The sequence below is a fragment of the Eurosta solidaginis genome, chromosome X (genome assembly GCF_040869045.1).
Source record: "Eurosta solidaginis isolate ZX-2024a chromosome X, ASM4086904v1, whole genome shotgun sequence".
Classification (NCBI taxonomy): domain Eukaryota; kingdom Metazoa; phylum Arthropoda; class Insecta; order Diptera; family Tephritidae; genus Eurosta; species Eurosta solidaginis.
In genome coordinates this window covers 11,002,960-11,075,048 of record NC_090324.1, presented here as the reverse complement: position 1 = coordinate 11,075,048, position 72,089 = coordinate 11,002,960, and the positions used below count along the sequence as shown (strand labels likewise).

General features: G+C 38.2%; 1 protein-coding gene and 1 long non-coding RNA gene across 2 annotated transcripts; both read left to right on the top strand.

Annotated features, from left to right (window-relative positions):
- Positions 1–17,544: 17,544 nt before the first annotated feature.
- On the top strand, positions 17,545–24,808 carry LOC137234600 (putative nuclease HARBI1). Its single transcript, XM_067758056.1, has 4 exons — positions 17,545–17,649; positions 17,761–18,181; positions 23,489–24,588; positions 24,669–24,808. Exons 2-3 carry the CDS (start codon positions 17,766–17,768, stop codon positions 24,150–24,152), a joined length of 1,080 nt encoding a protein of 359 aa, XP_067614157.1. The 5' UTR covers positions 17,545–17,649; positions 17,761–17,765; the 3' UTR covers positions 24,153–24,588; positions 24,669–24,808.
- A 925-nt stretch (positions 24,809–25,733) lies between these two features.
- On the top strand, positions 25,734–29,301 carry LOC137234503 (uncharacterized). The gene is made up of 3 exons (XR_010947810.1): positions 25,734–25,986; positions 26,435–26,780; positions 29,144–29,301. It is a non-coding gene; the product is annotated as an uncharacterized lncRNA (long non-coding RNA).
- Positions 29,302–72,089: the final 42,788 nt, after the last annotated feature.

The window sequence follows — 72,089 nt, the reverse complement described above, 5'->3', positions numbered from 1 at the left end:
AAGGGAATGGGCCTTAGTTCTATAGATGGACGCCGTTTCGAGATATCGCCATAAAGATGGACCAGGGGTGACTCTAGAATTTGTTTGTACGATATGGGTATCAAACGAAAGGTGTTAATAAGTGTTTTAAAAGGGAGTGGGCCTTAGTTCTATAGGTGGACGCCTTTTCGGAATATCAGTAGTGGACCAGGGGTGACTCTAGAATGCGTTTGTACAATATGGGTATCAAATGAAAGGTGTTAATGAGTATTTTAAAAGGGCGTGGGCCTTAGTTCTATAGGTGGACGCCTTTTCGAAATATTGCCATAAAGGTGGACCAGGGGTGACTCTAGAATTTGTTTGTACGATATGGGGATCAAATGAAAGGTGTTAATGAGTATTTTAAAAAGGAATGGGCCTTAGTTCTATGTGTGGACGCCTTTTCGAGATATCGCCATAAACGTGGACCAGGGGTGACTCTAGAATTTGTTGGTACGATATGGGTATCAAATGAAAGGTGTTAATGAGGATCTTAAAAGGGCGTGGACCTTAGTTCTATAGGTGGACGCCTTTTCGAAATATCGCCATAAAGGTGGACCAGGGGTGACTCTAGAATTTGTTTGTACGATATGGGTATCAAATGAAAGGTGTTAATGAGTATTTTAAAAGGGAGTGGGCCTTGGTTCTATAGGTGGACTCCTTTTCGGAATATCGTTATAAAAGTGGACCAGGGTTGACTGTAGAATGCGTTTGTACAATATGGGTATCAAACGAAAGGTGTTAATAAGTGTTTTAAAAGGGAGTGGGCCTTAGTTCTATAGGTGGACGCCTTTTCGGGATATCAGTAGTGGACCAGGGTGACTCTAGAATGCGTTTGTACAATATGGGTATCAAATGAAAGGTGTTAATGAGTATTTTAAAAGGGCGTGGGCCTTAGTTCTATAGGTGGACGCCTTTTCGAAATATTGCCATAAAGGTGGACCAGGGGTGACTCTAGAATTTGTTTGTACGATATGGGGATCAAATGAAAGGTGTTAATGAGTATTTTAAAAAGGAATGGGCCTTAGTTCTATGTGTGGACGCCTTTTCGAGATATCGCCATAAACGTGGACCAGGGGTGACTCTAGAATTTGTTGGTACGATATGGGTATCAAATGAAAGGTGTTAATGAGTATCTTAAAAGGGCGTGGACCTTAGTTCTATAGGTGGACGCCTTTTCGAAATATCGCCATAAAGGTGGACAAGGGGTGACTCTAGAATTTGTTTGTACGATATGGGTATCAAATGAAAGGTGTTAATGAGTATCTTAAAAGGGCGTGGACCTTAGTTCTATAGGTGGACGCCTTTTCGAAATATTGCCATAAAGGTGGACCAGGGGTGACTCTAGAATTTGTTTGTACGATATGGGGATCAAATGAAAGGTGTTAATGAGTATTTTAAAAAGGAATGGGCCTTAGTTCTATGTGTGGACGCCTTTTCGAGATATCGCCATAAACGTGGACCCGGGGTGACTCTAGAATTTGTTGGTACGATATGGGTATCAAATGAAAGGTTTAATGAGTATTTTAAAAGGGCGTGGACCTTAGTTCTATAGGTGACCGCCTTTTCGAAATATCGCCATAAAAGTGGGCCAGGGTTGACTCTAGAATTTTTTCGTACGATATGGGTATCAAATGAAAGGTGTTAATGAGTATTTTAAAAAGGAGTGGGCCTTAGTTCTGTATGTGGACGCCTTTTCGAGATATCGCCATAAACGTGGACCAGGGGTGACTCTAGAATGCGTTTGTACGATATGGGTATCAAATTAAAGGTATTAATGAGGGTTTTAAAAGGGAGTGGCCCTTAGTTGTATATGTGAAGGCGTTTTCGAGATATCTACCAAAATGTGGACCAGTGTGTACCAGAACATCATCTGTCGGGTACCGCTAATTTATTTATATATGTAATACCACGTACAGTATTCCTTCCAAGATTCCAAGGGCTTTTGATTTCGCCCTGCAAAACTTTTTCATTTTATTCTACTTAATATGGTAGGTGCCACACCCATTTTACCAAGTTTTTTCTAAAAATATATTTTGCGTCAATAGACCAATACAATTACCATGTTTCGTTCCTTTTTGCGTATTTGGTATATAATTATGGCATTTTTTTCATTTTTCGTAATTTTCGATATCGAAAAAGTGGGCGTGGTCATAGTCGGATTTCGGCCATTTTTTACACCAATACAAAGTGAGTTCAGATAAGTACGTGAACTGAGTTTAGTAAAGATATATCGATTTTTGCTCAAGTTATCGTGTTAAAGGCCGATCGGAAGGACAGACGGTCGACTGTGTATAAAAACTGGGCGTGGCTTTAACCGATTTCGCCATTTTTCACAGAAAACAGTTATCGTCCTAGGAGCTAAGCCTCTACCAAATTTCACAATGATTGGTTAATTTTTGTTCGACTTATGGCATTAAAAGCATCCTAGACAAATTAAATGAAAAAGGGCGGAGCCACGCCCATTTTGAAATTTTCTTTTATTTTTGTATTTTGTTGCACCATATCATTACTGGAGTTGAATTTTGGCATAATTTACTTATATGCTGTAAAGATATTAACTTTTCCTTTAAAATTTGAATTTTGTTAATTTTTATTAAGCAGACATAAAGTAATAAGAGTAACGTTCCTGCCAAACTTCATCATGATATCTTCAACGACTGCCAAATTACAGCTTGCAAAACTTCTAAATTACCTTCATTTAAAAGTGGGCGGTGCCACGCCCATTGTCCAAAATTTTACTAGTTTTTTTTCTGCGTCATAAGCTCAACTCACCTACCAAGTTTCATCGCTTAATGCGTATTTGGTAATGAATTATCGCACTTTTTCGATTTTTCGAAATTTTCGATATCGAAAAAGTGGGCGTGGTTATTGTCCGATATCGTTCATTTTAAATAGCGATCTGAGATGAGTGCCCAGGAACCTGCATACTATATTTCATCAAGATACCTCAAAATTTACTCAAGTTATCGTGCTAACGGACAGACGGACGGACGGACGGACGGACGGACGGACATGGCTCAATCGAATTTTTTTTCGATACTGATGATTTTGATATATGGAAGTCTATATCTATCTCGATTCCTTTATACCTGTACAACCAACCGTTATGCAATCAAAGTTAATATACTCTGTGAGCTCTGCTTAACTGAGTATAAAAATAGGTAGGTACTTGGTGTGAGGATGCAAAGTTTCAGGTTTTTTGTGGTCTGCGTGTAAAAACTATGACTACGAATCACGTATTTCAACAATATATGACGTAAACGTAACTAAGGGGCAAAAAAATACAATTTATATGGGGTATATAATATATGTACCACCGATCTCTATGATTTTTTCATACAACAATATATGCTATATACGTAAGCATTTGGTGAAATTTGAAGCTTCTAGCTGTTAAAACGGGGCAGAAATTGCGCAAAGTTTCTTATCTGAACAATCGGTTGTTAGAGATATATACTATATATACCACCGATCTCAATGATTTTTTCAGACAACAATATATACTACACACGTAAGCATTTGGTGAAATTTGAAGCTTCTAGCTGTTAAAATGGGGAAGAAATTGCGCAAAGTTTCTTATCTGAACAATCGGTTGTATGAGATATATACTATATATACCACCGATCTCAATGATTTTTTCAGACAACAATATATACTATACACGTAAGCATTTGGTGAAATTTGAAGCTTCTAGCTGTTAAAATGGGGAAGAAATTGCACAAAGTTTCTTATCTGAACAATCGGTTGTATGAGATTATATATACCACCGGTCTCTGATTTTTTCAGACAACAATATATGCTATACACGTAAACATTTGGTGAAATTTGAACATATCTAAACGATTTTTAAGATAAATATAAAATAAAAAATAGGTAGTTCACGTTTTTTGTGGTCTGCATGTAAACGTAACTATTTGATGAAACTTGATGAATTTTGAAGCTTCTATCCGTAAAAAAGGGGCAAAAATGACAGTTTGTATGAAGTATATAATATATATACCACCGATCTCTATGATTTTTTCAGACAACAATTTATGCTATATACGTAAGCATTTGGTGAAATTTGAAGCTTCTAGCTGTTAAAACGGGGCAGAAATTGCGCAAAGTTTCTTATCTGAACAATCGGTTGTATGAGATATATACTGTGTATACACCCGATCTCAATGATTTTTTCAGACATCAATATATGCTATACACGTAAGCATTTGGTGAAATTTGAAGCTTATAGCTGTTAAAATGGGGTAGAAATTACGAAAAGTTTCTTATCTGAACAATCGGTTGTATGAGATACATACTATATATACAACCGATCTCTATGATTTTTTCAGAAAACAATATATGCTATACACGTAAACATTTGGCGAAATTTGAAGCTTCTAGCTGTTAAAATGGAGCCGAAATCGCAAAAAAAAATGTATATATATACTATATACCAACATATATATTTTATATATATCACCGATATCTATGATTTTTTGACACAACAATATATACTATATACGTAAGCAATCGGTGAAATTTGAAGCTTATAGCTGTTAAAATGGGGTAGAAATTGCGAAAAGTTTCTTATCTGAACAATCGGTTGTATGAGATATATACTATATATACAACCGATCTCTATGATTTTTTCAGACAACAATATATGCCATATACGTAAGCGTTCGGAGAAATTTGAAGCTTCTAGCTGTTAAAATGGGGCTAAAATTGCGAAAATATATATATATACTATATATATACTACATATACAACCATATATATACTATATATACCACCGATCTGTATGATTTTTTCAGACAACAATATATGCTATATACTTAAGCATTCTTTGAAATTTGAATCCTCTAGCTCTTAAAATAGGGCAGTAATTACGAAAAGTTTCTTATCTGAACAATCGGTTGTGGGGGATATATACTATATATACGACCGATCTCATCAATTTTTTCAGGCAACAATATGTGCAATATACGAAAGTATATGGTGAAGTTTGAAGCTTCAATTTGTTAAATTGAGTAAGATATTACAAAAATCCTCTTTTTCTGAAAAATCGGTTGTATGGAGGATATATGCTATAGTGGTCCGATCCGGCCGGTTCCGACAAATGTCCAATCGGACCCCCAAATACACCTGCTCGCCAAATTTTATCAAGATATCTCAAAAATTGAGGGACTAGTTTGCATACAAACAGACAGACGGACAGACAGACAGACGGACATGGCTAAATCAACTCAGCTCTTCATTCTGATTATTTCGGTATACTTAATGGTGGGTCTATCTATTTTCCTTTAAGGACTTACAATTTTGGGTTTCGTGACGAAATTAAAATACCATTTCATTTTCATGAAAGGTATAAAAATAGGTAGGTACTTTGTGTGAGGATGCAAAGCTTCACGTTTTTTGTGGTCTGCATGTAAAAACTACGACTACGAATCACGTATTTCAAAAATATATGAAGTAAACGTAACTATTTGATGAAACTTGATGAATTTTGAAGCTTCTATCCGTAAAAAAGGGGCAAAAATTACAGTTTGTATGAAGTATATAATATATATACCACCGATCTCTATGATTTTTTCAGACAACAATATATGCTATATACGTAAGCATTTGGTGAAATTTGAAGCTTCTAGCTGTTAAAACGGGAAAGAAATTGCGCAAAGTTTCTTATCTGAACAATCGGTTGTATGAGATATATACTATGTATACACCCGATCTCAATGATTTTTTCAGACATCAATATATGCAATACACGTAAGCATTTGGTGAAATCTGAAGCTTCTAGCTGTTAAAATTGGGCCGAAATCGCAAAAAAATATATATATATACTATATATATACTATATATACCATCATATATATATTATATATATCACCGATCTCTATGATTTTTTGATACAACAATATATACTATATACGTAAGCAATCGGTGAAATTTGAAACTTATAGCTGTTAAAATGGGGTAGAAATTGCGAAAAGTTTCTTATCTGAACAATCGGTTGTATGAGATATATACTATATATAAAACCGATCTCTATGATTTTTTCAGACAACAATATATGCCATATACGTAAGCGTTCGGTGAAATTTGAAGCTTCTAGCTGCTAAAATGGGGCTAAAATTGCGAAAATATATATATATATACTATATATATATACTATATATACCACCATATATATACTATATATACCACCGATCTGTATGATTTTTTCAGACAACAAAATATGCTATATACGTAAGAATTCTTTGAAATTTGAAGCCTCTAGCTCTTAAAATAGGGCAGTAATTACGAAAAGTTTCTTATCTGAACAATCGGTTGTGAGGGATATATACTATATATACGACCGATCTCATCAATTTTTTCAGGCAACAATATGTGCAATATACGAAAGTATATGGTGAAGTTTGAAGCTTCAATCTGTTAAACTGAGTAAGATATTACAAAAATCCTCTTTTTCTGAAAAATCGGTTGTATGGAGGATATATGCTATAGTGGTCAGATCCGGCCGGTTCCCACAAATGTGTAATCGGACACCCAAATACACCTGCTCACCAAATTTTATCAATATATCTCAAAAATTGAGGGACTAGTTTGCATTCAAACAGACAGACGGACAGACAGACAGACGGACATGGCTAAATCAACTCAGCTCTTCATTCTGATTATTTCGGTATACTTAATGGTGGGTCTATCTATTTTCCTTTAAGGCCTTACAATTTTGGGTTTCGTGACGAAATTAATATACCATTTCATTTTCATGAAAGGTATAAAAATAGGTAGGTACTTTGTGTGAGGATGCAAAGCTTCACGTTTTTTGTGGTCTGCATGTAAAACTACGACTACGAATCACGTATTTCAAAAATATATGAAGTAAACGTAGCTATTTGATGAAACTTGATGAATTTTGAAGCTTCTATCCGTAAAAAAGGGCAAAAATGACAGTTTGTATGAAGTATATAATATATATACCACCGATCTCTATGATTTTTTCAGACAACAATATATGCTATATACGTAAGCATTTGGTGAAATTTGAAGCTTCTAGCTGTTAAAACGGGGCAGAAATTGCGCAAAGTTTCTTATCTGAACAATCGGTTGTATGAGATATATACTATGTATACACCCGATCTCAATGATTTTTTCAGACATCAATATATGCTATACACGTAAGCATTTGGCGAAATTTGAAGCTTCTAGCTGTTAAAATGGGGCCGAAATCGCAAAAAAAAAATATATATATACTATATATATACTATATATACCATCATATAAATATTATATATATCACCGATCTCTATGATTTTTTGACACAACAATATATACTATATACGTAAGCAATCGGTGAAATTTGAAGCTTATAGCTGTTAAAATGGGGTAGAAATTACGAAAAGTTTCTTATCTGAACAATCGGTTGTATGAGATACATACTATATATACAACCGATCTCTATGATTTTTTCAGAAAACAATATATGCCATATACGTAAGCGTTCGGTGAAATTTGAAGCTGATAGCTGTTAAAATGGGGCTAAAATTGCGAATATATATATATACTATATATACCACCATATATATACTATATATACCACCGATCTCTATGATTTTTTCAGACAACAATATATGCTATATACGTAAGCATTTGGTGAAATTTGAAGCTTCTAGCTGTTAAAACGGGGCAGAAATTGCGCAAAGTTTCTTATCTGAACAATCGGTTGTATGAGATATATACTATGTATACACCCGATCTCAATGATTTTTTCAGACATCAATATATGCTATATACGTAAGCATTTGGTGAAATTTGAAGCTTCTAGCTGTTAAAACGGGGCAGAAATTGCGCAAAGTTTCTTATCTGAACAATCGGTTGTATGAGATATATACTATATATACAACCGATCTCTATGATTTTTTCAGAAAACAATATATGCCATATACGTAAGCGTTCGGTGAAATTTGAAGCTGATAGCTGTTAAAATGGGGCTAAAATTGCGAATATATATATATACTATATATACCACCATATATATACTATATATACCACCGATCTGTATGATTTTTTCAGACAACAATATATGCTATATACGTAAGCATTCGTTGAAATTTGAAGCCTCTAGCTCTTAAAATAGGGCAGTAATTACGAAAAGTTTCTTATCTGAACAATCGGTTGTGGGGGATATATACTATATATACGACCGATCTCATCAATTTTTTCAGGCAACAATATGTGCAATATACGAAAGTATATGGTGAAGTTTGAAGCTTCAATCTGTTAAATTGAGTAAGATATTACAAAAATCCTCTTTTTCTGAAAAATCGGTTGTATTAAGGATATATGCTATAGTGGTCCGATCCGGCCGGTTCCGACAAATGTCTAATCGGACACCCAAATACACCTGCCCACCAAATTTTATCAAGATATCTCAAAAATTGAGGGACTAGTTTGCATACAAACAGACAGACGGAAAGACGGACAGACAGACAGACGGACATTCCTAATTCAACTCAGCTCTTAATTCTGATTATTTCGGTATACTTAATGGTGGGTCTATCTAATTTCCTTTAAGAACTTACAATTTTGGGTTTCGTGACGAAATTAATATACCATTTCATTTTCATGAAAGGTATAAAAAGTGTATAAAATCCAATGTAATACTAAAAAATTATAATCAAGAAATGATCAAGACACTTGGCAAAGTAATATTGAATAATAAAGCAGGAAATATTGAAAACAAGGTGGAATTTCAAATCTACAACGGGAAAAGTGAACCCATATTAAGTTTAAAAAGCGCAATTGAATTTAATTTAAAAACAAGTAAGGAAGGCTAAGTTCGGGTGTAACCGAACATTACATACTCAGTTGAGAGCTATGGAGACAAAGTAAGGAAAATCACCATGTAGGAAAATGAACCTAGGGTAACCCTGGAATGTGGTTGTATGACATGTGTATCAAATGGAAGGTATTAAAGAGTATTTTAAGAGAGAGTAGGCCATAGTTCTATGGATGGACGCCATTTAGGGATATCGCCATAAAGGTGGACCAGGGCTGACTCTAGAATTTGTTTGTACGATATGGGTATCAAATGAAAGGTGTTACTGAGCATTTTAAGAGGGAGTGGCCCTTAGGTCTATCGGTGGACGCCTTTTCGAGATATCGCCATTAGGGTGGGCCAGGGGTGACTGTAGAATGTGTTTGTATGATATGGGTATCAAATGAAAGATGGTAATGAGTATTTTAAAAGGGAGTAATCCTTAGTTCTATAGGTGGACGCCTTTTCGAGATATGGCCATAAAGGTGGACCAAGGGTGACTCTAGAATGTTTGTACGATATGGGTATCAAACGAAAGGTGTTACTGAGCATTTTAAGAGGGAGTGGGAATTAGGTCTATAGGTGGACGCCTTTTCGAGATATCGCCATTAGGGTGGGCCAGGGGTGACTCTAGAATGTTTGTACGATATGGGTATCAAACGAAAGGTGTTACTGAGCATTTTAAGAGGGAGTGGGCATTAGGTCTATAGGTGGACGCCTTTTCGAGATATCGCCATTAGGGTGGGCCAGGGGTGACACTAGAATGTTTGTACGATATGGGTATCAAACGAAAGGTGTTACTGAGCATTTTAAGAGGGAGTGGGCATTAGGTCTATAGGTGGACGCCTTTTCGAGATATGGCCATAAAGGTGGACCAAGGGTGACTTTAGAATGTTTGTACGATATGGGTATCAAACGAAAGGTGTTACTGAGCATTTTAAGAGGGAGTGGGCATGAGGTCTATAGGTGGACGCCTTTTCGTGATATCGTCATTAGGGTGGGCCAGGGGTGACTCTAGAATGTGTTTGTACGATATGGTTATCAAACGAAAGGTGTTACTGAGCATTTTAAGAGGGAGTGGGCATTAGGTCTATAGGTGGACGCCTTTTCGAGATATCGCCATTAGGGTGGGCCAGGGGTGACTCTAGAATGTTTGTACGATATGGGTATCAAACGAAAGGTGTTACTGAGCATTTTAAGAGGGAGTGGGCATTAGGTCTATAGGTGGACGCCTTTTCGAGATATCGCCATTAGGGTGGGCCAGGGGTGACTCTAAAATGTGTTTGTATGATATGGGTATCAAATGAAAGATGGTAATGAGTATTTTATAAGGGACTAATCCTTAGTTCTATAGGTGGACGCCTTTTCGAGATATGGCCATAAAGGTGGACCAAGGGTGACTCTAGAATGTTTGTACGATATGGGTATCAAACGAAAGGTGTTACTGAGCATTTTAAGAGGGAGTGGGAATTAGGTCTATAGGTGGACGCCTTTTCGAGATATCGCCATTAGGGTGGGCCAGGGGTGACTCTAGAATGTTTGTACGATATGGGTATCAAACGAAAGGTGTTACTGAGCATTTTAAGAGGGAGTGGGCATGAGGTCTATAGGTGGACGCCTTTTCGAGATATCGCCATTAGGGTGGGCCAGGGGTGACTCTAGAATGTTTGTACGATATGGGTATCAAACGAAAGGTGTTACTGAGCATTTTAAGAGGGAGTGGGCATTAGGTCTATAGGTGGACGCCTTTTCGAGATATCGCCATTAGGGTGGGCCAGGGGTGACACTAGAATGTTTGTACGATATGGGTATCAAACGAAAGGTGTTTCTGAGCATTTTAAGAGGGAGTGGGCATTAGGTCTATAGGTGGACGCCTTTTCGAGATATCGCCATTAGGGTGGGCCAGGGGTGACTCTAGAATGTGTTTGTACGATATGGGTATCAAATGAAAGGTGGTAATGAGTATATTAAAAGGGAGTAATCCTTAGTTCTATAGGTGGACGCCTTTTCGAGATATCGCCATAAAGGTGGACCAAGGGTGACTCTAGAATGTTTGTACGATATGGGTATCAAACGAAAGGTGTTACTGAGCATTTTAAGAGGGAGTGGGCATTAGGTCTATAGGTGGACGCCTTTTCGAGATATCGCCATTAGGGTGGGCCAGGGTGACTCTAGAATGTGTTTGTACGATATGGGTATCAAATGAAAGGTGGTAATGAGTATTTTAAAAGGGAGTAATCCTTAGTTCTATAGGTGGACGCCTTTTCGAGATATGGCCATAAAGGTGGACCAAGGGTGACTCTAGAATGTTTGTACGATATGGGTATCAAACGAAAGGTGTTACTGAGCATTTTAAGAGGGAGTGGGAATTAGGTCTATAGGTGGACGCCTTTTCGAGATATCGCCATTAGGGTGGGCCAGGGGTGACTCTAGAATGTTTGTACGATATGGGTATCAAACGAAAGGTGTTACTGAGCATTTTAAGAGGGAGTGGGCATTAGGTCTATAGGTGGACGCCTTTTCGAGATACCCCATTAGGGTGGGCCAGGGGTGACTCTAGAATGTTTGTACGATATGGGTAGCAAACGAAAGGTGTTACTGAACATTTTAAGAGGGAGTGGACATTAGGTCTAAAGGTGGACGCCTTTTCGAGATATCGCCATTAGGGTGGGCCAGGGTGACTCTAGAATGTTTGTACGATATGGGTATCAAACGAAAGGTGTTACTGAGCATTTTAAGAGAGAGTGGGCATTAAGTCTATAGGTGGACGCCTTTTCGAGATATCGCCATTAGGGTGGGCCAGGGGTGACTCTAGAATGTTTGTACGAAATGGGTATCAAACGAAAGGTGTTACTGAGCATTTTAAGAGGGAGTGTGCATTAGGTCTATAGGTGGACGCCTTTTCGAGATATCCCCATTAGGGTGGGCAAGGGGTGACTCTAGAATGTTTGTACGATATGGGTATCAAACGAAAGGTGTTACTGAGCATTTAAAGAGGGAGTGGACATTAGGTCTATAGGTGAACGCTTTTTCGAGATATCGCCATTAGGGTGGGCCAGGGGTGACTCTAGAATGTTTGTACGATATGGGTATCAAACGAAAGGTGTTACTGAGCATTTTAAGAGGGAGTGGGCATTAGGTCTATAGGTGGACGCCTTTTCGAGATATCGCCATTAGGGTTGGCCAGGGGTGACTCTAGAATGTGTTTGTACGATATGGATATCAAACGAAAGGTGTTACTGAGCATTTAGAGAGGGAGTGGACATTAGGTCTATAGGTGAACGCCTATTCGAGATATCGCCATTAGGGTGGGCCAGGGGTGACTCTAGAATGTTTGTACGATATGGGTATCAAACGAAAGGTGTTACTGAGCATTTTAAGAGGGAGTGGGCATTAGGTCTATAGGTGGACGCCTTTTCGCGATATCCCCATTAGGGTGGGCAAGGGGTGACTCTAGAATGTTTGTACGATATGGGTATCAAACGAAAGGTGTTATTGAGAATTTAAAGAGGGAGTGGACATTAGGTCTATAGGTGAACGCCTTTTCGAGATATCGCCATTAGGGTGGGCCAGGGGTGACTCTAGAATGTTTGTACGATATGGGTATCAAACGAAAGGTGTTACTGAGCATTTAAAGAGGGAGTGGACATAAGGTCTATAGGTGAACGCCTTTTCGAGATATCGCCATTAGGGTGGGCCAGGGGTGACTCTAGAATGTTTGTACGATATGGGTAGCAAACGAAAGGTGTTACTGAACATTTTAAGAGGGAGTGGACATTAGGTTTATAGGTGGACGCCTTTTCGAGATATCGCCATTAGGGTGGGCCAGGGTGACTCTAGAATGTTTGTACGAAATGGGTATCAAACGAAAGGTGTTACTGAGCATTTTAAGAGGGAGTGGGCATTAGGTCTATAGGTGGACGCCTTTTCGAGATATCGCCATTAGGGTGGGCCAGGGGTGACTCTAGAATGTTTGTACGATATGGGTATCAAACGAAAGGTGTTACTGAGCATTTTAAGAGGGAGTGGGCATTAGGTCTATAGGTGGACGCCTTTTCGAGATATCGGCATTAGGGTGGGCCAGGGGTGACTCTAGAATGTGTTTGTACGATATGGATATCAAATTAGAGGTATTAATGAGGGTTTTAAAAGCGAGTGGCCCTTAGATGTATATGTGAAGGCGTTCTCGCGATATCGACCAAAATGTGGACCAGGTGATCCAGAAAATCATCTGTCGGGTACTGCTAATTTATTTATATATGCAATACCACTAACAGTATTCCTGCCAAGATTCCAAGGGCTGTTGATTTCGCCTTGTAGAACTTTTTCATTTTCTTCTACTTAATATGGTAGGTGTCACACCCATTTTACAAAGTTTTTTCCAAAGTTATATTTTGCGTCAATAAACCAATCCAGTTACCATGTTTCATCCCTTTTTTCGTATTTGGTATAAAATTATGGCATTTTTTTTCATTTTTCGTAATTTTCCATATCGATAAAGTGGGCGTGGTTATGGTCGGATTTCAGCCATTTTTTATACCAAGATAAAGTGATTTCAGATAAGTACGTGGGCTAAGTTTAGTAAAGATATGTCGGTTTTTGCTCAAGTTATTGTGTTAACGGCCGAGCGGAAGGACAGACGGTCGACTGTGTATAAAAACTGGGCGTGGCATCCACCGATTTCGCCCCTTTTCACAGAGAACAGTTACCGTCATAGAATCTATGCCCCTACCAAATTTGAGAAGGATTGGTAAATTTGTGTTCGACTTATGGCATTAAAAGTATTCTAAACAAACTAAATGAAAATGGGCGGAGCCACGCCCATCTTGAAATTTTCTTTTATTTTTGTATTTTGTTGCGTCATTTCATTACTGGAGTTGAATTTTGACTTAATTTACTTATATACAGTAAAGATATTAAATTTTTTGTTAAAATTTGAATTTAAAAAATTTTTTTTTTTAAAAGTGGGCGTGTTCTTCATCCAATTTTGCTAATTTTTATTTAGCACATATATAGTAATAGTAGTAACGTTCCTGCCAAATTTCATCATGATATCTTCAACTACTGCCAAATTACAGCTTGCAAAACTTTTAAATTACCTTCTTGTAAAAGTGGGCGGTGCCACGCCCATTGTCCAAAATCTTACTAATTGTCTATTCTGCGTCATAACGTCAACCCATCTACCAAGTTTCATCACTTTAACCGCCTTTGGCAATGAATTATCGCATTTTTTCGGTTTTTCGAAATTTTCGATATCGAAAAGGTGGGCGTGGTTATAGTCCGATATCGTTCATTTTAAATGGCGATCTGAGATGAGTGCCCAGGAATCTACATACCAAATTTCATCAAGATACCTAAAAATTTACGCAAGTTATCGTGTTAACGGACAGACGGACGGACGGATGGACGGACGGACGGATGGACATGGCTCAATCAAATTTTTTTTCGATACTGATGATTTTGATATATGGAAGTCTATATCTATCTCGATTCCTTTATACCTGTACAACCAACCGTTATCCAATCAAAGTTAATATACTCTGTGAGCTCTGCTCAACTGAGTATAAAAAGAATACATACAGATTGTGAGGTTTTAAATGCATATGCAGTACAGGAAGGGCATAAAATAGTCAAAAGGAATGAGGATGTGTTCTCTGGTTATGGTAAAATTAGAGACTATACATACGCGATCGAGCTAAAAGAAGGAACTATAGGAAAAATAGAGCCGTGTGGGCATGTATCGTTTAAATTATTAAACAAATTAAAGGAAGAATTAAAGAGAAAGGAAAATTCATGTATCATATCAGAGGTTGAAAAACCTACTGATTTGGTAAACTCGCTTGTAATCGTAGGTAAACCAGATGGGTCAATAAGAGTTTGTTTAGACCTACAATATTTAAACTCGTGTATAAAACGGGAGCATGTACACCTACGGGTGATGAAACTGCAGCAAAAGTAAGGAAGGCAAAATATTTTACAAAGCTAGATGCAAATAAAGCATTTTGGCAAATTGAATTGGCAGAAGGCAGTAAAGAATTAACAACTTTCAATACACTATTTGGCAGATATTTTTTTAATAGGCTACCATATGGCATAAGCTCCAGTCCAGAAGTATTTTACAGAGTTTTCAATCAAATATTTGAAGATATAGAAAATGTTGGTATATATGCTGATGATATGCTAATCTGGGCAGAGTCGAAAAAACATCTAGTGAAAATTATGGATAAAGTTTTTAATAGAGCCAGGTCGTATGGTATTATATTTAATAAGAGTAAAAGTGCATTTGTGGTAACTAAAGTAAAATATTTGGGCCATATTATTTCGGCCGATGGCATTGAAATTGATAAAGATAAAGTTGAATCTATTGAAAAAATGAAAGAACCGAAAAATAAAAAAGAACTGTTGACATTCTTAGGGACCATAAATATATGGCAAAGTTCATTCCAAATGCGGCACAATTGACTAGCAACTTGCGACATCTAATAAAAAAAGATGCGCCATTTGTATGGGGCTCAGCACAAAAAGCTCATTTAGAAAACTCAAGGAGGCGCTATGTAGTCCTCCAGTATTAGCATTTTTTGATGTCAACAAACCCATAAAATTGAGTTTATATGCATCAAGTGAGGGACTAGGGTGTGTAATAATCCAAAATGAAAGACCATTGGCATATGGCTCACGGACATTAACAGAAACGGGAAAAATGTACAGCCAAATAGTAAAAGAAACTTTAGCAATTGTATTCGGATGCCATAAATTCAATCAATATTTGTTTGGTTACAAGTTTATTGGTTAGAAGTTTATTGTAAAGACGGATCATAAACCCTTGATTTCTATCTTTAAAAAGCCTATGAATAAAATACCTCCTCGATTGCAAAGAATGAGAATCAGTTTACACAATTTTGATTTTGAGCTTATCCATGTACCAGGTAGGAAGTTGCTTCTTGCTGATCATTTAAGTAGAACTTTTTTCAAAAGTACAAAATCTTCTGAAGAAGAAAAAATTTAATGTTATGTCATGATGATTGAGAAACACTTAAGTGTATCAGATGTAAGAATGAATGAATTAAAGCTGGAAACAAGCAAAGATAAAGAACTACAAGAAGTTATAAAGTATGTAAAAAATGGTTGGCCACAGAACAAGAACAAGGTAATAAATGTGGTAAAACCTTATTATTCCTTTAGAAATGAATTATCAGAATGTAATGGATTATTATTAAAAAACAATAAGATAGTCATACCAAATACAATGAAAAAAGCACTGTTGTTGAAAATACATTATGCACACCTTGGCAAAGAGAAATGTAAAATGTTAGCTAGAAAAACTATATTTTGGTTAGGTATGTCAAAGCAAATTGATGATGTAGTAGGTAACTGCGGTATATGCTGTGGGTATCAAAAGACAATTGTAAAGAACCTATGATTAAAAAAGCTATACCAAAACATCCTTGGGAAATAGTGGCGTCGGATATATTTTTTATGTGCGGTAAAACATATATAATGGTCATAGACACATATAGCAAATATATAGAGATAAAAAATCTAAATAATTTAACTGCAGCTTCAACGATACAAGCACTAAAATAATTCTTTGCAAGATATGGGATACCCAAATTATTATATTCAGATTCAGGTACACAGTATACTAGTTGGGAATTTAAAACATTTACAGAGCAGTGGGGTTTTGAACATAAGACAACTACACCAAAACACCATCAGTCAAACGGGCTAGTAGAGAGATATATACAAACTATTAAAAATATGGTGAAAAAGACTTCTCAGGAAGGGAAAGATGAGGAAATGGCTCTGTTGCAATTAAGAAATATGCCGATTGACAATAGTGGCATAACGCCAGCAGAATTGATGTATAACAGAAAAGTGCGAAATATAATACCGAATGCAAATAAAGACAGAATAGATTCAAAAGATTTTAGAAAAAGGCTATATGAACGTCAAGAGAAACAAAAGGTGTACTAAGATAGAGGTTCAAAATCGCTAAAAGAATTTGACAATGACAAAGAAGGTGCTGGACACTCTCTTCCTCTTCTGTACATCTGCAGCTGCGACAATAGTCGAAGGTCGTTGCCCCCCTCTAGCACCATGCGTGCCTATTAAACAATGCCCTGTTAGAATCTTTATCAGGGACGATAGAACTGATTTGTTTAAAATCAGGAGCGCTGCTGTGCTCCCCTAGTCATATGAGGTTTGCCTAGATGTCTCACACGATGATATGGCTGACCATAGTCCATTTGCAATTCTTATAGTGCTTGTGTTCAGACGAAGCCTGAAAGTGGCCATGGGTATAGAAAATAAACACCCGTTTACCATCCTTAGGCATAGACCCGAGATGGTTCACAGCCCTGTGTATTGCCAGCATTTCCGCTTGGTAAACACTACAGTGATCTGTAGCCCGTTTCTATAACCTTGCGTTATAACAACGAACGATTTGCTATCGCAAGGCTCGTATCACTTTCGATATGAAAATTGTTTCTGTAACGCACTCAATTCACCTTGCGATATAATAGTGGGGAGTTTTTATCATATCGATGGAACAATCGAAATGGAACATAGGATCTGTCATCAATAGGTAAAAATGTAATAACAAACACAAATTCTTTTTTCGTTGTTGTACTCCATGAATTAATTCAAGAGAAAAAGTTCAATATTCATTATATAAATTGTCAACTTTTGTTTAAGTTGGTATTTTAAGGAATTGACAATCATCCCTTGACTATAATAATAAAGGAAAAATATTGTGCTACGGGTATTTACTTTGGAAGATTCAATTCCCAAAACCAAAAAAAGCAAATCAGTCCACCGAGAAGCTATAAGTAAGTAAATGTGTACATATATGCATAGAAAGAGTTAATTCGGGCCAAGTTACTTTACAAATTGCCTTGTGCTCTTTAAGTTTTACTAATATGTATGTACTTTTTTCGCAGGAAAAATGTTTGCGGCTGCACTATTTGCTCTGGCAACTGACCAACGAAACATGTTGCGCATACACAGACGACATTTACGGGATGCAACGGACCCCTTTCAGTTACCTGAAGTACGCTTCGAAGAGCTCTTTCGCTTCAAAAAAGAAGCAGCTATCGTGTTGCTTGACGAAATCAGCCCGTGCATGAAGAACGGACAAAGAACGACGTTTGTGCCAAAGGCACTTAGGATGCTGTCAGAACTACATTATTTTGCAACTGGCTCGTTTCTTCGAGATGTTGGGCAGGATTTTGTTTGCTCCTTGAGCAAGACGATGGTCAGTAGATCGATTAAGGAGGTTGCGCACGTTATAGAAACAGAATTGATATGCAGCTACATCAAATTTCCTTCTACGGTCGATGAGCAAGATGCCGTAAAACAAATGTAAGTACTTTAAGAGCAAGCGGGCAAGCTTTTCAGTGCTGGTTTAAACTCCATTCAAAGTTGATCATAGTTTAACCTTGCCACTTTGGCTACACTTATTATTAAAGCTGACCCACTCAGCATTTAGGTGATAAAATTTTGAATCAAAATTCAAAAATCAAATCAAATCAAAAATGTCTAATAATTTTTCATTCAGCTTTCTGAATCTTTTCTGACAATATTTGTTGACTGAATAATGAATTTTATACTTGTTAAAATTTCACCTTTGATTGAAGATCTTATTTTTTCGCATACACACATTTTTTCAATCATGAAGTTCAGAAAAAATATATTAAAATTTTATCTTCAAGAGAAGAAATAATGTATATACTGCTCCTACAAAAGATTTCCCGAACTATTTCTCCACCTTCGACTTCCCAGAAAATATAAATCCAACCATTACACAATACAAAAGGTTGTGAACTATTTGAACCCCAGGTAAGTGAAACTCTCTTGACATATGTACCTGGATATGGCTTCAAAATCCCGTACCATATCGTATTTTAAGATGTTGACGATCATATCTGATGCTGGATGTTGTAGTCGTAGATGAATATTGGTCTAGTTTGTTTGCGAATTACCTTTGGTTCAAATAGCTCACTTCGGCATACTTTCTTCCCCTAATGAAATAAGAGTAGCATGTAGTATCTTATTTTGTATGAGATATAACAAATAAATGCATGATAATCGCATTCAAAAATGATTCAAAAATCTCAACCAAAATGCCTGAAATATGTTCACGAATATGATCAGAAAATGATTATGAAAAACATTCAAATATTACTCTAAAACAATTAAAGCCCAATTTTACAATGATATCAGATATGCACAAAAAGCGTTTCGAAATACATATGAATCATAAATGATGGTTCAAGAATAATCACATTTATGGTACATTTTTCTCCCGACGATACGTTAATTTTTGAACAGAAAATGCTTTTAAATTTGAACGTTTTTAATCATCTTGGGGTATGATATTTAAATATTTTTTGATAAAAATTTTGAAAAAATGCTGGCTGGGATAAATGTGATTATTCTTGAATAATCATTTATGATTCATATGTATTTCGAAACGCTTTTTGTGCATATCTGATATCATTGTAAAATTGGGCTTTAATTATTTTAGAGTAATATTTGAATGTTTTTCATAATTATTTTCTGATCATATTCGTGAACATATTTCTGGCATTTGGTTGAGATTTTTGAATCATTTTTGAATGCGATTATCATGCATTTATTTTTCATATCTCATACAAAATAAGATACTACATGCTAATCTTATTTCATTAGGGGAAGAAAGCATGCAGAAGTGAGCTATTTGAACCAAAGGTAATTCGCAAACAAACTAGACCAATATACATCTGCGACTACAACATCCAGCATCAGATATGATCGTCAACATCTTAAAATACATATGCAAGAGAGTTTCACTTACCTGGGGTTCAAATAGTTCACTACCTTTTGTATTGTGTAATGGTTGGATTTATATTTTCTGGGAAGCCGAAGGTGGAGAAATGGTTCGGGAAATCTTTGGACACAAGCAGCATTTACATTATTTCTTGTCTTGAAGAATATGTATAATTATATAAATTATAAAATTTTTATATATTTTTTCTGAGCTACATTATTGAAAAAATATGTGTATGTGAAAAAATAAGATTTTCATTGAAAAGTAAAATTTTAACAAGTATAAAATTCATTATTCAGTCAACAAATATATTCATAAAAGATACAAAAATTTGAATTTAAAATGATTATAAATTTTTGATCACCTAAAGTAAATACATTTGATTCAAATAAAATTCCAAAATGTGATTGAACAAGTAAGGAAGGTTAAGTTCGGGTGTAACCGAACATTACATACTCAGTTGAGAGCTATGGTGACAACATAAAGGAAAATAACCATGTACAAAAATGAACCGAGGGAAACCCTGGAATGTGTTTGTATGACATGTGTATCAAATGAAAGGCATTAAAGAGTATTTTATGAGGGAGTGGGCCATAGTTCTATAGGTGGACTCCATTTAGGGATATAGCCATAAAGGTCGATCAGGGTTGACTCTAGAATGCGTTTGTACGATATGGGTATCAAATGAAAGGTATTAATGAGTATTTTAAAAGGGCGTGGACCTAAGTTCTATAGATGGACGCCTTTTCGAGATATCGCCGTAAATATGGACCAGGGGTGACTCTAGAATGCGTTTGTACGATATGGCTATCAAATGAAAGGTGTTAATGAGCATTTTAAAAGGGAGTGGGCCTTAGTTCTATAGGTGGACGCCGTTTCGAGATATCGCCATAAAGGTGGGCCAGGGGTGACTCTAGAATTCGTTTGTGCAATATGGGTATCAAACGAAAGGAGTTAATGAGTATTTTAAGAGGGAGTGGGCCTTAGTTCTATAGGTGGACGCATTTTCGAGGTATCGCAATAAAGGTGGACCAGGGGTGACTCTAGACTTTGTTTGTACGATATGGGTATCAAATGAAAGGTGTTAATGCGTATTTTTAAAAGGGAGTGGGCCTTCGTTCTATAGGCGTTCGCCTTTTCGAGATATCGCCATAAAGGTGGACCAGGGGTGACTTTAGAATTTGTTTGTACGATATGGCTATCAAATGAAAGGTGTTAATGATTATTTTAAAAGAGCGTGGGGCTTAGTTCTATAGGTGGACCCCTTTTCGAGATATCGCCGTAAAGGTGGACCAGGTGTGACTCTAGAATGCGTTTGTACGATATGGGTATCAAATGAAAGGTGTTAATGAGTATTTTAAGAGGGAGTGGGCCTTAGTTCTATAGGTGGACGCCTTTTCGAGATATCGCCATAAAGATGGACCAGGGGTGACTCTAGAATGCGTTTGTACGATATGGCTATCAAATGAAAGGTGTTAATGAGCATTTTAAAAGGGAGTGGGCCTTAGTTCTATAGGTGGACGCCGTTTCGAGATATCGCCATAAAGGTGGGCCAGGGGTGACTCTAGAATTCGTTTGTGCAATATGGGTATCAAACGAAAGGAGTTAATGGGTATTTTAAGAGGGAGTGGGCCTTAGTTCTATAGGTGGACGCATTTTCGAGGTATCGCAATAAAGGTGGACCAGGGGTGACTCTAGACTTTGCTTGTACGATATGGGTATCAAATGAAAGGTGTTAATGCGTATTTTTAAAAGGGAGTGGGCCTTCGTTCTATAGGCGTTCGCCTTTTCGAGATATCGCCATAAAGGTGGACCAGGGGTGACTTTAGAATTTGTTTGTACGATATGGCTATTAAATGAAAGGTGTTAATGATTATTTTAAAAGAGCGTGGGGCTTAGTTCTATAGGTGGACCCCTTTTCGAGATATCACCATAAACGTGGACCAGGGGTGACTCTAGAATGAGTTTGGACGATATGGGTATCAAATTAAAGGTATTAATGAGAGTTTTAAAAGGGAGTGGTGGTAGTTGTATATGTGAAGGCGTTTTCCAGATATCGACCAAAATGTGGACCAGGGTGACCCAGAACATCATCTGTTGGATACCGCTAATTTATTTATATATGTAATACCTGCCAAGGTTTTAAGGGTTTTTTATTTCGCCCTGCAGAACTTTTTCATTTTCTTCTACTTAATATGGTAGGTGTCACAACCATTTTATAAAGTTTTTTCTAAAGTTATATTTCGCGTCAATAAAACAATCCAATTACCTTACCATGTTTCATTCCTTTTTTCGTATTTGGTATAGAATTATGGCATTTTTTTCAATTGTCGTAATTTTCGATATCGGAAAAGTGGGCGTGGTCATATTCGGATTTCGTTCATTTTTCATACCAAGATAAAGTGAGTTCAGATAAGTACGTGAACTGAGTTTAGTAAAGATATGTATATCGATTTTTGCTGAAGTTATCGTGTTAACGGCCACGCGGAAGGACAGACGGACGACTGTGTATAAAAACTGGGCGTGTCATTAACCGATTTCGCCCATTTTCACAGAAACCAGTTAGCGCCATAAAATCTATGCCTCTACCAAATTTCAAAAGGATTGGTTAATTTTTGTTCGACTTATGGCGTTAAAAGTATCCTAGACAAATTAAATGAAAAAGGGCGGAGCCACGCCCATTTTTAAATTTTTTTTATTTTTGTATTTTGTTGCACCTTATCATTACTGGAGTTCAATCTTGACATAATTTACTTATATACTGTAAAGATATTAAATTTTTTGTTAAAATTTTACTTTAAAAAAATTTTTTTTTTAAAAGTGGGCGTGGTCCTTCTCCGATTTTGCTAATTTTTATTAAGCGTACATATAGTAATAAGTGTAACGTTCCTGCCAAATTTCATCATGATATCTTCAACGACTGCCAAATTACAGCTTGCAAAAGTTTTAAATTACCTTCTTTTAAAAGTGGGCGGTGCCACGCCCATTGTCCAAAATTTTACTAATTTTCTATTTTGCGTCATAAGTTCAACTCATCTACCAAGTTTCGTCGCTTTATCGGTCTTTTGTAATGAATTATCGCACTTTTTCGGTTTTTCGAAATTTTCGATATCGAAAAAGTGGGCGTGGTTATAGTCCGATATCGTTCATTTTAAATAGCGATCTGAGATGAGTGCTCAGGAATCTGCATACCAAATTTCATCAAGATACCTCAAAATTTACTCAAGTTATCGTGTTAACGGACGGACGGACGGACGGACATGGCTCAATCAAATTTTTTTTCGATCCTGATCATTTTGATATATGGAAGTCTATGTCTATCTCGATTCCTTTATATATGTACAACCAACCGTTATCCAATCAAACTTAATATACTCTGTGAGCTCTGCTCAACTGAGTATAAAAACTATATTCAGTTTTTGATCATCAAAGGTAAGCATATTTGATTATTCCTTTTGCTGTTTTTTGTGAAATATAAAAATTTAATCATCAAAGGACTTCAAAAATGATTCCAAAAAGTGATCGAGAAATGATTTTCAATTTTTGATCATCAAAAGTATTCATATTTGATTATTTCTTTTGTTCAATTGTATGACAAATCATTATTTAGTCGGAAAGAGTAATCAAATTGTATTGATATGTAGGTAAATTCAAAATTTAATCATCGAAATGCTGAGTGGGATGGTACATTTTGCTCCCGACGATACGTTAATTTTCGAACAGAAAATGCTTTTAAATTTGGACGTTTTTGATCATCTTGGGGCATGATATTTGAATATTTTGTGATCATAATTTTCAAAAAATGCAAGCTGGGGAGTGTATATATGAAATTTTCTTATACCAGTTAATTTCGTTTTCAGATTTTACTCTGCTACCGGCTTTCCCGGATGCATTGGCGCTATTGACTGCACACATGTAAAAATTAAGAAGCCGGCAGCCGACATTGAAAACTGTTATATTAATAGAAAAGGATTATTTTCAAAAAACGTGCAGTTAATATGCGATTACAACCTACCTATACTCGCCGGCAACGCACGTTTTGGTGGAAGTACCCACGATGCTTTTATATGGGAAAATAGTCTTTGTAAAGATTTCTTGGAAAGGCAATACAGCCTAGGTGCAAATACGAGTTGGCTTATTGGTGATTCCGGATATCCGCTGCAGCCATGGCTTATAACACCGTTTCGCGCTCCGACAACAACTGGCCAAATCAATTTTAATTTTGCGCATATAAGAGCTCGAAACTGCGTAGAGAGACTAAACGGCGTTCTAAAAAAAGTGTTTGCGTGTTTGTCCCATGAGCGCGGAGTGTTGGTGAAGCCTGAGTTTGCAGGCGCAATCATAAACGCGTGTCTAACTTTGCACAATTTTCGACTGCAACATAGGCAAAGTATGCCAAACACAGCAAATGCGAATGGAAATCCATCAGAAGTAGATTTTCTTGAGGAAGACCGCCCAAACGACAGCTTACTACAACAAGGTCGGACGGTTCGGGAGAGGATAGTTAGGCATTATTTCAATTAATCTTATACACTATTATATCTATATATATAAAAGAAAGTGGTGTTAGTTACACTATTTATAACTCAAGAACGGATGAACCGATTTGGCTGAAAATTGGTGGAGAGGTAGCTTAGAACCAGGAGACGGACTTAGAATACTTTTTATCCTGTGTGGCTAGGGTCTTGAGATCAAAATATGGACTTGGTATCAGCGAAACTGACGTCACAACAGTAATTACGTCACGTGAGCTGCTGCCCAAATTTAAACAATTATTGGATAAGTGTCCTAAGTTTCCTTCCATTAGCACATGTTTTCATGCTACTCGCCAAGAGTGTTTGCTTAATAACTGGAGTGCCTATTGGCTATTCCACGCCATTGACTTTAATTGATACCAGCAGTAAGATAATGCGAAGGTGATGCGGTTGTATTAAAACCTACGTGCATGACTTCCGTACCGGTTAGTATGGATTTTTACAATATATATTTTTTTGCTTGAGTACAATGATTTGGCTTTCTACTATTTTTTTTTTCTTTTAGCTAATTCTGGATCAAACACCATTAATTGATAAGTAAATTATAACAAACGCCGTTAATTGATACGTAAATTATAAACGGCATTTAAAACAAATATACATTTTATTTATATTTCAATTCACTTATAAAGATTGGTTTTCCAGAATGTTGTTAAACTTATGGGTGGACGTGTGCACTACATTATGTGTAGTGGATGGCAAAATGTGGTTTAAGACTGGTGATATTGGTGAAATGCATCCAGATGATGTACTTAAAATCATTGGTGAGTGTGCGTGTTCAATATTTTACATTCTGTTAATTATTCTGCTAAAAATTGTGTCATAGATTTATATGAATTAAATAATGGGGTCGACTAAGTCCATAATTATCTCCAGATAGCCAACGTTAATGCAGGGGGATTTGCAGTTGTTGTTGTAGCAGTGATTTCCAGTAGTATTTGGCAGTTCTGCCATATATATGATTTCTTCCTTGCATATCGCGTCTGCCACATCAAAGCCTATCAAAGTTCAAACCTCTCCTACGCTTGATGTACACTATACAAAATATGTACATACATACCAAATAAAGAATGTGGGTATCTACATTGCAGATAATACTCAAGTATTGAACACGACGTGTTTGCATCTGTACTTTACAAGATATGCTGTTTTCAATAAAGTCAGAATATAGAGCTTTTGATATGATATTTTTATTTAATATTCGATAAAAAGGTCAAACTTTGATTCCTTATACGTGCAACTGTAGATACTGCTAACACTTAACGAAAATTTGTTACAAATCTAATCAGAAGCCGTATTAACAACTTTATATGTCGTTGTTTTTTCTTTAAAGAAAGTATGGTTGGAAAAGTGTATTGAATGCTTCGTGCACTATGGTTAACACAGTATTTCACACCTTTGCATATAAGACTACTTCTGGCTAAAGCGTACTTAATACCTACGCTACTCTAGGGTTGTGAGATTTACTCAAATTGTGACTTGTCAACTTTTATCTACCTCGGTATCTTTCTCCATATCCAAATAACATTAATTTACTTTCATTCCCTTCCAGACCGTAAAAAAGATTTGGTTAAACTGCAGGCGGGCGAATACGTTTCTCTGGGGATATTTAGTCCGAATTGAAAACGTGTCCTCTTGTGGAGAATATCTGCTTTTACGGCGGTCTAAACAATTTACAGTGGCGTTGCTAGTTCCAAATCAGAAACATCTGGAAGAACTAGCGGAACGAAATGGTTTCCAGGGTAAATCATTTGAGTAATTATGCGCGTCAACAGCTATGGAGAAGGCAGTTATTAAGGAAATTGACGAACATGCTGAAAAGTGTAAGTGCAAAAAATAAAATAAAAAAACCACTTCCAAAAGAATTATGTTTATCGAATTTCCGTGTTAAAGACCGGGTTGTTATTTATGGGAGAAAAATATTAACAGATTAGCGGTTTCATAAATTTAGATTTGTTAATCCTTTTTACGGATGTATTTAAATACGACGCATACAAATTTAAGAGGTCACCTGAATTGCCTAAATAACTTAGCACATCTGACATACATATGTGGGCTGTTGGATTGTACTTTTTATTTTAATTTTATATGATAACCAACAAAAAAGCATAAACGAGGGTTTTTAAAATCATCAAAAGGCGACCTTATAAATTGCCTACTTTATTTTATAAAAATAACAAACCCGGTCTGGAACACAATTGATTTGCAAATAGCTAGCATATCAGTAAAGATACGATTTTTACATCATGCTCTTTAACATTTACCATCCAGGCAAATTACAAAAGTTTGAAGTACCCGCAGCTATTACGCTCTGCAAAGAAGTTTGGTCGCCGGATATGGGTCTCGTTACGGCCGCTTTCAAATTGAGACGCAAGGAAATTCAAGATAAATATCAGCATGACATCAATCGCATATACGCTTCAATAAAATCAATATATTGATTTGATGTTGCGGGAGAAGTAAATTAAAGCGTACCTTTTTCCACTGAGCATGCATAGTTTTTCGAAAAGGAAATTAACTTCAATATTTTCCAAATTGTAGAAAAGAGGATACTGGCCATTGATTGGCTACGAATAATTGTACAATTAGACTAGCAAGAACGCAATTAGTGACCAAGGTGAGAAAGGCAAACAAGTTGCATTAAATTATAAACAATAGACAAAAAATGAGATATAGATGATATTTTTTTTTGTAAATTATAATTATTAAATATAATGGAAGTTGTAATGTGTTCTTAGGTGCGTTATTACGTTTATATTTGAATTGTGTAATGAGTTAGAGAAAAAAGAAAACGTTATCTATTTGAATGCTGATTTATTTAATTATAATTAATATGTATGTACTACCAATATTCAATATTCAATATTTCTTTATTTAATTAATTTCATAAATAAAAATAAACAAATATGAATTCATTTCATAAGTAGTTTTGTATGAAATAGTTACTTTTTATGTATGTACAGCTACTTAAAAAAAAATATCAAAATTAAAGCACAAATATATGTAAATTCTATATATTTTACGTTGTTTGGTCAATTTCTAAATTTTTTTTACATAATTTTATGTCAAAAAGCGTAGTAATTGATTTGAAACTCTTTATTCAAAATTCGAGAAACTTTTTAAAAGTCATCACAAGTTTTAAAATTGTTTTCTTAGAATTCGTAGAAACTTTCTGAATATGCATTTTTGTACCCCCATCCATCAATTCTAGCTAAACAAGATTCAACTTTAATCTTCCTAAAATATCCGCTTATTTTTGACAATTTTATTTGTGAAAGGTGTTTAGTATTTTCTTCTGTATAAACTTATTTCTCTTGTTTGGGAGAATATTCTCAATACCCTTCGGAAAAAAAAAGTCTAAAAAAATAAGCGAATATTTTAGGAAGATTAAAGTTGAATCTTGTTTAGCTAGAATTGATGGAGGGTAGTACAAAAATGCATATTCAGAAACTTTTTAAGAATTCTAAGAAAACAATTTTAAAACTTGTGATGACTTTTAAAAAGTTTCTCGAATTTTGAATAAAGAGTTACAAATCAATTACGATGCCTTTTGACATAAAATTATGTAAAAAAAATTTAGAAATTGACCAAACAACGTAAAATATATAGAATTTACATATATTTGTGTTTTAATTTTGCTCCTATATTTTTGACCACGGCTACGTATTTTTTGTCGGTCGCTTGAGATATGTTAGTATAATAGTCAGAGTAGTAATTCAGTCATTAAGTGATTGTGGTTTTAACGCCATGTCTATTGATTTGAGCGTTTCATGCATGTCTTTCAGCGTATTTAAAATTTCGTTAGTTAATTTTTGTTGCCCATTATTGAACTGTCTTTGTCTTTCATCCTGGTCTTCCATAAACTTTTTTATTTCGGTGTAAGCACTTCCAAAAGTATTATGACCACGTGGGGTCGATTGAGAAGTGGCTGGGTCGAGTACGGTGGCGTTTGGGTTTGGAGTCGCCCTTGAAGTCACTTTTGGAGTTTCTTTTGTAAGATCCAAAAATTCTATACCTTCTTCTATTTCATTTTTCTGCAAATAAAAACATAAAATCATATATGTAATACTCCTATATTGCTAAACGCTCGCAATGTGTTTTGAATTCGAAATCAAAACAAGACAGCCTATAAAATTTTTGTGATTTTAACAGCATAAGTGTGACAAGAAAAAATTAAAATTTAGGTACATTCGATTATTGAATACAAAAAAAAAAAAAACGTTTAAACAGCAATATATCGGCACTCTGATGTTTGGGAATGTACCTAGCCTTTTGTAGCAATGTAGGCGTATTACATATATGCATAAAATGTTAGTATATATAAACAAACAGCAATAAAAATTTGTATTCACGACACAATCCAAAAAAAAAAAAAACCAATCTCCTTGCCGAACTTATTTTGAACATTTGGGCGAAGTTTTTCCCGAGAATATTTATGTACATTTACCTCAGTAAATCCCGCTTCCTTTGTTCTGCTATCTCCGTCTATTGAATCTGATGGTAGAAACTCCAAAACTTCCACATCAACTCCCTCGAGTGGAATAGGTCCCTCGCTTGCGGGGAGATTGCCGGTTCTATTTCGGAATTTTTTATTTTTTGCCTCCTGCTTTTTCACGGCACACTTCCAATCGGACCAACTCTATAAATAAAATAATACAATACAGATATATATTACGTTTGGTTCCATAGTATATACGCACTTTTTTCCACTGTTCGGCTGTCTTGAAAGCTCCCCCCACTGCATTTAGCTCAAGAGCAACGGCTTCCCATACACTGCGGCTCAGGTTAGCACTATTGGGACCGCTAAAAGTCCCCATTGCCACTTTTTTATTGGCCTTCATCAATTCCACCAGTTTCACCTTCTGGTTTTTTGCGATTTTTCCACTTCCGGTTTTTTTCTATAAAATAAAAAATTAATTAGAAAACAAAAAATCCAATTCAGTTTCAAACTAACGAACTTCACTCATTTTCTTTTTATAGTTTGATACTATCACGACCTTCGGAGCTAGTGATATGAATATCGCAAGAAATATCGAAAATGCATACTCACCACTCGTACAGAAACACTACTTTGCGATAACCATGAATTAGGGTTGCATTTTGCGATATATTTCATATCGCAAGGATACAGAAACGGGCTACTGGTAGGGAAAATAGACCTCTAGACCCAGATCCGGCGAAAAGAGGCCTGCTCCCACCTTCCCGTCAAGCTTAGAGCCATCCGTGAATATGTTGATGGCACCCGTTACCGTATGTTGTCTGGTATTCCAGTCCTGTCGCGATGGTATATATATACTGTAGTTTTTAACGAAGACGTACTTTGGCGTGCAGTAGTCAGTGCGCACCGGTATTGGGTTGAGGCTTTCGTGCCCAGGATTGTTGCGTGTCCACTAGATCCATTTGACCAGAGACCTGTTTCCCTTATGCGTAGAGCGGCGATGACCGCTATTTCCTTCGCCACCATGTCAAGAGGTGGAAGGTATAGCATTGTGTTGAGTGCTACAGATGGAGTGTAGCCGAGAGCCGCGGTGATGCAGAGCTCCGAACTCCGTTGCACCTTTTGAAGCATTTTAAGATAGGTAGTTTTAGCTAGTGCAGGCCACCAGACCAAGGCACCATAGAGAAGAATCGGGCGCACAAGGGCTGTATAAATCCAGTAGGCCGCCTTAGGGGAGAAACCCCAGGAGGTGCCAATTGCCCTCTTGCAGGTGAACAGCGATGCTGCTGCCTTCTTGCACCGGTCCACTACATGGTCACTCCATAATAGCTTCCTATTCAGAATGACTCCCAAATACTTGACTTGATCGCTAAACGCCTAAAACGTACCGCCAATTCTTGGCGGTATTAGATTTGGTACTTTGTACCTCCTCGTGAAGAGGACAAGCTCGGTTTTATCCGGGTTGACTTCCAAACCTGTGGCTGTGGCCCAGTGCGAAATTTTGGATATTGCCCCTTCCAATAGGTTGCAAAGAGTTTGCGGAAACTTCCCCCGCATGGTGACGCAGATGTCATCTGCATACGCGATCTCTTGACGAACTCCTGATTCCATGAGGCGTAGTAGTTGGTTGACGGTAACCACCTAAAGTAGCGGAGAGAGAACACCTCCCTGCGGAGTGCCTCTGCCGACCGGTCTGCGGATCACGCATCCACCTAGCTCACCTTTAATCTGCCTACGCGTAAGCAGATTGTATATAAACTCCACCAGGCACGTGTCCACCCCCAAAGCGGTCAACGCCGAAGTGATGGCCTCCGGGAGAACATTGTTGAAGGCACCCGCTATATCTAGAAATGCCACCAATGTGTATTCCTTGAGGTCTAGTGACCTTTCGATAACGGATACCAGTGAGTGCAAGGCCGTGTCAGTTGACCTGCCCTTAGGATAGGCATGCTGAGCTTGCCAAGATGCGAGCAGTCCATCCTCCTCCTGATGTAGTCCTCTAGGAGTCTTTCGAGTGCTTTAAGCAGAAAAGAAGATAAGCTTTTAGGCCTATAATCATTTGGATTAGAGTGGGAGGGTTTCCCTGCCTTGGGGATAAAGACCACGTTGACTTCCCTTCACGATACTGGTACGTAATTGAGCCTAAGAAAACCTATAAACATCCCTTTTATCCAGGAACATATAAGTTCGGCAGTATACTGTAGCTGAGCCGAAAAAATGCCACCCGGTCCCGGCGATTTATAGGGCTTAAAGGTCTGTAAAGCCCAATCTATCCTTTTATCATCTGTGATTTCGCTTATCAGCTGATCATTAGGTGACCCTCCGCTGACAATACTTGAAGACATGCCCACACTTGCTGGGAACTGTGAATCCATTAGCAAGTTTATGGTTTCAGCGCTGGAGTCCGTCCAGTGCCCATCCGGCTTTTGGACATAACTTAGCTGAGTTGGAGATTTCGATAGCACCTTCCTTAGCCGGGAGGCCGCGGATGTGGATTCAATTCTGCCGCAGAAATCCCTCCAGGAAGATCGCTTTCCATTTCGGATTGCTTTTTTATATATATTTATTTTCGCTTTATAAGCAGTCCATGAGGATTCATATCCATCATGCTTTGCTTTATTAAAGGCCGCCCTACATGACTTCCTAAGCTTGTCAAGATCGGACTACCACCATGTTGGTTTCTGACTTTCCATAACCTTTTTAGTCGGGCAAGCCCTATCTAAAGCATTCCTACATTTTTGACTGAAATTATTTACAAAGACGTCTAGCTCCTCCTCGCTTTCTGGGTCCGAACTTCTTCAGATAGCCTTTTACTTATTATCTTCTTATAGTAGCCCAGTTCGTTCTTCTAAAATTTTGTATGCACTTAGGACTTGTGTGCGCATGTGATATAGAGAAGCTTATATATCTATGGTCAGAAAAGGAGTGCTCCTTTAGAACTCTCCATGAAACGATCAGTTCACTGAAGGAGTCTGTGACCACGGTTATGTCAAGGACCTCTTCGCGGTTCCTCGTAATGAAAGTGGGATCATTTCCCCTGTTATACATACTTAGATTAGTGCCTAAAGGATAGTTAAATAAAGACTCACCTCGGTCATTTGTATCACTGCTGCCCCACTGGGCGTGATGAGCATTGGCGTCGCCTCCGAGTAGGATGAAATCGTTTCGTGGATTTGCCGCTCTCAAAAACTCCCTGAAATTATCCGGTGGTAATGAGCCTGGGTGATCGTGCGCTAGGTAGAAGGAAGCAAGATTAAAGCTCCTCCCAAGCACCTCGACGATAACTGCTGTCAGATCCCCATTGCTAAAACTCGGTAGAAGATAAACATTAAGAGTAGACTTAGCCAATATACATGTGCGAGGCTTACCCTTTTCCTGAGCGCTATAAAGCTTATACGTTGGTGTCCGCAGGCCACAGATCCTATTGCCAGCGATCCACGGCTCCTGGACTAGTACGATGTCTACCGCACCTGAAGACAGGTGCAGTAAGAGTGCAGCTGATGCTGCTTTGCAGTGATTCAGGTTTATTTGGAGGACCCGAATCACTGTTTGTTTGCGCTCTCTTCCGTAAGCGTCGCGTCCGAATCGCCATCTTCCAGAAGTTGACCCTCAGAGTACAACCCTCTGAGAGCCAAGCTTCCGCTTTTTTTATTTTATATTCTTGAAGCCGTAGCTTACCCTGAAATCCTGCCTTTTCAACGCTTCGACGCTTGTGCTGTCGAGCAGCAGGACTATCTGCATCGTGGCCCATTAAGTCTTCTCCATGTTAACCACCTTCCAGTTTTGGGTCGGTAGACCCGGGTTGTACTCCTGGAGCAGCTCCAGGATATCAGCTGGGTCCGTTGGCGTCCTTGGAACCCAGCCTCTCGCCCTTGGTCGTGAGGGGATATCAGACGCCTCCACTACCTTGAGGCGCGCGCCCGGATACACCTCACCTATCAGCGAGACGGCGGCTTTGTAAAGCTTCGCTGACCTGGCGTCGTCACATGTAATTAGTTTAATATTGCCCTGGAACATCCCTGCATCGGTATAAGAAGGCGGCGGACCAGGGTTGTCTTTTTTGACCTTAATGGCCACAGTAGCGGGTGCTGCCTCAATCCACTTCCACTGCTGTATGGGAATCCTGCCATCTTCGCTGCTCTCGTCCATAACACCAATGATCTGCCGATCCTTGACTATTTCGGCGGAAGATCGCGTCCAGCCTCCCTTCTTCTTGGCCCTTTTCGGGCCGTAGGGTTGGTTTCATCCATAGACCGCTGGCGTTTCGAGGCTTCATCGTTCTCGAACCAGTCCAGCCTGAAGTGCGGCAACATCTCTTTCGCCCAAGCAAGGGCACGCTGCGCCTTGGCCCAGTCCTAGGCAGAAACTTGCCCCTCCCTTATCGGCGAGGATGCATTCCTGCGCAGGATCCGGGCAGCCCAGCGCTTTTGCTGGTGACTGGGCTTTTTTACTCCCTTGACACCAGAGCCGGCCACCCCCACTTCCCTGGAGCCCCCAGCAACCAAACCGCCAGACGCTTGACGCCGAATGGCAGCCGTGCTGGTGGCTACGAGATGGGCGGCAGCCGCCCCAAAGGCCTCCCGGTCGGTAGCCCCTCACCGAGAGGTACCGACCTTCGGAATACCCGGGCTGGATTTTCCCTCAGCCCTATCCTGCCTAGACTGGCCCTTGGCCCTATAGCCATAGGTTAATCGATCAACGAGAAGGTTTTAGGCTAAAAATAATTTGGATATATAAAAGGGGCGTGGCACCTCCCATACAAATGAAATCTTTGGTACTGCATAACTCTGAAGGTATAAATCCCAGAACATTGAAATTCAGTAAGGTATTATATGAGGTCAATCCTTAACACCACCAAGAAAATGTGGAATTGGGAAAAAGGGGGCGTTGCACCTCCCATACAAATGGAATATATCATACTGCATATCTCTGGATGTAGTAATGGTAGGATAATGAAAATTGGTAAGGAGCTATATGACGTTAAGTCAAGAAAATGTGGAATTGGGAAAAAGGGGGCGTGGCAACTCCCATACAAATCTATATATATAAAAATCAAATTCTGTGTGTCTGTTACCTATGGAAACGTATTTCCCACACTTCAATCATCACCAAATTTTGGCTATAGGTTCCTTCGATCAACACGAAGGATTTAGGCTAAAAATAATTTCGATATATAAAAGGGGCGTGGCACCTCCCATACAAATGGAATCTTTGGTACTGCATAACTCTGAGGGTATACATGCCAGAACATTGAAATCCAGTAAGGAGTTATATGAGGTCAATCCCTAACACCACCAAGAAAATGTGGAATTGGGAAAAAGGGGGCGTGGCACCTCCCATACAAATGGAAAATATCATACTGCATATCTCTGGATGTAGTAATGGTAGGATAATGAAAATTGGTAAGGAGCTATATGACGTTAAGTCCTAACACCTTCAGTTAAAATGTGGAATTGGGAAAAAAGGGGCGTGGCACCTTCCCTACAAATGGGATTTTTCCGAACTATGGCTGCCGTACAAACATAGGTTATTTTAACACCTAAAGTTTGACTGCATTGTTGAGTTTGGCTGTTATTCTTTTTGGACGTTTAGTAATCTGCCGTCGTTAAAAAAAATTGATAGCTTCAGTCTATCTACATCTTCTATAAAAATCAAATTCTGTGTGTGTGTCCCTATGGAAACGTATTTCCCACACTTCAATCATCACCAAATTTCGGCTATAGGTTTCTTCGATCAAGACGAAGGTTTTTCATATTTCAGAATAAAGAATTTTAAATTTAAGTTTTTTTTTGCTATGCGAAAGAGCAAACTTAGCTCCCACATATGATAATGTTAACAAAATCAATGATCTCACCAAAACCAAATTCCTGGCGAAGTGGCGAAATATAAATCGATCGACAGATGAAGATCGAATGTGAATTATCCAATTGAATTTCTAAACTCTTTAGAACTACCTGGAATGCCTGGGGAAAATTTTGGAAAAGCACCCCCCGAGTTCGGGGTAAAACCTGGTATCAAATGAAAGAGGGAGCTGTTCCGATCACAAATATATATATTTTAAAATGCGTAAACTTATAATTTAAAAGTTATTTGTTGTTAAAGTTTTCAAATTTAGCAAATTTCTATAGCACTTTAAATTACAATTTACACATCTTTCAAAACCTTAATCCACATACATATCTATATAAATTAGCAACGATAAACTTAAATTGCATTTTTGTATATTTCATATTTCATTTTTGCATTGTTTTTACTTATTATAAATGTTTTTATTAAATCAATCGTGCTTTTGTAGCAACATGCACATATATATATATATATATATATATATATATATATATATTATTGATGACATTAGCTGTGCTGCCACATAAACAAAAAAAAAAATATAAATATTACCTTACCACCATTCAGTTAATAAAGAAAAAGGAAAATATATATTTTTACTACTCATTTTGAAAAGTTGAAACACCTTTCCGCGTAGGCGGCCTTCGGCCGCGCTTAAAAAAAATAACCCTGGGCTATGCCATGCCAAGTCCGGGTGTGTGGTATAACCGTGGATACCGCTACGGTGATGTCCTTCTGCGTTCTACAAGCTTCTGCGGAGAAGGGTGCACTACGCAGAAGGGCACACCGTGGCGGTAGCCACGGTTATACCACACACCCGTACTTGGCATGACGTAGCCCAGGGTTATTTTTTATAAGCGCGGCCGAAGGCCGCCTATGCAGAAGGGTGTTCTACGCAGAATTACTGTGCATGGCGCAGCCGGTGTTGGATCGGCTAATATAACAATAAAGATAAGAGTTATAAGGTAATATCCGCTCGTTCACGAATGCAAAAAAGAGCTTTTTCAAATTTTTGGTAAATAAAGACTAGAAAAGTTAAAGATATATATACATCAGATGAAAGGTATTTTTATGAGTTATTTTTCGATTCTGCACTTGTTCCGTCTTTTAGATGTGGCAGAACAGATTTGTAATGTCATAAAATATATATACGTATACACATATAAAAGAAGTATAGAAATTTGCAAATTTTAACAACAAATAACTTTTAAATTATAAGTTTGCGCACTTTAAAATATATATGTTAGTGATCGGGAGAACTCCCTCTTTCATTTGATACCAAGTTAAACCCCGAACTCGGGGGGGGGGGGGGGGGGGGGGGGGGGGGGGTGCTAAACTAAATCGCTGCCAATGCCTGTGCATATATTAACTTTGAAATTTGGCTCACCAATCATGCTTTTTCGGAATTTAGACCCACCAAACTTGTGCAATGGAACCAGACTTTGCGTTAAGAAATTAATGCCGAATGTAATCGAAACAACAACCATCAGCGGTAAAAGCGAAGATGAAGATGTGCTCACAGGGCCGTAGAGAGAAAATCCGCGCTCGGGACTAAACAATTTACGGGCCCCCTATAAAAAATCCACTAATACATTTGATTAACATGAATTTATGACGTCTCATTCATGAATCATTATTGATGGATTACATCAAAAAAAAACCCTCACTAGGGTGGGTACCTTGTCGTTGGTGTGAGGGCTTACCCGAACTCCACAGCGCACGACTATGAGGCGGAGCTGTTTAGGACTGACATCTACGCAGTTTCGCCTCATAGGAGGGCGGCGGGGTGTCGGTGACCAAGATCTGCCAACCCCCTAATCCAGGGTGTTATGCGGACCGTGCCTATTGGACGATTTGCGGCCAGGGGATAAATTCGGCTGTATTCGAACGGAGCCTTCCCGATACGGGGCAACCTCGGGAAGTATTAATAGTCTTACCACAGTAAGGGGCGCTGCTGTGGCGGACGTTTCTTTCCCCGTATATATTACTAGACCGCTGAGCCCGCCTTGTCGGGCAGGTGGTCGTACGACCAAGATGAACGACTCATTACCTGATTGTAATAAGGACGATGTAAAGAGGAGAACTGAGTCGCAATCCAAGGACGACACATACGAATTAAGCGATGCGTCGGACTCGGCGAGCGAGAGTAGTGCTAATTCAATGAACTCCGTGTTGGAGAAGCACACAAATGAAAACGGAGTAGAAGGGTGGAGAAGGGTACGGAGCAGAGGAAGTAAAAGAGCTCTCTCGCAGTACCGTGCAGCACGAAGAATTGTACAACGCTTGGGAGCAGTGGTCGACCCACCAGAAGTGGAGATCGAGCGCTTGGAATGGGCCTATGAAGCGATAGAAGTAGGACGAAGGCAGTTCAAAAGGTTTGCTGCGAGAAACCCGCGGTTCTGCAACCGGTACGAGGAGGAAGAAGCATCGAATGGCAGAATGAAGAGGCAACGTTCGGCGGAGGGCGACAAGCCTGCTTTCAAGAGGCAGAAAGGACCCATTCCTAAAGCCGCGAGGCAGGGCAGTCGCATAGACAAGACAAGTAGGCCCAAAGCTGTAAGACAGATGGGCTCCAATAGCGAGGTAGCAACTACCTCTAAAGCTGCGAGTCAGAGGGAAGTTCCAATTACGGAAGTAGGAGATAAGCCAAAGGGAGATAACGCTAAGACTCCGGCTTTCTCGCAGTCGCTAAAGGGAGTTAACGCTAAGACTCCGGCTTTCTCGGAGATGCCAAAGGGAGAAAACACTAAGACTCCTGCTTTTCCCGAGAAGATGAGTGATGTGGCAAAGCAGTCACTGACTGTGGCGCTGGTTGATCGTAGCAGTCCTTTCGGACAAATGATTACTGAAAGGTGGAGATCTGTGGAAAGGGAGCTTATTAGCTTAATGCTTAAGATGATGTGGGAACAACCAAGTAAGCCCCTTCCAACCTTTGATTCGGGGGGATGGTATAATGGTGTGAAGATGATAGCGTGCGACAACATAGCGAGCTTGCGGTGGCTGGAGGAAGTGGTTCCAAACCTCCAAAGGCAAGTCACGAACCCGCGGTTTGAGGTGGTGGATAAAGCACAAATCCCCAAGGTACCAAAAGTTAAGGTATGGATACCATGCGTGATGAAGTCGGAGGATACACTGCGACTTCTGCAGAATCAGAATCCGAACATACCGACACAGGATTGGAAGGTAATTACTGTATCTCGGGCTACCGACGATGGTCAGTTCTACATCTTCCAAATAAACAAGCAGTCGGAGGATATTTTGTACAGGCAGCTTGGAAAAATGTACTTTCGCACTGGCAAAATCTACATGCGACTCAGGAAAAGAAGTCCCTAGGTTAAAAACCCTAACACGCTAGAGGTGGGCGAAGTCGAAAAGGACCTCAAAAGTCTAAGGGAAAAAAGACAGGTGGAGGTCCCCGAAGTCACCACGAACGTTCTAGAAGAGGACCAGCCGCTAAATGATGATGTGACTCGCACAGAGGAACACCCGGCACGACAGTCACGAGAGGCTGAAGGGGGCCTCTAATACTCTAAACCAAAAGGGCAAGGGGAGGACGACGACGTCAAGATGAAGGTGCTGGAGGGGGACAAACAATTCAATGGTGCTGCGAGTCCTAGAGATAAACCTCCAACACAGTAAAGTGGCGTCGAGCGAACTCCTCCTAACCCCTGAGGAGGGTTTGTTTGACGTGGCGCTGATCCAGGAGCCGTGGCTCTCATCGGGAGGAAAGGTTTCTGGACTTAGCGCGCGCGGGTTTGGCGTTTACTACGCGCAAAGGGAAGGACGGGTGCGAGCTGTAGTAATGGTAAGGAAACAGCTGCATTCATATATGCTGCCTGATTACACCACTGAGGATCTCGTAGCGGTGGCCGTTGAGCAAAAGAATAGGCAGGCATTTATCCTGGCGTCCTGCTACATGGCCCATGCTGCGGAGGTTCCACCGATGGAGTGCAAAAGACTAGTACAGGAGGAAGGGCGCAAAGGGCGGTTGGCCATAGGCGCAGATGCAAATGCGCACCAAAATGCGTGGGTAGGAGCAGATACGAACGAGAGAGGCAAATCTCTGTTTTGTCACATCCTGCAAACCAATTTGCAGATAGCCAACGGGGGAAATGTCCCTACATACATTGGTCCAACATCCAGCAATGTTCTGGATATTACATTGAGCTTCGAGTGTGATATATCAAGGTATGATTGGAAGGTTCTTGACAGACCATCCTTCTCCGACCATGCGTATATCAGCTTCAGCATGAGGGTAGAGAAGGGAGGAACCTTTAGAAACCCTAAGTCAACGAACTGGACTAAATTCCAGGAACATGTGGAAAAAAACTGGGACAACCCAAAGAGGTTGCTAATGTAGAGGAACTGGAGGAGTCGAATGAATTCCTAACAAGGACGCTTATGACTGGGTATAACAAAGCTTGCCTCCTAAGAAGATTCAGAGGAAAAGCAAAGCCGCCATGGTGGAGCAATGAGCTGAGTCTTCTAAGAAGACAGGTAAAAGAAATGTTTTAGCTCGCAAAGACCACGGAAAGCGAAGCGTGTCGGGACGAGTACAGGGATCTACTGAGGATCTGCAAGCTTGAAATTACTAGGGCGAAGAGAAACTCATGGAAAATTTCTGTACGGACACAGAGTGCTCCAGCGAAACGGCACGGCTGAAAAAAGTCCTAGCAACGGAAAACATAGTCCAGGGACTAATAAAGAAAGAGAATGGGGAATGGTCACGTAATAGTGAGGAATCCCTTGAGGTGCTTCTCATTACATATTTCCCATCGGGAGATGGTTTAGAAGAGCCAGCAAACAGCACTCACACTTCGATCACGGAGCGGGTAATGCCGGGCTTGGTGACCGATAACAAGATCGAATGGGCAGTGAAGACGTTTTCTAAGTTTAAATCGCCGGGCCCAGATAGTATATTTTATTTATTTATTTATTTAAGTTGAGTCTTTGAATTTACAGATTCTTACAGACTATATTATGCAAATTTTTACATTAACTTAATCCTAAGAAAAATAAGATCTTAAATTGTTAATTAAGGTAGCGTAGGGAAAAATGTAGTCAGCACCAAAGGAGTAAAAAACGTATTCAGATCAGCACAAGCCCTATAAATAGGAGGATTTACACCATAAATAGTTCTGGAAAACTCAATTTTTAAGGGTTCAAACTGTCGGAGGTTTCGGCATGGTACATTAAACTAAATTTTCTCAAGAAGTGATGGACAATCAACGATCGCTGAAATTATGCCAATGACAAATGAGCAAGATATAATGGAACGTCTATTTGCAAGCGTGTTTAGTGCAATTAAAAGGCAGCGAGATTCATACGAAGCATTGGTTCAGAAAATTTTAAAGATCGAAGAGCAAATCGTAAAAAAAAACTTTCTGAACACGCTCAAGCTGACTAGAGAGGCCAATTTGGTAGGGTCTCCAAATGACAGCCGCATACTCCAACCTCGATCTGACAAAGGCACAATATAATGATTTTATAGTGTAGGGGCTAGTGAATGCGGAACAGTTACAACGTATGAACGCAAGCATTGCGTATCATCGAGTTATGACATAGTTTACATGCGTAGAGAAATTAAATTTAGTGTCAAAATACACCCATAGATCTTTGCTTTCTTCAACAGATTGCTTCAACAGATTGCAATGTATAGCCAGCGATACTATAGCAAGTACGAAGGTTATTAACTGATTTTGAAAAAGTTACATGGAAGCATTTTTTAATGTTTAACGATAAACGATTTAAACTGCACCAGTTTTTGACATTATTAAGGTCTAATTGCAGACGTTCAGAGTCACTAGAACTATTTATAGCAGCAAATACTTTTAGATCATCCGCATACAGCAGATATTACGCAAACGAGAAGCATGAGCCAATGTCATTTATAAAAAATATAAAGAAGAGAGGTCCTAGAATGGTACCTTGTGGGACTCCTGAGGATGCAATGAAGGGACGGGATGTGGTATTATCAACGTCTATGACACAACGCCTGTTGGATAAGTATGACTTAATCCACATCAAAAAAGTTTAGTGAAAACCCATAGCAGCCAGCTTCAGTAAAAGTATTCTGTGAGAAACTTTTTCGAATGCCTTCGAGAAGTCAGTATAAATTGTATCAACTTGAAATCTATTCTGAAAAGCAGAAATGCAGTATTTACTAAACACTGCACATAGAGGTATTTAAGCAATCTGGGCGGCCAAAAATCAATTTTTCAAAACGCAGCAAATAAAAAAACAGTATTATTTTTAGTAGGCCAATACTCTAGCGTATCAGAATCAATAATTATTTATTTTCATAATTCAAATGCCTAGTGTGGACATCCACTCAAAGTTGGACCATTCGTGCGTATCTTGCAGCAGTTTTTCGCGTTCTTAGAGTATATACATTTTCAATTGATATTGTTACGGGTTTCTGTGAAGTTTATAAAAAAGAAGCCATGGATTCTTATGAAACAGGTAAATGTGTATAATATTTATGTATTTTAAGATTTATATAGTCTTTAACACCTTCGTAATACAATTTTTAAAAAGTGATGTATTGGGGAAAAATTTTTTCCAGATTTTTTTTTCTAAAAGGTTTTTGTTTTAGTGCCCGCTTTGCCCTGTATTGATTCCAATTTTTTTAGAAAGCCTGTGTTTTGTTAATTTAAATAGTGGAAAGATTGGTCCCGCTTATTCCCGCTTTTTGAAATAAATTCGTATTTTTGTGCATTGTACAGTGGTGCCATCTCCATAGGGTGAGCAATAAAAAATAGTAAACGTAATCCAATTTTTATTGAGCTTTACGGCCGATTTCAAATTATAAGGCAAAACGCTAAGTTTTCCTTTTTCTCCCCATACATTTAAAATATTGGCCCAACAACAAAAATCCAATTTTGTTGAAATTCGGCGCGTGATCTTGTTGTAGCATAAAAAGAATATATGTGCAATATGGTGATGATTGGTACCGTGCCACGCCCCCTAATCTTGTGGGCATTTATATTAAAAGATGCCTGATTTTTATAAAACTCAGTTTGGACGATAGGCTCACGTTTAGAAACGCAATTGTAGAATTTGATCTTGTTTGGTGAATCAATGTGCTGATACCGAATCCTAGATCTATTTGGCCAATGTAGCCTAAAACTAACATTTTTTTTGTACGTTCTGTATATAGCTGTATTAAGATTTCTTTTAATTAAGGTTTCTCTGGTCGAGTAATCACCCGTAAAGAATTATTCAATCACATGAAAGAATCAGATGCGGAAAGTTTTAACGAGAACTGATGGCATCCCATGACGCCAACACTTCACAAAATTCTGATCCATGGACCTGGAGAAGAGGCAGCAGAAGCCAGAAACAAATACATTCGACTATATCGGCAAATTTTTGCAAGAAAATTCTCTAGAGGAGCCTGCAACCTGGATATATTAAATAGTTTAAACTGAATTTGTAAATGAAAATGTAATTTAATGCAACTATATGTTTTATAATGTTTACAGGTTACTTCTGAATTCTGACCCAGTGATGACACGTATGAGGCCAAAAAGAACGAAAACATCAAACTTTTGCAAAAGAAACCATTGCCATGCTTCAATATAGTGATCATGACCTACCTGACATACCCTCTAATGATGAGCCCTAAAGAATGATAACTAACCATGCGACTGGACTTCTGTTACAAATAACAGTGTATCGGATTGGGATACGAGCTTAAGCTAGTCTGGTAATACCGCACACGTAAGCCATGTATAGAAATTCACTATTTTTCCAAAGGATTAAATTTTTTTGATAATTACTTAATAAATTTTGTTAAAATTCTCGATGCCAGGCATATAAAAATAAATGCCAAAAATCAGCGAAACGTGCGATCTGCTTGTAAGTTGTACATTATTATACTAGAATTAATTAATATACTAGAATGTCCGTAGACTTTGAAATCAACATGAATAATATAATTATACAATTTCAAGCAAAAACCAATTATTTTGTAAGAAACTTTGCTGGCCGGAGACTTTTTTGGACCACTGTATATATAGTGAAATAAAATAAATAGTTCAATATAACTGAAATCACCATGAATAACATAATTAAATAATTTAAAGCAAACACCAATGACTTTTTAAGAAACTTTGCTGTCCGGAGACTTTTTTGGACCACTGTATATATAATGAAATAAAATAAATAGTTAAATATAATTGAAATCACCATGAATAACATAATTAAACAATTTAGAGCAAAAACCAATGATTTTTTAAGAAACTTTGCTGTCCGGAGACTTTTGTGGACCACTGTATATATAATAAAATAAAATAAATAGTTAAACATAACTGAAATCACCAGTAATAACATAATTAAACAATTTCAAGCAAAAACCAATGATTTTTTAAGAAACTTTGCTGTCCGTAGACTTTTTTGGGCCACTGTATATATAATAAAATAAAATAAATAGTCAAATATAACTGAGATCACCATGAGTAACATAATTAAACTATTTAAAGCCGAAAAATAATTTTGGCCGCCCAGATTGCTTAAATAACTCTATGTGCACTGTTAGGTTGCTTACAGGTGAGCGATTTGGTACGAAAGCATGTTGGTTGATAGTGATTAAACCTTTAACCGCAAACACAATTTGTCATTGACAATAATTTAAAAAGTTTGGACACCGAAGATAGTTTCGAAATCGGTCTATAATTGCGAACATCGTTTTTATTGCCGCTTTTAAATATAGATGAAATCGTTGCCCATTTCCAGTCATCCACAAAAAGACCAGTGGCCAGAGAATTGTTGAAAATGATTGTTAGTGGCATTGCCAAACACAGACAACTTTTTGGCAAAAAGACCGAGAGCCCATCAGAGTCAGTCTTTGTTGACGACTTAGCTTCCTTATGCCGTTTAAAACATCCGAAACAGATACACGTAGAGAGCCGCAGTTAATAGAAGAATCCTTCGTGGAAGAAAAACTTGAATCAGAAGGCAAATCAGATTCAAAGTTGGAGCAAAAAAAATCAGCAAATAAATTAGCGGAATCTACAGCACTATTAGCAAATGTGCTATCGCAGAATACATTATTTGGAACTGTCGAAGAAGCCTTTTTAAATTTTATGAAGCCCCAAACAGCCTTCGGGTTCGATATTATATTTTTATCAAGGCTCAAAATGTTGTTTCTATATAGAAACTTATTCAAACAGTGGAACTCTTTCAAATGGTATTGAAATATAGGGTGGTGCACTGGATTCCCAGTTCTTTTGTACAGCTTTCCAAAACTGTTTTATAGTATCACGGATATTAGCATCGCTAAGTTATACCATCACTAACGCGATGCTAAGGCCACGATAAGCAGTATTTACGTCAATAATCAAATCATGTATACACATATATAAGGCAGCCGAAAGATGTCACACACAGATGCATTTACTTATACGCCTATGTATGCGCGAGAGACCGGTAACTACAAACATTCACATCAATACAATAATCATTATATATCTACATAAACGAATAAATAATGCGTCTACACATATGTACGTATACGAGCAACGGAGCGGCAATGCACAAACACATGCATATATCTTATCTGAGTTGTCACAAGAGAGAGCAATAATTTGTGCACGTAGTTGTGGCTGGCGATTTTGTAGCCGAAACTAACTAGTAAGTTCTGGAAATCGAAGAGCCTAGAAGTATGCAGCGTAAACTATAAAAGCGGGGCAGGCGAGTAAGAAGTAATTCAGTTTGATTTGAACCGTCAAGCAGTTCGATTAAGCGCTATCTAGCGAGCTATAGCAGTATTATTTTCAATAGTAGAGTTTCATTTGAGCTATCAATCATTTTGGTTGTTAAGCAAAGTATAAGTGTTATTGTGAAGTATTTTAATAAAAACAATTTTTCCATTATTCAATATTGGAGTTATTTATTCAATAGTTTAGCGATACGAACTTAGCAGAGGGTTGCAAATAAAAGGATTTGCAAGTAAATTCGTTACAATTGGTGTCAGAAGAGGAATTGTTGAATAAATTCCAGAGGACTACAAGGACATGGCAAAGTTCAGTGAATTGAAGATCCAGCAACTGAAGAAGGAGTTGGAGAGCCGTGGATTGAATACAACCGGCAATAAGATCGAACTTCAAGCACGGCTACGAGAGGTAATGGAGTTGGAAGGAATTGATGTGGACGAATATGTCTTTTATCACGATGTGGAAGAGCCAGCGACTAAATTGGAAGAGAAGATAGAGACTCCGAATCCATTGGCGAGTGTAGACACTAACGCGATACTAGCAGTGCTGAAGCAAATGTCGTCACAAATATCAACCGATATGTCAACACAGCTCGAAGTGCAAAAGACAGATATAACATCTCAACTGGAATCGCAGGAGACACGTATAACATCCAAGATGGAAAAACAACTAGAATCACAGGAGAATCGTATAACATCGAAGATTGAAGCACAAGAAACGCGTATGACAGAAATGTCGACACAGATTACATCGAAGATTGAAGCACAAGAAACGCGTATGACAGAAATGTCGACACAGATTACATCGAAGATTGAAGCACAAGAAACGCGTATGTCAGAAATGTCGACACAGATTACATCAAAGATGGAGACACAACTGAAGGAACAAGAGGCACGCATAACAGAACAACTCGAAGCGCAGGAGGCGCGTATATCATCAAAACTCGAAGCGCGTATGGACGAGAAAATAACGCAGTTTGAGGAAAAAATCGAAGCCTTGCTTTGAGAGGCCGTATACAGGAATTGCAACTTAATCGGCCGGCTGCTTCAGCGAGTAATACGAAGGTAAAAACTCCATCTTTTGACGGCTCTGTTCCTTTCCAGGTCTTCAAGCTACAATTTGAGAAGACCGCAGCCGTGAACAACTGGTATGTGGAAGATAAAGTTGCTGCACTGTTCGTGGCATTGAAGGGGCCAGCAGCGGAAATCCTACAGATGATTCCCGAAGGAGAGCGGAACAATTATGAAGCATTGATGGCTGCTGTAGAACGACGTTATGGAAGCGAGCATAGAAAACAGATATTCCAAATTGAGTTGCAAAACCGCTACCAAAAAGCAAATGAGACATTGCAGGAGTTTGCTTCAGATGTTGAAAGGTTGGCTCATCTCGCAAATGCGGACGCACCCGTGGAATACACCGAGAGGGTAAAATCCAGAGTTTTATAAATGGCATACGAGAAGTGGAAACGAAGCGAGCTACAGACGCAAACCTAAAACTGACATTTGCTGAAACGGTATCATATGCATTGACTCAGGAAACGGCCTCACTATTGAGTAAACCAGCATACAAAGCTCATCGTGTGGAAGTGGAAAGACCAGATTGGGTAGACACAATTTTGGAAGCACTGAAGGGATCACAACAGAAAAATTCCGGAGTGCTTAAATGTTTCTTGTGCGGCAACCCAGGTCATATTGCACGACATTGCAGCACCGGTTCTAATAGCTCCAACAATGTGGGTGGCCGTAAACGCAGAGCTGAAGGAGATGAGCAAATCTCCAAGTCCACTCAATCGTTAAACTAAAGCGAGTCAGCCGCAAGGGGCGACAGCTGGCTCCCTCAATTGAATGCCCCATAATCTCTATCTCACAAATTGGAAAAAGGTCAAACAATCTTACTGTCGGAGGACATGTGGATGGAAAGGAACGTTTACTGACTGTAGATACGGGTGCATCTCATTCCATCATTCGAGCGGATTTAGTCAACAAGAAGATAAGACCATTGCATGGAGCAAGATTGCGTACAGCCACTGGAGAAGACAGCACGGTTCTAGGAGAAGTATCATGCGAAGTCGCAATTGGGAACGTCACGGTAGTACACAATTTCGGCTACGAGAGAGGCTACAGCAGTAAACGAGTGCTGGTGGAAGAGAGTCAGCGAATACCACCAAAATCGGAAGCAGTCATCTTGGCAAAGGTTGATGGAGATTGTGGGACAAACAAATTGTGGGTTGTCGAAGCAGCAAACAAATCAGCACTGAACATACTTGTAGGAAAAACCCTGGCTATGACAAAACAAGATGGACGTATTCCGGTAAGAGTACTCAATGAGTTCAACTCACCACTCAAACTGACTAAAGGAGCTATTTTGGGAAGATGCCAAGAGGCTGAAGTAGTTATTAACTGTGAACAGCTCCAGGAACACGTTTCAACTAGTAATACTGATCTTTCAAATGACATCACGGCATGGACACAGGGGCTAGATGAAGCATATCAGAGTAAGGCAAAACAACTGCTCCTAAAGTACGCGAACATATTTGACCAGGATGGTTCCAAACCAGGCCGCACCAATGTTGTGAAACATCAAATTGACACTGGAGATGCGAGGCCGATCCGTCAAGCTCCACGTAGTGTTCCACTGGCGAAGCGGGAAGTTGTGAGTCAAATCATACAAGAAATGAGCGACAGCGGCGTCATCGAACCATCAGCTAGTCCATGGAGCTCACCGGTAGTACTTGTAAAGAAGAAGGATGGAAAAATGAGGTTTTGCGTGGACTACCGGAAGTTGAATGACGTAACGAAAAAGGATAGCTACCCATTGCCAAGAATTGACGACACTCTGGACTCGCTATCTGGTACGAAATGGTTTTCCACGCTGGATTTGAAAAGCGGCTACTGGCAAGTTGAAGTGAAGGAGGAAGATTAAGAGAAAACAGCCTTCAGTGTGGGTGATGGTCTTTGGCAATTTACAGTGATACCTTTTGGGCTTTGTAATGCACCAGCTACTTTTGAGAGACTCATGGACCAGGTATTGAAAGGACTACATTGGAAAACATGCTTGGTGTACCTGGACGACAAAATCGTATTGGGCAAGAACTTTGATGAACATCTTAAAAACTTAGATGAAGTTTTCCAGAGAATAGCTGGCGCTGGTCTGAAGTTAAGTCCCAAAAAGTGTGCGCTGTTTAAAAAGGAAGTAAATTATTTGGGTAACAAGGTAACGACAGAAGGTATCCGTACAGCAAATGAAAAGATAGAGGCAGTAAAGGATTGGCCAAGACCACAGAATCTGCATGAATTGAGAAGTTTCCTTGGGCTGTGCACATATTACCGCCGATTTGTACCAAATTTTGCCAGCGTAGCCCATAGTCTCCACGAGCTAACAAGAAAAAATAAAGCTTTTGAATGGAAGAATGAGCAAGAAGTAGCTTTCCAAACATTGAAAGAGCGTTTGTGCACTGCCCCAATGTTGGCATATCCGATTCCAGGAGCAAAATTTATTCTAGATACAGATGCGAGCGGATATGCTATAGGAGGCGTTTTATCACAACTGGTCGATGGACAGGAGAAGGTAGTTGCATATTACAGCCGTTCGATTGGAAAACCAGAGAGGAACTACTGCGTTACGCGGAGAGAGCTGTTGGCATTGGTAGAGTGCATTAAACGTTTTCACAAATACCTCTACGGCCAGCGATTCCGTGTCAGGACAGATCACGCAGCTTTAAAATGGCTTCTGCAGTTCCGTAATCTGGAAGGACAATTGGCACGGTGGATCGAGCGACTCCAAAGCTATGACTTTTCCATTGAGCATCGAAATGCTGATGCAATGTCACGAAGACCATGTAGTTTGGAATGCAAGCACTGTTCAAAAGCCGAGGCCAAAGAAGACATTATAGATGTCCGGCTAATGACTATAACATGTCTAGATGAATGGGATAAGGAACAGCTAAGAAAATGCCAGCTAGAAGATGCAGATCTGTCACGTGTTATGCAAGGGCTCGAACGAAACGAAAGACCAAACAGAGAAGAGATGTCAGCAGAGAGTCCCATTGCGAAGTCATATTGGGCACGGTGGAACAGTTTAGAATTGATATCCGGTTGCCTTCATCGAGTATGGGAGAGTGAGGATGGTAAATACAAGAATAAACTGATAGTTGTTCCCAGAAAGAGGATTCCTGACGTGCTCAGCGAGCTGCATAATGGTCCAAGCGGAGGTCATCTTGGAATCACGAAGACGCTCGAGAAGATTAAGCCGAGATTCTATTGGGTTGGTTGCCGTCAGTCCGTCACTGAGTGGATTGCGAACTGCGAGGTTTGCAGCAGAGCGAAAGGGCCCAGAACACGAAGTCATGGCCAGATGAAGCAATATAACTCAGGTGCGCCATTTGAAAGGATCGCTATGGATGTCGTCGGTCCATTTCCTACTAGCAACGGCGGAAACAAATATGTACTGGTAGTTATGGATTATTTCAGCAAATGGCCAGAGGTATACCCAATCCCAAATCAAGAAGCGGAAACGGTAGCAGAAGTGTTTATAAACAATTGGGTTGCAAGGTTTGGTGTACCAATGGAGTTACATTCTCACCAAGGCAGGAATTTCGAATCAGCTGTGTTCCAGGAAATGTGTAAGTCATTGGGCATTCTAAAAGCACGGACAACTGCATTGCATCCTCAATCCGACGGTATGGTAGAACGATTCAATAGAACATTGGAGGAGCACTTAAGGAAAGTAGTAGACAAGTACCATAAAGAATGGGATACCCGCATACCATTATTCTTGATGGCTTACCGATCAGCAGTGCATGAGACAACGGGCCAAACCCCTGCAGAAGTAATTTTTGGCAATGACCTTAGACTGCCAGCTGATTTGAAGTTTGGGATAGATGCCAATGCGGAGAGAAATGTCAGGAAATCCACTAGTGATTTGGAAGAAGAGCTAAGAGAAATACATGATCTGATAAGGCAACGAACAAAGATTATGAGTGACAAGATGAAAGCCAGATATGATAAAGCAATTAATTCAGAAGGTTTTCAGGAAGGAGATTTGGTGCTGTTATACAACCCGCAACGTAAAAAAGGTTTGTCCCCGAAATTGCAGTGTAATTGGGAATGCCCATACAAAGTTGTAAAACGGATCAACGATGTAGTGTACCGCATACAAACCGTCGGTAAACCACGAACCAAAATGAAAGTGGTCCATTTGGAAAGGCTGGCAACGTTTAGATCGAGAGATTTGTCTGACCGGGAAGATCAGACTTAGGAGGAGGGCAGTGTCACGGATATTAGCATCGCTACGTTATACCATCACTAAGGCGATGCTAAGGCCACGATAAGCACTATTTACGTCAATAATCAAATCATGTATACACATATATAAGGCAGCCGAAAGATGTCACACACAGATGCATTTACTTATACGCCTATGTATGCGCGAGAGACTGTAAACTACAAACATTCACATCAATAATTCAATCATTATATATCTACATAAACGAATAAATAATTGCGTCTACACATATGTGCGTATACGAGCAACAGAGCGGCAATGCACAAACACATGCATATATCTTATCTGAGTTGTCACAAGAGAGAGCAATAATTTGTGCACGTAGTTGTGGCTGGCGATTTTGTAGCCGAAACTAACAAGTAAGTTCTGGAAATCGAAGAGCCTAGAAGTATGCAGCGTAAACTATAAAAGCGGGGCAGGCGAGTAAGAAGTAATTCAGTTTGATTTGAACCGTCAAGCAGTTCGATTAAGCGCTATCTAGCGAGCTATAGCAGTATTATTTTGAATAGTAGAGTTTCATTTGAGCTATCAATCACTTTGGTTGTTAAGCAAAGTATAAGTGTTATTGTGAAGTATTTTAATAAAGGCCATTTTTCCATTATTCAATATTGGAGTTATTTATTCAATAGTTTAGCGATAAGAACTTAGCAGATGGTTGCAAATAAAAGGATTTGCAAGTAAATTGGTTACAATAGATTCCTCAAATGCATTAACCGCTTGGAATGCAGGGAGTCTTGTATGGTTTTTTGTTTTTACACCAATCAATGCTTGACAAAATTTCATTAAAAGTAGAAAGGTCACAAGCGCTATAGTTAAATTTTATACCAGCCTCAGGAGTAACGTCGGCAAATTCATAAAACTCCAAATCCAGAGAAAGAGGAACGTGATGTTTATCGGTTGGCGAGATTGGTTTAATGCATTCCGACAAAGTGTAATGAACATTAATAGAAATGAATACTAAATCTAGAATTTTATTTAAACAGTTATAGAAATGATTAATTTGAACTAATTCAGTGCTTAAAATATTATCGATAAGTTGAATTTCGGCTGAAGAGTTGACATTAGTGGCCATAAGTGCTCCCGTGTTATCAATTCGGGACCAATTCAAATGGCATAAATTAAAATCACCTAGCACACAAAGATGGTTGTCGCCAACAATATTTGATGCTAATGAAACAACGTTGTCAGCATGGGCAAAGTATAAGCCATCTGCACTATTCGGTGGGATTACAAGGCACATACATATTAGACATCAGACAAATCATGCACACGTACGCAAAGCTGGCCAATGATTTTATCCGAGTTGGTGAGTGTTACCAATGCGTCGCGGAATTTTCTTCGAACAGCAATAAGAACACCACCACCTCTGAGGCAAACAGTTTTCACAGGATCACAGTCTTTACGAAATACGTCATAAAGATTAGGATCAAAAATTTCACTATCAAAGAAGTTATCATTCAGCCAAGATTTAACAAAAACGAATATATCATAATCTAAATCAGAACTATACCTATATACAGCCGAATGTTTGGTCCGAAGGCCAGATATATTTGGAAAATATGTTTTTAAGCAATTTTTAGCCGAATTTGAAGCAGCCTCCTGGTTCGCACGAAAGGAACGAAAAGGTTGTACTGTGACATTAGCTGGCCAGAGTTCTGATTTTAAAGCGATGTCAGAAACTGCGACTGGAACGCCAAGCTTGAAATAAACCCATTTAAGGGTTTCTGGCTCAACGCCTTTTTTGATCAATTTGTAACAAATTAGTTGGCTTTTAACAAGAGCAGCACGAAGCGCAACGTAATCTATGATTTTTTTTTCTTGTGTGATTACTATTCCCGGCCATGCTACAAGTTTCATGTAGAGCGGTCGTGGAATGGCTTAAAATAATATTCGATGGGTGCATAAGGCTGACTCATGTACCGCACTCTTGGAGAACTGCTCGTGTATCTTTCCTACCAAAGGCGGGGAAGATCGGTCACGTGTATCCCAAAGACTATAGACCCATTAGCTTAACATCATTTCTGCTCAAAACTTTTGAGAGGCTGATAGATGTGTAGATAAAGTCCAACGTGGATGATAAGCTGATCTCCACAACACAACATGCGTACACCAAAGGCAAGTCGGTAGACACCGCATTGCATAGGATGGTAATAAGCATAGAGAAAGCCCTGGAATGTTGGGAATATGCTCTAGGAGTCTTCTTAAACATTGCTGGGGCTTTCACTAATGTTTCTAAATGGGCGATTATGGATGGTCTTAATTACATTAAAGTACATCCAGCCGTAACAAGATGGATCGGCTGCATGTTAAATTGCAGGAAGATTACATCACAATGGGGATTGTACGAAGTCACGAAATCAGTGGACAGGGGCACGCCGTAGGGAGGGTGATATAACCTCTGCTGTGGACGCTGGTCATCAACCAACTGCTCAGGCGATTCGATGAGGGATCCGTAAAACTTACGGCTTACGCAGCTGACCTTACAATTGTCATAAGTGTAAAGTGCCTTCAAACGATTAGCTCTTTGATGGCTCTGGCGCTTCGGGATATTCATACCTGGGCATCAAATGTCATGTTGAAAGTCAACGCGGAGAAGACAGATACGGTCTTGTTTACAAAGAGGTATAAGGTCCCAAATTGGATCAGGCCTAAGTTAGGAGGGGTGACCCTGCAGGCGAAGCCTTGCACAAAATATCTAGGAATCATTCTAGACAGTAAGCTGTCTTGGAAGCTCAACGTGAAGGAGAGGGTGAAGAAGGCTTCAACGGCACCTTATGCATGTAAAAGAGTGTTGAGGTGTACGTGGGGCTTATTGCCCTCTCTTTCTCATTGGATATTTACAGCGATTGTAAGCCCTATTCTATACTATGTAGAGTTCTTGTTTGATGGAAAGCCACACAAAAAGCAACCTACTTCAGAAAATTAGAGGGGGTATGCAGACTATCAATGCTTAGCGTTATGGGAGCCATGAAGACAACCCTGTCGGCTGCACTGTATGCCATTCTGCACATTCCACCTATAGACCTGGTAGCAAAGAACATGGCGTTAACAACTGCAACCAGGCTCGGTGCCTCGGGGTAGCTTGAGCGCCGAACATACGGCCATAGTAGTATAGCGTCATCAATCACAAGACGAACAGACTACCTTATTCCCTATCTGGAGCACTGAGGTGAGTCTTCTAAGAAGACAGGTAAAATAAATGTTTCAACTAGCAAAGACCGCGAAAGCGAAGCATGTCGGGACGAGTACAGGGATCTACTGAGGATCTACAAGCGTGAAATTCCCAGGGCGAAGAGAATCTCATGGAAAAGTTTCCAACGAAACAGCACGGCTGATAAAAGTCCTAGCAAGGGGAAACATAGTCCAGGGACTAATAAAGAAAGAGAATGTGGAATGGTTACGTAATAGTGAGGAATCCCTTGAGGTGCTTCTCGATACACATTTCCCATCGGGAGATGGTTTAGAAGAGCCAGCAGACAGCACTCACACTTCGATCACGGAGCGAGTAATGCCGGGCTTGGTCACCGATACCAAGATCGAATGGGCACTGAAGACGTTTTCTAAGTTTAACTCGCCGGACCCATATAGTATATTTTATTTATTTATTTATTTAATTTGAGTCTTTGAATTTATAGATTATTACAGACTATATTATGCAAATTTTTACATTAACTTAATCCTAAGAAAAAATAAGATCTTAAATTGTTAATTAAGGCAGCGTAAGGAAAAGTGTAGTCAGCACCTGAGGAGTAAAAAAAAGTATTCAGATCAGCACAAGCCCTAGAAATAGGAGCATTTACACCATAAATAGTTCTGGAGAACCCAATTTATAAGGGTTCAAACTGTCGGAGGTTTTTGCATGGTACATTAAACTGAATTTTTTCAAGAAGTGATGGACAATCAACGGTCCCTGAAATTATGCCAATGACAAATGAGCAAGATAGAATGGAACGCCTATTTTCAAGCGTGTTTAGTGCAATTAAAAGGCATCGGGATTCATACGAAGGCATTGGTTCAGAAAATTTTAAAGATCGAAGAGCAAATCGTAGAAAAATTTTCTGAACACGCTCAAGCCGATTAAAGAGGCCAATTTGGTAGGGTCTCCAAATGACAGCCGCATACTCCAACCTTGATCTGACAAAGGCACAATATAGTGACTTCATATTGTGGGGGCTAGTGAATGCGGAACAGTTACGACGTATGAACGCAAGCATTGCGTATGATCGAGTTATGACATAGTTTACATGCGTAGAGAAACTAAATTTAGTGTCAAAATACATCCCTAGGTCTTTGATTTCTTCAACAGGCAAACAATCATTATCAATATTCGTTGCTTTTGAAATTCGGCCTAAAATTTGCACATGGAACAAATAAAGACTCTCCTGAATTAAAAAAAATTTCTTAGTACCTCTAAATCGCGGGCCCCCTGAGAAATCCCGGGGCCGGGGGGAATCCTCCCATTCCCCCCTCTCGTCGGGCCTGTGTGCTCATTCCACGGATCCCAATAATTCCTACAGTTTTGCCATTCCATTTTAAGCTCTTAATTTGCTGCACAGTTTTCCTTGCTTTTGCAATTACAATGAACAAAGCACAAGGACAATCGATTACTTTTGCAGGATTAAATTTAGAGAGTCTGTGTTTTTCCAATGGCCAGCTATGTATTGCTTGCTCTAGAGTTGGAACGCCAAAAAATTTGTTTATATTTGCACCGAACGAAAAAACCAAAAATATTGTATACCCACATGCATTACAATAAGATACAATAATAAGATGTTCTAAACGAAAATTTCGCTAAATGTGCGTACAAAATTCAATTCAATTTACAGAACAATAAACTAAATTATCAACAAACAAAACAGAAAAAATAACGCAACATTCATTCGATATCGGGCGTTACAACATACGCCGTGTATAGCTAGTATTAAATAAAACTTAGTGGATATTTATATATATCACACAATTTCACTTTTATTAAATATTTAGCCTTTTATAAGTCTATTATTAAATTAACTCCGATTTACTAAACAAATTTTACTACGACCACGATGTTGATTCTATTAGATATCGACATGAAAAGAACGATGGTTGCTTCAGGAAGTTATATTAGACCCTCGAGTTTCCATATGTGTCGATAACTCAGTTCAAAAACATATGTTTTTTTTTTTGACATTAACAGAGGTAGAATCGCGAGTTTGAATCGAGCTCAAGGCCTAACAATAATTATGTTATGATTATTATTGTTATAATATATTTTTTCTTAATTGAAAAAATTTTAAATTAGAATAGAAGAAAGAAAAAATTTTTTAGACAACTGCCAAAGCTCGTTGTATAGATCCATTTCGGGAACTGCTAAATTCCTTCATCGGCAACGTTTAGGCGCCGCTGCCTATAGCCATTCAGCCATCACAGCGGTTTTTTTTTGTCTTCATTATTCCTACTTCAATTCTGGTTCTTGCCAATTGATATTCACAGCACTGCGACATCTGTTACAGAATAGTTGTGAAAATTGGACTTTGTTTATGGCGATGATGCCATAGTGTCATATTTTATTGACACTTTCTCCCAGTGCTCTGGGATGTATTAACAATTTTTGTTGTTTTATCGGCCTACTGATTTGTAAGATCGCGAGTTTGAATCGAGCTCAAGGCCTAACAATAATTATTTTATCATTGTTATTGTTATAATATATTTTTTCTTAATTGAAAAAATTTTAAATTAGAATAGAAGAAAGAAAAAATTTTTTAGACAACTGCCAAAGCTCGTTGTATAGATCCATTTCGGGAACTGCTAAATTCCTTCATCGGCAACGTTTAGGCGCCGCTGCTATAGCCATTCAGCCATCACAGCGGTTTTTTGTTTGTTTTCATTATTCCTACAGCAATTCTGGTTCTTGCCAATTGATATTCACAGCCCTGCGACATCTGTTACAGAATAGTTGTGAAAATTGGACTTTGTTTATGGCTATGATGCCATAGTGTCATATTTTATTGACACTTTCTCCCTGTGCTCTGGGATGTATTAACAATTTTTGTTGTGATATCGGCCTACTGATTTCTAAGATCGCGAGTTTGAATCGAGCTCAAGGCCTAACAATAATTATTTTATCATTATTATTAAAATTCAATTTTTTTTCTTAATTGAAACAATTTTAAATTAGAATAGAAGAAAGAAAAAAATTTAGACAACTGCCAAAGCTCGTTGTATAGCTCCATTTCGGGAACTGCTAAATTCCTTCATCGGCAACGTTTAGGCGCCGCTGCTATAGCCATTCAGCCATCACAGCGGTTTTTTGTTTGTCTTCATTATTCCTACTTCAATTCTGGTTCTTGCCAATTGATATTCACAGCCCTGCGGCATCTGTTACAGAGTAGTTGTGAAAATTGGACTTTGTTTATGGCGATGATGCCATAGTGTCATATTTTATTGACACTTTCTCCCCGTGCTCTGGGATGTATTAACAATTTTTGTTGTTATATCGGCCTACTGATTTGTTAGATCGCGAGTTTGAATCGAGCTCAAGGCCTAACAATAATTATTTTATCATTATTTTGTTATAATATATTTTTTCTTAATTGAAAAAATTTTAAATTAGAATAGAAGAAAGAAAAAATTTTAGACAACTGGCAAAGCTCGTTGTATAGATCCATTTCGAGAACTACTAAATTCCTTCATCGGCAACATTTAGGCGCCGCTGCTATAGCCATTCAGCCATCACAGCGGTTTTTTGTTTGTCTTCATTATTCCTACTTCAATTCTGGTTCTTGCCAATTGATATTCACAGCCCTGCGACATTTGTTACAGAATAGAAAATTGGATTTTGTTTATGGCGATGATGCCATAGTGTCATATTTTATTGACACTTTCTCCCCGTACTCTGGGATGTATTAACAATTTTTGTTGTTATATCGGCCTACTGATTTGTTAGATCGCGAGTTTGAATAGAGCTCAAGGCCTAACAATAATTATTTTATCATTATTATTGTTATAATATATTTTTTCTTAATTGAAAAGAGGTAGAATATTGAAGTTGGAACAGTGGTGGCCAAGCAAAAAAAAATGGGAAACAATATCAATGAAAACTAAAAGCAGCTATAAATTAAAGTGAAAAAAAAAATTTTATTATATTTGCGGCTTAGTACTACGGTACACACGGAACACAATATTGAAGTAAAAATGAATGCAATGAAAAATGAAATCGTAAGGGACTTGTCGAATGAACTTAAGAAAGCCAATGAGTTGTTAGACAACTTACGTGTAACAAATGAACAGCCAATTTTCAAACAATCTTATGATCAGTTCGCCGCCGAAAATGAGAATAAAATTTTAATCAAACCGAAAAAGAAAGGTAAAAACCTAAGGAAACTAAGGAAGCTCTGAAAAAAGTTTTGAGCCTACTGATGGCCTAGTAAGAAATGTTAAAGAAATAAACAGTGGACCCATAACAGTAGAATGTAGAAATAAAGATGCTTGTGAGAAAGTTCAATTCAAAGTAAGGGAAGCGATTGGGAATGATTATGATACAGAGAAGCCTAAAAATAAGTATGAAAAAAAAAAATAATTAAACTAGCTGGGATCACAGACAAAATTAGCAATGAACGTTTGGTAGAATGCTTGGTAAAGCAGAACGATTCATTTTAAAGTTTTGAAGCTGTATGGAAACACAAATCGTAGGGAAGAAAGTTATATTGCGGAGAAACAGATGCAGTAGAATCTGAATATGTTTTGCAAGAACAAAAATTGTATATAGAGTGGGATACTTGTATACGAACAACGTAATAATCAACAACTTAAAAAGAACAAAACAACACGACGTTACAAACAAACAAAATGTGCTTCAATTAAAATTGATGATAATTATTGATGATGATAATTAAATACATTTTATCACATATGGGCATATTTTTCAGTCTTGTACACATATGTATGTGTATATATTTAAAAACTTAAAGCATATATATTTATAATATATTCTGGTCTACATGAAAAAAAAACGTATAATAACAACAGTTTTATATCGTTCATTGTATAACTTTTCTGGGACCAGCCTCTGTTTTTCATTGTAAGGTTCCATTCTGGAACCTCTGAAAATTGATATCCGCTGCTCAAACTCTTGTAAACGACGATGCTTGTTGGCTTGCACTTTATGGTGATGAAAGTGATACTCCCTTTAATTTGAACAAAACTTCGATTTGCTCCAAATTTATTTGATGCACTTTGCACCTTAACACGTCCCCGGTCGCTTTAGCCGTCGAGTTGCTAATTGCATATATAAAAAGTATTTATTCACTTAGCAATCAAATGATTTTCCTCAAGAAACCCAGAACACGCCAAATAAAACAAAAGATGTCAAGTTGACTATATTTTTAATTTTAGTTTTCTCGCACTTGCTTGCATGTTAACCTCAATGTCCAAATTTTATAATAATGGCCGGTCTTTTTCTGCCGAGCCTAATTGCTCTGTTTCCAAGTTGTTCCAACACCTGTTGTTCGTTCACAGTAGACAACGGGTGTTGCAGCAATTTGGAAACAGGGTGACATTTTTATTATTTGTTAAGGCTGCTGTTACATCATCCTTTTTGGGGAAAAGAAGAATTGACAAAGTGATCAGTTTTGTCACAATCTTCTTTGGCCATGAACTTATAAAAATTGTTGCGAACAAACGAATATATATTTATATTAGGGTGTTCATCCCCTTTTGAATTCGTTGGTTCGGAACCATTTTTGCTACTGATTACAAATGAACTTAGAGGTAAAATACTCAAATTTTATTTACATTTATGTTAGTTTGCTGGTAGGAACTAGAAAGTTATTGGTAGGAATATTAATTACATTTTAAATGCTAAATACTTTGTATGTTCTTTGTTTTTTGAATTTTCTTTTGTAAATATTTACACTATATACATTTACATTTTGCAGTTTTAATTTTGTTACATGTGCAATGTGTTTTTTGTTTTTTTTTGAAACTTAAGAAGTACAATTTTGTTTTAATTTTTAAGCTTTTAATGAACTGGAATTTTTGTTTACCTTTGTTTCAACTTTTGTTATGATTTTAATACCATACCTATTTATGAATCATTTTTATAAAATACATTTTTCATTTGAATATACACATTTTTTGTGCTATTTTTATTTTTTTTAACAATTTTTGAGCCTTCGTGGCTGCTTAAACACCACTTAAAAAATTTTGGATTTTTTACGGTTTATTCGACGTATTACAGTAATCTTAATTTACTTTACTTAGGCGATTTTTATGCACTACTTTTTCTTTGTTTTTAACTTCATCGAAAATAGTTACGTTAGGTTCGTTAATTTTAGTTATAATAAACGGACCTTGATAAATATTTTCGTGTTTATGATGTGGTTCTTTCTGTAAAAGTACTTTATCACCGATTTTGACAACTAAAGGACATGCCGTTTTATCGTACAGATTTTTGCTGTGTAATTTATTTTTATACTCAGTTGAGCAGAGCTCACAGAGTATATTAACTTTGATTGCATAACGGTTGGTTGTACAGGTATAAAGGAATCGAGATAGATATAGACTTCCATATATCAAAATCATCAGTATCGAAAAAAAATTCGATTGAGCCATGTCCGTCCGTCCGTCCCTCCGTCCGTCCGTCTGCCCGTTAACACGATAACTTGAGTAAATTTTGAGGTATCTTGATGAAATTTGGTATGTAGGTTCCTGGGCACTCATCTCAGATCGCTGTTTAAAATGAACGATATCGGACAATAACCACGCCCACTTTTTCGATATCGAAAATTTCGAAAAATCGAAAAAGTGCGATAATTCATTAGCAAATACGCATTAAGCGATGAAACTTGGTAGGTGAGTTGAGCTTATGACGCAGAATGGAAAACTAGTAAAATTTTGGACAATGGGCGTGGCACCGCCCACTTTTAAATGAAGGTAATTTAGAAGTTTTGCAAGCTGTAATTTGGCAGTCGTTGAAGATATCATGATGAAGTTTGGCAGGAACGTTACTCTTATTACTTTATGTCTGCTTAATAAAAATTAGCAAAATCGGAGAACGACCACGCCCACTTTTTAAAAAAAAATTTTTTTAATTCAAATTTTAAAAGAAAAGTTAATATCTTTACAGCATATAAGTAAATTATGCCAAAATTCAACTCCAGTAATGATATGGTGCAACAAAATACAAAAATAAAAGAACATTTCAAAATGGGCGTGGCTCCGCCCTTTTTCATTTAATTTGTCTAGGATGCTTTTAATGCCATAAGTCGAACAAGAATTAACCGATCATTGTGAAATTTGGTAGAGGCTTAGCTCCTAGGACGATAACTGTTTTCTGTGAAAAAGGGCGAAATCGGTTGAAGCCACGCCCAGTTTTTATACACAGTCGACCGTCTGTCCTTCCGCTCGGCCTTTAACACGATAACTTGAGCAAAAATCGATATATCTTTACTAAACTCAGTTCACGTATTTATCTGAACTCACTTTGTATTGGTGTAAAAAATGGCCGAAATCCGACTATGACCACGCCCACTTTTTCGATATCGAAAATTACGAAAAATGAAAAAAATGCCATAATTATATACCAAATACGAAAAAAGGAACGAAACATGGTAATTGTATTGGTCTATTGACGCAAAATATAACTTTAGAAAAAACTTGGTAAAATGGGTGTGACACCCACCATATTAAGTAGAATAAAATGAAAAAGTTTTGCAGGGCGAAATCAAAAGCCCTTGGAATCTTGGAAGGAATACTGTACGTGGTATTACATATATAAATAAATTAGCGGTACCCGACAGATGATGTTCTGGTACACACTGGTCCACATTTTGGTAGATATCTCGAAAACGCCTTCACATATACAACTAAGGGCCACTCCCTTTTAAAACACTTATTAACACCTTTCGTTTGATACCCATATCATACAAACAAATTCTAGAGTCACCCCTGGTCCACCTTTATGGCGATATTTCGAAAAGGCGTCCACCTATAGAACTAAGACCCACTCCTTTTTAAAATACTCACTAACACCTTTCATTTGATACCCATATCGTACAAACAAATTCTAGAGTCGCCCCTTTTCCACCTTTATGGCGATATTTCGAAATGGCGTCCACCTATAGAACTAAGGCCCACGTCCTTATAAGATACTCGTTAACACCTTTCAATTGATACCCATATCGTACAAACAAATTCTAGAGTCACCCCTGGTCCACGTTTATGGCGATATCTCGAAAAGGCATCCACCTATAGAACTAAGGCCTACGCCCTTTTAAAATACTCATTAACACCTTTCATTTGATACCCATATCGTACAAACAAATTCTAGAGTCACCCCTGGTCCACGTTTATGCCGATATCTCGAAAAGTCATCCACCTATAGAACTAAGACCCACGCCCTTTTAAAATACTCATTAACACCTTTCACTTGATACCCATATTGTACAAACGCATTCTAGAGTCGCCCCTGGTCCAATTTTATAACGATATTCCGAAAAGGCGTCCACCTATAGAACTAAGACCCACTCCTTTTTAAAATACTCACTAACACCTTTCATTTGATACCCATATCGTACAAACAAATTCTAGAGTCGCCCCTTTTCCACCTTTATGGCGATATTTCGAAATGGCGTCCACCTATAGAACTAAGACCCACGCCCTTTTAAAATACTCATTAACACCTTTCACTTGATACCCATATTGTACAAACGCATTCTAGAGTCGCCCCTGGTCCAATTTTATAACGATATTCCGAAAAGGCGTCCACCTATAGAACTAAGGCCCACTCCCTTTTAAAACACTTATTAACACCTTTCGTTTGATACCCATATCGTACAAACAAATTATAGAGTCACCCCTGGTCCATCTTTATGGCGATATCTCGAAACGGCGTCCATCTATAGAACTAAGGCCCATTCCCTTTTAAAATAGTCATTACCACCTTTCATTTGATACCCATATCGTACAAAATAAATTCTAGAGTCACCCTTGGTCCACCTTTATGGCGATATCTCGAAATGGCGTCCACCTATAGAACTTAGGCCCACTCCCTTTTAAAATTATCATTAACACATTTCATTTGATACCCATATCGTACAAACAAATTCTAGAGTCAGGCCTGGTCCACCTTTATGGCGATATCCCTAAATGGCGTCCATCTATAGAACTATGGCCCACTTCCTCTTAAAATACTCTTTAATACCTTCCATTTGATACACATGTCATACAAACACATTCCAGGGTTACCCTAGGTTCTTTTTACAACATGGTGATTTTCCCTTACTTTGTCTCCACAGCTCTCAACTGAGTATGTAATGTTCGGTTACACCCGAACTTAGCCTTCCTTACTTGTTATTAATTAGGTTTTGTGCCATTTTGTGCGTTTTCTGCATTCTATACTTAACTTCTTTGGCATAGTTTTCGACATTATAGATCGGGTCAATGTTTGCTTTTGTCAATTCATTAGGCAAAGTTCCCTTTTTCCCAAAGGCTAACTCGAAAGGCGAAAATTGATTGTCGAAAACTGTGCTACTCGTAGTATTGTGTAGGAAAGTAAAGTATTTTAAATAAACATCCCAATCAGAAAAAGTATCTTTTAAATATGCACGTAAGTATTCATTAAAAACTCTATGATTACGTTCAATCGTACCAACAGTTTCGTGATGGTATGCAGTTGAAAAATTAGGTTTAATATTTAGATGTTTAGTTACTTCCTCAAATAATTCATTTTTAAATTCAGTACCTAAATCTTATTTAATGGCATTCATTGTGCCGTATGTTAAAATGAATCCTTAAAAAATTGCTGAAGCGATTGTTTTTGCCGATTTGTCTGGCACAGCGACCGTTACCAGGTATTTAGTCATGTTGCAAATCATGGTAAGTGCGAACTTGTTACCATATTTGAACTCAGGTAGGGGTCCTATTGTGTCAATTACTAGAATATCGAATGGTTTACAAGGAGTTGGTGTTAAAACAAGTTTTTCTTTTGTTTCAGGCTTAACCTTGTTTAAAAGACAATAATTACAACTTTTGATATATTTCGATATATCACGAGTCATATCTTTCCAATAAAATTTTGTTCGTAGTTTTGCGTAAAGTCTTTTCATTCCGCAATGTCCACCAGAAATGGGATCATTATGGTAAATTTTCATTAGTTTTAATTTTGTATCTTCATCTGTTACTGTCTCCACTGGATCTGTTAGTATAATTTCTAAAGATTTTAAAATTTTATTTCCAATGTTTATAGATGGGCCAATTTATAATATTTGTGTTTGCTGGGTTGAGCACATATGGTCAAAAATTAAAAAACAGTTGTTGTTATTTTTTCCCGACGCGCTTCGACGTTCTCTTTTATTTGAAAAAAGAACGTCGAAACGCGTCGGGAAAAAACAACAACAACTGTTTTTTAATTTATTTCCAATATTTTTGAAATTTGTAATAGTATAATGTTCGAACATAATATCGTTTTTAGGCCATTCAATCTGCTTAATTTTGCGTTTGCCGGCTTCTGATTCAAGCCTCGAAAGTAATTTCTCTAAAGTCATTATTTCGTTAACAAGCTCAAAACTAAGTAACTCGAGTTTCTTATGTTTAATATGCGCAAAAATTCTTAAACTTGTTGTTTTATTATTTTTATCGTACGTAATTGCGGATCTTATTCGTGGAATCTTTTTTGAAAAATTAAACGAAAATTTGTCGTAGACATGTAAAGTAAGTTGTTTTTCGTCGTTTTTGTCTGTTTTCCTATGTAAATTTTTGTCGTTTGCCTTTTTTGTCATTGCCCTTGTCTGTACTGCCAAAATTTGTTTGTTAGCTTCTTTAATTTCATCGATAGTGAGGCGCGATAATGTATCAGCACAAACGTTTGATTTACCCTTTATATAGGTTAGGTTAGGTTAGAGTGGCTGCCTCCGCTGTCCGAGCGGAGACTCATGTAGGCCGTTGTGGCCCGTTGTGCTACCACGCGGGGGCCCCTATTTCCTGTTACCCTACTTTCGAAGAAGAAGAAAGTTTAGACCCCAGTGAGGCTAAACCAGCGCGTTTGGCTAATGAAACGCAAGATGTCGTTTGGGTTTATAGATTCAAGCTCCGCAAGGCACCCAAAAGAATGTCTGTGGAGGCATTGGCACCTGGTTTTTGACATTGCGGGACAGTGGCACAGATAGTGCTCAACGCTTTCTATCTCCTCCTCGTCCCTACAGCTGCGGCAGAAGTCATTTGTCTGCAGGCCCATATAGGCACGGTGAGTGCCCATGAGACAGTGACCTGTAAGAAGGCCCACAGTGATGTCACAGTGGCCAGGAACGAATATTATGCTTAGGTTGCAATCTTCAGCTAGTTTGTTGAGGGTTTCTCTGCACTTCAATGCCACTAGTGACGAGGTGTTACTGCATTGCAGGGATTTTATGGCAGCTTGGCTGTCAGAGAAAATTGAAATAGAATTGGTTACCTGTAGTTTAGCAAGATAGCGGGCTGCTTCCCAGATAGCTATGAGTTCAGCCTGAAAAACACTGCAGTGATCGGGTAGGCGAAAGCTCTCGCTTAGATTGAGCTTCTCCGAGAATATTCCGCTGCCGACTCTGTTGTTTAGTTTAGAGCCATCTGTAAAAACGGAGATTTCGTGTGATCCCGACCCCACGCCGTTTGCCCACTCGTTCCTCTCTGGGATTCTTGTGGAAAATTTGTTGTCCTAGCAAGGGATCCGGGTGTGACCAAACCTGCAGTCCCTCCATGGTTCGATGGCGTTGAGCCTTGCCGCGTTGCAGGAGGCACAGTATCTACCATATAGATAAGTTGGGAGAAGGAATAATATGGTTTCAAGAGCTTTGGTGGGAGTGGAGGGAAAGGTACTGCTGGTGAGCATTGCCGCTATCCTCTGCACTCTCGTTACTTCACTCTTGTTAGATTCGATATCGAGTGCCGTCCACCATACGGTGACGGCGTAGAAGAGTATGGGTCTCACCACTGCCGTATAGATCCAATGGACTATGCGTGGCTGGAGACCCCACCTTTTTCCAATAGCCGACTTACAAGCGTAGAGAGCCATTATGGCTTTCCTGGACCGTTCCTCCACATTTCGCTTCCAGTCAAGCATCCTGTCTAGAATAACTCCGAGATATTTAACCTCGGTAGATAGTTTTATTTCCTTCCCGTTTAGGGACGGGAGGGTAAATTCCGGTATACTGCGTTTGCGGGTAAAAAGCACCATCTCAGTTTTTTCACTGCTGATGCTGAGTCCGCATTCCATAGACCAAGCGTTTGTTAGATTAAGAGCATTTTGCAAGAGTTAGCCAAGCACCGGAAGGTGTTTGCCGGTAACTGTCAAGGCTATGACGTCGGCATATGCAAAGACTTGGCATCCGGTGGGCTGTAGTATAGATAACAGAGCGTTCACCGTCAGTTTCCATAGTAGAGGAGAAAGAACGCCCCCCTGGGGGGTTCCTCTGTTGGTATACCTTACTAACGATGAGCTGCCCAGCTCAGAGGTAATGATTCTCTTGTTTAGAAGGTGCTCGACGAATTTCACAAGAGGCTCTTCCACCCGCTACTGAACGTAGAGATTTTGTGACCGCTTCTGGGAGAACGTTGTTGAAGGCTCCTTCTATGTCGAGAAAGATACCCAGCGTAAATTCTTTAAAGACAAGACCCTGCTCTATCTTAGTAGTGATAGCATGTAGAGCTGTCTCTACGGATTTGCCCTTAGTGTAGGCGTGTTTTGGGTGTTGGATATTAGAGCCTTATTTGCCGATCGTCTAATGTAGGCGTCCAGCAATCGTTCTAGCACTTTTAGGAGGAAGGAGGTCAGACTTATTGGTCTGCAATCCTTTGGACTATTGCCCGATATCCTGCCTCCTTTGGGTATGAAGACTACCTTTGCCTTGGTCCATTCCGTGGGTATATAGACCAGGTTGAGGCAAACGTTGTAGATTTTAGCTAGCAGCGCGCTTATAAGATCGCTTGCAGCTCGCAATTCAGCGGGAAATATTCCATCCATTCCCGGAGATTTGAAGGGTTTAAAGGACTTGATTGCCCAGATAACTCCTTTTTCGCTTACAATGTGGTCCAGGGGTTGAAATGGCCCTAGGTTAGATTGCGTGTTTAAGATGTATGGTTGAGATCTGCAGCCTGGAAAGTGAGTGCTGATCAGGGTTTCCAGAATTTCCGTACTAGAAATGGCCCATTCTCCGCTCGTTGTGCGAATGCAGCTTGGAGGTATTGGGTGTTTGGAGAGGACCTTTCGTAGGCGATTGGCCTCTGAGACTTCTTCGATGTCATTGGTGAAGTTCTTCCAGGAGTCCCTTTTGGCCTTCTGGATTAACTTCTTAAAAGATTTTAAGGCATCCCTATAATGGGACCAGATTAGTTAGTAAAGTTATATTCAGATAGTTCCAGTCTTATTCTTGAAAGTTTTGAAGATGGGTCTTTCATGTTGAATAAGTATACTAGAGGTCTATGGTCTGATTTTACAATGAAATGGGTACCATACACACATGGTCGAAATTGCTTTATTGCGAAATAAATAGCTAAGAGTTCCAAATCTATAATTGGTTTTTTCTGCTCTGCTTTATTAAATGCTTTAGAAGCGAAACAAATTGGTAAATCACTACCTTGCTGTTCTTGACTTAAAATAGCGCCACATCCAGTTGTGGAAGCATCAACGGTAATAATGAATTGTTTAGTAAAATCTGGGTATTGAAGTAATTTTGGTGAAAGTAACGCTGCTTTCAAAGATAAAAATGCTCTTTCGCACTCTACATCCCATACAAATTCAACTCTTTTTCTGCTTAATCGATTTAGAGGCGCTGCCAGAGACACAAAATTTGGTATAAACCGTCTGTAATAGTTTGCAAACGCGACGAATCGTCGTACCGCGCTTTATCAGTTGGCTTTGTATACTTTTTAATTGCGTTTATTTTGGAATCGTCTGGCAACAAACCTTTGGCTGAACATTTATGACCTAAAAATGTAACTTATGGTCGTAAAAAGTTGCATTTATTTGGGTTAAGTTTGAGATCGAAAGATCTACAATTATCGAAAACTTTTGAAAGATTTTTAATGTGGTGTGCTTCACTACAACCTATGACGATAATATCGTCGACGTATAAAAATGCGACATTGGGTGGTATACCCGAAAAAACTATTATCATCATTCGTGAGAATGAATCTGGTGCTATGTTTAAACGGAATGGAAGCACTTTCCATTTAAATGCACCTCGGTCAGTGCTGAAAGAAGTAATGTCACGTGAGTCAGGATGCAAGGGGATTTGATGAAATCCTGAAAAAAGATCCAATGTTGAAAAATACTTTGCCCTGCCAAGAATGTCTAAAATATCGTCAACTCTAGCTAGTTGAAATTTACCAGCAATGAGTTTTTTGTTTACTGCGCGAAAATCTACGCACATACGATAAGCTATTTGACCATTAGTATCTTTCTTTGGGACTACAATCAAAGGACTATTGTAATTCGAATAACTGGGTTCAAGCAAATCGTTGTCTAACAATTAATTTACTTGGCGATTTATTTCTTCGCGTTGAGAGTATGGCAATCGATAGTTTTTAACATATACCGGTTCGTTGTCTGTCAATCTTAATTTTTGCTCGTAGAAGTTGTTAAATGTCATTTTGTCCGTGTCAAGAGCGAAAATGTCGGCATAATCAATGCACAGGTCAATTAATTTACTATGAGCATGTTGAGGTATTTGATTTTTTAAAATTGAAGTCAGTTTTTTCGTACGTTTGTCTTCTGTTTCTGTCTTGTTAATTGTATAAACATTATAATTTGAAAGTTTTTCTGTCCGAATACTTTTTCTTTTCACATACTTTACATCATCCGTGGTGTTTATGACTTTAATTATTGGGTTACTGGAATTAACAATGCACCTAGCTGTGAAAACACCTTTTTCAATTTCCTGCGAGTCCACGAAAAGTGGCTCGGTTGAATCTCCTAAATCAAAAAGTCTGAATATTTCACATCTTGGTGGAATGATACAATTGTCGCTTTCTGTTCCGTGTAGGATTGGTATCGCGCCTTTTTCATTACCTACCCAAAAGGAAATATTATTTCTTTCATAATTAATAATGCATTTGTTAATTTTCAGAAAAGTTTTACCCAGTATGCCATCGGATGGAATATTAAAGTCTTCATTTACTACATGTAAAGTATGTTTAATAGAAAAGTTAGAAAAATTTTAATTTGCTGAAATTTTACCTAAAGCAGAAACTGAATTCGAAGTGACACCGGTAATGTTAATAATGTCGTTCGTATTTAATGAAATATTACTGTCTAGACGTGATATTTTTATTAAAGAAATGTCTGCTTGAGTGTCTACTAGGAAAGAACAAAATTTTTGTGACGCGTTAAGTTGTAATTCTATGAAATCTGAGTAATTTAAATTTAAACAATAGATGGCTATTGGTGAGGGATGTTCGCTTACTCACTTCGTTCGTCCTCCCCCTGTGTTCGCTCCTGAGGGGCACTCGCGTTTAAAGCGCGTACGTTGCATTTCTACCTCTACCGTTGGATGATCTTGCATTGTTACTTCTATTGTTACTATTGCTTGAATTAGCATTTGTATTTGAACGTGTATTACTATTGCTGCTATTTTGGTACCTATTTCCGTTATAATTCCTATATCTTTGATTATTGTTGCCGTTATAGTTACTATTGTATGAAAATGAACTATTATTATTTCTATAACCAGTATAGCCGCGGTTTGGGTAAAAGCCTCGATAACTACCACGTGAATTTCTGAATGTACTGTTACCACGTGATCGAAAAGCTAGAACCTGACGTTCAGTTACTTCGTTGTTTTGTTCTACAATTAATTTTGCTAGTACGTCTTTCGGATCAGTAAATGCTGTTGAGGCTAAAATGGTTTTTACGAAGTTGGATTTTGCGTTTAAATGACACACGTTAACAGTTTGTTCGACAGCCATTTCATGAGCTTTCGCTTGAGTGATCCCTTCAATAATAAGAGACCGCTCAAGTGAGTCAGCTAAATCTTCAACTTTTTTGGCAAAATCTGTATAATTGTTATTATTAACGTGCAACGCTGCAATTCTCCCTGCTACAACTTTCGAGTTGTCCGGTTTGATCCTACTACGTAGAGCTGTTTTAATTTCATTAACTGAATTTACTTGCCTTGGTATTGCTTCACGGGCTTTACCCTCTAGTTTTGATTTTAAGAACGCTATAAAAGTGTCAGTTAAATCTGCAGTAGCGAATTGATCAAGTAATGCAATTTTGTCTATAAAAGAATCAAGTGCAAGAGGGTCACCACTGTAGTTTTCTCTAATAGAATTAGCACATGTGTTAATGAAAATTCTCTTTTCCTCAGGTGTTGCCATGATTTGATCGTTAAGATCTGGAGCTGAATTAGCAGAAGGCGAGGCCACGTTTGTACTATTTGGATCGTTAAGATCTGATTTTAAAGTAAAAGAAGTTGAAGTTAGTTTTGCACTATTTGAATCGTTAGGATTTGAATGTAAATTAGAAGTTGAATTTTTAATGGAAGAGTTTTCGAAACCTGGAAAATCTGTTGACAAAGAAAATCTATTTTCCTGGTTTGTGACATCTTCGGTCGCGGATGAAGCTAAACTTTCGTAGCTTGAGGCTGAATTATCGGAATCGGATTCTGAGTTTGAATTTTTTTGCACTTGCTTACCACTTCTAAGGTACAATTGCAGTTATCAGAATAGCACAAATAATTCAGTTGAAACTATGAAATTAATGAAGTACTTATTTGAATGTCTGAATTCTTTGAAGCTGAAATGTTGATAAAAGGAAAAAGGGAAATTTTGTACAAGAGAACTGATTTGCTGGTGAATAGTCGCTAAAGAAATATTTAACAATTTATTTGAAGAATTAATGAAAACTGCATTATACTTGTATAGAAAAATCTTTAAGAAGTAATTGAATTTAAACTTTGCACAAAAGTATATAGGTATTGATTGGTAAAAATTTCAAAATTGTTTTAACTTGTTCAAAAAAATCCATTTATATTCACAGACGCACCGCTTTGTAAAAAAAATTCGTATATTTTCACGAACGCACCGCTTTATATAAAAAAATCTCACTTGGTTTTTCACGGAACCACCGTTTATATAAAAAATTTAATTTGGTTTTTAACGGAACCACCGCATATTTCAAAAAAAAAATTTTAATTGGTTTTTTGTTTCAAAAACCGTTTATATCAAAATTCCAAAATTTACACTTTACAAACTGCTTATCAAGTTCAACAGTCTTTGAAAATTTAAAATTGTTGGAAACCGAAGTAGTTAAATGTAGAACGCACCACTTTAAAAAAATCCAAAATGTATATATATATTATAACGCACCGCATAAAAGAAATTTTCTGTTTTCTATACATAAGTATATGTGTTATAAAAAACCGTAGGCAAAAATTTGTTAAATACATATATATATTACACTTATGACTGCTGCTGCGCCAACCGTAGATGCTACCGCTGCCGTAAACGCTGCCGCTGTCGTCGCCAATGCTGCTGATGCCGGAGTTGTTTCTGGCAGTCTTCGCCGGCGCTGCCGCTGCTGGTCTCGATGTTAATGCTGGTGGTGGTTAAAAAAAAATGGCGATGATATGCCGTTGGCTAGTGGCGTAGGTTATATATACATATCTATATATATATATATATATATATATATATATATATGCTGTTATTCAATGGCGTGATTATGATCGTACAAAATTTTCTGTTTTTGACTTTATATTACATTTGTATTATATCTGTACCATTTATTTGTAGTTTTTAGCACATTTTGTTATTTAAAGAATTTTTGTATTATTTCTGTTTAATTTAGTCGTAGAGTTAGTTTTGTTGAATTAAAGTTTTCAATTATATATTTTCACTGCCACTGCCATTTTAGACCACCTCACCACTCGCCGAAATTGAAAAAATTACTGGGCTCCAGCCTCACGGTCGCCATGCAAGGTTCCATTCTGGAACCTCTGAAAATTGATGTCCGCTGCTCAAACTCGTGTAAACGACGATGCTTGTTGGCTTGCACTTTATAGTGATGAAAGTGATACTCCCTTCAACTTGAGAAAAACTTCGATTTGCTCCAAACTTATTTGATGCACTTTGCACCTTAACACGTCCCCAGTCGCTTTAGCCGTCGAGTTGCTAATTGCATATATAAAAAGTATTTATTCACTTAGCAATCAAATGCTTTTCCTCAAGAAACCCAGAACACGCCAAATAAAACGAAAGATGTCAAGTTGACTATATTTTTAATTTTAGTTTTCTCGCACTTGCTTGCGTGTTAACCTCAATGTCCAAATTTTATAATAATGGCCGGTCTTTTTCTGCCGAGCCGAATTGCTCTGTTTTCAAGTTCTTCCAACACCTGTTGTTCATTCACAGTAGACATCGGGTGTTGCAGCAATTTAGAAACAGGGTGACATTTTTATTATTTGTTGAGGCTGCTGTTACATTATCGACCAAACATAATCAGGGCCTGGGTTTTGTGTAGAAAGTTCTTTGGCTAACATTATGCGGTTGATTGAAATAAACTCCAATTTATTGCGTAATTTGATTTTAATAAGAGACAATTCAAAAAATTTTCGCTCTCCGGCCGCCGAACTATGTGGCACTCAGTAAATCATATACAAAACCAAGCAATTCTTCAAAACACTTTGTTCATACCATTTCTATAAAAGCTTACTTTTTCCCAAAAAGCTAAAACGTCCATATTAGGCTTAAAATCACAATTTAACATGTTATGATATCCATCGACTGAGTGTGCGATAGGCACATTCACGGACAAAAGAGCAGCAGTGCTTGTGGCAAGGTGCAATGACCACGGCGTGTGCACTGGCGTTTGGGCCCGAAGCTTCAGCTTCGTGGATTCTTTAACGTGATCACGGCACAGCACTACTCTCCCCAGTCAATGGTCAAACAGAATAAATTGTTTTGCACACTGGGATACTCTACCATAAGAAAAGTAAAAAAAAACACCAAACGCACTTGCATGCCACACTTCAGCCATATGGCTCACCGTATACTCACCTTTATGCATGGCAGCTCATTGTTGCAACGATGGCGGGTACAGAGCCGCCCTACCATTGGCCTTATATATGTTATTGAGGCCCCGTTATTTTACCAGTAACCTCCCAGGTCACAAACCAGAGTAAAACAAAATTATGTACACATTAGTAATTATTATTCACAAATTTAATGCATTATACAAGATTGTTTAGTTTTAGCCTAGCTGACCTGAACTTAACTCACAAAATCGGTTTTGATTTTGAACGAGAGAAGGTAATATGAAAGAAAGTATAAAAAAAAATGACATCGTAGAACACTGAATAGTATCTTGCCACTGAAGATGAATATACATATGTATGTAAAAATGTATGCTCGCATATCATTACATATATGCAAAAATAAAAAAAAATGTATTTTACACTAAGATTGTATATTTGAAGAAAAGGTAACTTCACTTTGTATATTAATATCTATTTATGTACATATGTACATGCATATGTATGTACAGGCATTTGAGTTGATATATATATGTATGTATGATCAAAACTACAATATTAACAAATTGGTAAATTCTCATAGGTATATGGGGCATTAGTCAATAACGAATAGATTCATATATATATATATATATAGATAGCTTTTCTACCTAGCGTCGAAA

Coding starts and splice junctions, on each gene's coding strand:
- LOC137234600 (XM_067758056.1), top strand. CDS start 17,766: ATGTTTGCGGCTGCACTATTTGCTCTGGCAACTGACCAACGAAACATG. Junction 18,182..23,488: donor CAAGATGCCGTAAAACAAAT/GTAAGTACTTTA, acceptor TTTCGTTTTCAG/ATTTTACTCTGCTACCGGCT.